Source organism: Manduca sexta, chromosome 14 (assembly GCF_014839805.1).
Source record: "Manduca sexta isolate Smith_Timp_Sample1 chromosome 14, JHU_Msex_v1.0, whole genome shotgun sequence".
NCBI classification, from domain to species: domain Eukaryota; kingdom Metazoa; phylum Arthropoda; class Insecta; order Lepidoptera; family Sphingidae; genus Manduca; species Manduca sexta.
Window position 1 is genome coordinate 8,671,248 of NC_051128.1, and position 61,121 is coordinate 8,732,368.

Below are 61,121 nucleotides of genomic sequence, written 5' to 3' on the forward strand. Positions count from 1 at the left end.
TTTTCAAAACCGGTATTTTCGGTATTGACCTAAAATAAATTCCGGTATTCCGGTATTTTCGGTATTTCCGGTATTTGAAGAAATATTAGAAAAATAGGAAATATACTTACATTTAAGTTAGTAATTAAATGTCAAATTTTAATGACAGCTTAGTAATTAGTTAAAGGCTGAATGAAAAGAGATTATTTTCGTAAGCCAACGTTCATGCCGTTCTGATTTCTGAGAGCTGGCTCAAACCTCACCTTCCTTCTACCCTTTACCCCCTCCCTGATTTCATTTTGATTAGAAATGATCGAGTTGACAGAAGAGGGGGCGAAATCGCTATATATTTACGTAGCGACCTGAAATATAATACTGTAATATCTTCCTTTGCTTCTTATTCTGCTTATGCGAGATTTCTGTTTCTTGAAGTTTGGGTCAAGAGAGTGAAAACCTTTCTAGGTGTTATTTACTGTCCCCGATGTCTTGATTACTTCTCCAGTCTGGAAACTTTAAGATCAGAATATGCTCATCACATAATCATGGGTGATTTAAATACTGATCTACTTGCCAGCTACTCTTCGCGATCTCGTAAACTCCTTACTGTCCTTGATTCTGATAAACTGCATGTCCTACCACTGCCTGCCACCCACCATAATATGGATGGTCACGACACTTGGCTTGACATTATCCTCACCTCTGCTCCTTCCCCTATTTTCTCCCACGGTCAATTTCCCGTTCCTGGCTTCTCTCACCATGATCTCATCTACATGTCTTACGCCCTAAAACCTCCCAAATTCCCCTTTAAGATATTGCACTTGCGTAGTTTTGGTCGCATTGATGCGGATAAGCTGAAAGGAGACGCTGCTAACTTTAACTGGGATCACCTATTGGCAGCCACCTCTCTTGACGATTATATTGATATTTGAAGAAAATTAAATTAAAACGTCCTCCTGCACCATGGATTACACATGGGGTTAGGATGGCGATGAGACGAAGGGATCGGGCTCTTCGCCAGTACAGAAGTTATCCTTCGGAGGAGAACTGGTGCCTTTTTAAGGCTGCAAGGAATCGGTGTAACCAGATGGTACGTAATGCTAAACGCCGACAAATTCTCAGTAATATTTCTTCTTCCTCGTCAGTATCTGGAGATTTCTTGGAACTCTGGGTATTTGCAAAGTTAAAAACATAGACCTCCACGGTGCGACTATTGGTTTGGATGACATTAATAAAAATTTCACATCTGTTACCATGATTGATCACCAAATCTAGGCGTCGTACCATGGATTTCTTAGCGGGTCTATCCAGGCCTAACATTAATACTTTTCATTTTTCTTCTGTGCCATTGGGTGAAACTAGAAAAGTCATCCTGTCCATTAAATCTAGTGCCACTGGCTGTGACAACATCAGTCGTCATCATCGTCATCATTCTACCAATCTATCCTTCTTCCTAAAATCCCTAATCCATCACTTGCTAAGCATTTCCGTCCCATATCCATTCTTCCTTTTCTCTCGAAAGTGCTCGAGGTCTGTGCTCACAAGCAACTGTCTGAGCATATGCACCGAAACAACCTACTGTGCCTACTCCAGTCTGGCTTCAGGCCTGGCCATAGCACTATTGCTGCACTCCTCAAAATGACTGGCGTTATTAGGGCGGGCATGGAGGATTCCAAAGTCGTTGTTTTGGCTTCGGTTGATTTCTCCAACGCCTTCAATATAGTCAGTCACGACATACTTCTTGCAAACCTCTCCCACCTTATGATCTCGCCCACGGCACTGAATTGGTTCTCGTCATATCTTCAGGGACGCCAACAGTTGGTGCGCCTAGACGATTCTTCGTCTAGCTGGCGCGATATAGACCGTGGCGTCCCTCAAGGCGGCATACTCTCCCCATTATTGTTCTCTATCTTCATAAACCTCTTAACACAAAATCTTCAATGTGCGTACCACCTGTATGCTGATGATTTGCAAATTTATTCTCAGGAGCAAGTCGATTATGTGTCCGCAGCTGTAGATAGGATAAATAAGGACAATTTCGGCCTTTCGGTAAACCTCGCGAAATTGTCATGAAATACCAGGCCTTTATTGTAGGCAGCTCAAGGCTTTTAAACAGGTTGTATTTTACATCTATTACCCCTGCTATGTTTCTCAGCTTTCTTTATCTGACAGCTTGCTGTTTGTTCAGCTTTGTTAATCTGACAGCCAACTAGATTCAAGTTGTATCACAATATTAGCCAATCACAACGGCCCTATGTCTACGCACTGCGAAGGCTGCCATGCCGTCAGCACTGAGAAACAGACTTGTTATCACAGCAATGCTCAGCCCTTAGATGAATAACGTCTTTGAGTAATGAGGATAGACTTTAAAGAACAAAAAATATTTCTAATAAGTTCTAATAAAAATAACAATTAACAGTTAACACCGCTATGCCTAGAACAAAACAAAAGTAGCAATATAGCCATAAGCCATGTATTTTGCTCGCTCTTTATAGAATATACGCCTATACGAATGAATGAAATTGCAAGCAGCGTAAATTTTTGCGATTTAAAACGCGAGAAATTAATAATTATACACACATTTTGTACTGAATTTTATTTTTATAAAATACCGAAAATACCGAAAATCCCGGTTTTTGTAAAATCAATACCGGTATTTTGAAGTTCTTAATTTGGTCCGGTATTCCGGTATTTTCGAAATCCGGGATACCGGTATGCGACCCCTATTAAAAACATGTTTATTGCATAAATCTTATGTTACTTAATATTATGAATGCGAGAGTTTGTGAAAATATTTGGATATTTGTTAGAAGTAAACTAAACTTCGAAGTCAGACGAAATTTTGCACATGCATAGACTGTGGTCCTTTGAACAATGATTTTTTAGCGCGGTGCAATATAGTCCCGTGGGAAATAATTAAGCTATTTAACGATTATATTTAACGAAATATTTAACGATTTTTAAATGGATAGCGCTGGCGTCGCGTCGTATCCGTAGCGCAATGGATCGCTACAGTGAATTAAGCCCCATTGTTCCGGAGAATACTCTTCACGCAGGCAAAGCCGCGAATGACACCCAGTTTCGTATAATGTTTTCTTGAATATAAAGAACAAGTGAAATAAGAGTGTTCGGCTCTACCCTCAGCTCTACCAGAAACTTCAACACAAGCAGGAGAGAATTCCGAGGTCCAGTTTTTGTAACACTTTAATAACACAGTACTTAAATGAAAGAAGAAGTATATAATACGTTCGTCAAATGTGCTCGTTTTCAAATAATAGTTAGACAGGTATTACGTAATTTGTATTAAAAGATGATATCGTTCGTCTGTTTAGAGCTGAAAGTTCTAGTGCTGTAATGAATATCAGAGTTTCCATTTTCGCGATTACGAATACATTCGTATTCATATATTTATAAATTAGATCTTTCTTATGTCATTATAGCTTCTATAATGTTATATTATGCGGTTTATATGTATAGAGGTTCGGACGCTGCATTGCTCATTATATCTAAATGTCGTTGTAAAAGATGTCATTATTGACTGTATTTTAATTCAACCATTTTATAAATAAGAGACGCGCGTATTTGTGTGAATTATTTAATATATATTTATAATAAATATATATATTGAATTTTTAAACCATTTATTATTCTATACTATTATATAAAGCTGAAGAGTTTGTTTGTTTGTTTGAACGCGCTAATCTCAGGAACTGCCGGTCCAAACTGAAAAATTCTTTTTGCGTTGGATAGCCCTTTGTTCGTGGAGTGGTATAGGCTATATATCATCACGCTATACCTAATAGGAGCGGAGCAGTAATGGCTAATCTCAGGAACTACCTGTCCAAAAGGAAAAAATGTTTTTGCGTTGGATAGCCCTTTGTTCGTGGAGTGCTATAGGTTATATATCATCACGCTATACCCAATAGGAGCGGAGCAGTAATGGCTAACCTCAAGAACTACGGGTCCAAAAGGAAAAATTGTTTTTGCGTTGGATATCCCTTTGTTCGTGGAGTGCTATAGGCTATATATCATCACGCTATACCAAATAGGAGCGGAGCAGTAATGGCTTATCTCAGGAACTTCCAGTCCAAACTGAAAAATTTTTTTTGCGTTGGATAGCCCTTTGTTCGTGGAGTGCTATAGGCTATATATCATCACGCTATACCCAATAGGAGTGGAGCAGTAATGGCCAATCTCAGGAACTACCGATTCGAAAAGAAAAAATATTTTTGTGTTGAATAGCCCTTTGTTTGTGGAGTGCTCTAAGTTATATATCATCACGCTATGACCAATAGGAGCGGAGCTGTAATGAAACATGTTGCAAAAACGGGGACAATTTATTAGTTTTGAGAGCTTCCGTTGCGTGCGCTGCGTAAACGGTTAAAGTTATGCAACAATGATGTATGACGGGATTGTTCCTCTTAAAAAGTTCTAAAAAATATATTATAAAACAAAGTTCCCCGCTGCATCTGTCTGCCTGAACGTGTTAAACTTAAAAACTACCCAACGTATTAAGATGAAATTTGTTATGGAGACAGTTTGAGACCCTGGGAAGAACATAGGCTCCCGGGAAACTACTACTATACCGGAAAACTTTAGCCTGAAAAACTTTAAAACGCGGGCGGAGCCACGGGAAAAAGCTAGTACAATATATATAATAATTGGTCCTTTGGAGAAATTCAATAAATTTCATAAATAATATTTGTTTGCCAATACATACTTTTTTTTCGCAATATATTCGCACAATTATGACGAATACGAATATTGAAATTATGCGGACATTCGTCACAACACTAGTAAATTCTTATTTAAATATTTGAATTTTATTTTAGTGTTTTTTTTTTATCTGATAGGACTATTCGATATTGACAATATAACCCATATATTAGGTTACGGTGTAAGCCATGGCTTCATGATGCAAAAGAAGAATTTTATTTTGCTAGATACTAGCGGTGTACCCAAAAGTCAACCGTATACGTAATAGCAAATTATTGTATATTAATAAAATAAGTCATTGGTAAACAATGAATTACATGAAATATATAACCTATGTACTGATAAATATTTAAACAGCAACAATATTGCAATAAGGTGCACTCGCGCCATCATTAATGCAAATGTGTAGGCAGATGGATGCGATATTTATAAGAGAAATCCCTGCCGATCTGCTAAAGCTCACTTGTGATTTGGCTATAAATTTCCAGAACATTAGCTATATTTGCAACGGCAGGCGTGAACCATGCGTTTGGCTGATGGCGCCAAAGATTCTTGCACACTGACACAGCGCAGTGCTAGTAGCCCGTGGCCGTGGACGAACGCGCTTGCGCATCGAGCAATGAGCACGTGCACCCGTCACGCATTACGGATACCCAGAAATTCGCTTAGTTTGTCCCTAGACTCCGTGCCAATCGCACGCATGGAGGCTTGAGAGTTCCCGCGCAAGTGACTATGAAACGGCAAACATCTATAAATGGCACCGGTCTAGCAGTGTTTTCTACAAAAGGCTTTTTAGAGGGTGGCAGCTCTGAAGAAATATTTTCGTGAGTACCGTTTATAAAGCCGGTTAGTGCTTTGACCGTCGCCGGCGAAGCTCCGAACTAAAAAAATAAAGTCAATGTATACCTACAGAGAGCCTGTTGTTGATCCTGCTCGCTATGTTCATCGAACTCATTTTGTCTGAATAATTTGTTTTTTGCACAGTAAACTTCGATGTTAATTTTGGACACAATGTATCTCCATTTTTTATTGTTGTGTTTTAAGGTCAGAGTTTTAAATAAAAACGATAGCCTTGCTCGTATAAATAACTTCTGCGAATTTAAGTCATCACCACAAATATTTAAGCATTAGATATCGACACTTGCAAAACCCTTTAGAATTCAAACCATACTACGCTTGTATTATAAATTGATTTATATTAAAGCGATAAATTGAAATGCATCACCGTAACTGGTGCTCATTGTGAGCAAAGGAAGAAGAGTCATTACAAGTTTTAAATTATGGATGCAATAGACATAATCCAGAACCGGTGGCAGGTATCCGGTGCCCATAGACGCGAGGTAGTTGGACAACTTTATTTTCATTTACATAATGCCGCCTTTTAATAGAATAAGCAGTTAAAACTCATTAAAGTATATTTTAAAGAGCGTATTCGATAATTGATTAACATAATATCTAGTTATATTTTCAACCAATTCGAGTGATTAAACCACGTATTACTTACTCAAACACTGGCTAGAGATAATGTCCACAATGTACCTACATTTTTTAAATTACAATACCCACTTTTAATAATATACTTATACCTACATAATATTTTATTAAATCTAGTACTATACAACGGAGCAAAACCATGTTATTCTGTAAATTTACAATTCAGATACATGTAATTTTGGTAGAAAGATAAGAAACGTGTGGAACCGTCACCTTAGTCCTTGGTTTGCTTCCTCAGAGACAACATGCTACTTTTGTACAAGATTTTCATTTTAAACACAATACATATAACAATCAGCCCTGTATTATATACTGTCCCACTGCTGGACACGGGCCTCTACTACTGAGAGCAATTAGACCTCAGTCCACCACGCTGGCCTAGTGCGGATTAGTAGGTTTCACGCACACAAAATTCCTATAGAGAACTTCTGAGGTTTTCTTTCACCGTTAAAGCACGTGATAATTAAAAAAGAATACACATATAACTTTAAAAAAAGTCAGTGGTGCGCGCCCTTGACTTTTTAAAGTATATGTGTATTCTACCTGCGGATATTCGTCTAGGCAGTTCGTACTACACCCAACTAGACTATCGTCGCTCTTAACACAATACGTCATGTTGAACTAAATTAATGATGAATGAGAATTTTTACATACAGCATGAATAGTGAGAGGTTCGTCCTCTACCTCATCATGCGCCGAAAATTATGTGAGCAAATAGGGGGTGGTAGGTACTCGGTTCCTCTGCCTGCCATACACACTAACGTGACCTTATGGTGTAAATTATATTTTATACATAAAAAATTCATAGTGGGTACTTAAATAATAAAATTACTAGCAAAAAACAATAGGTATTATAAATTTATTATTTTTCAATACCAAGGAATTTATTCTCTGTTACAAGTAATAACGGACAAAATATTGGGTATGTAATTTAAATTGATGGGCATTGTACAGCCACAAAATGGCCCCATGACAATAAATCAAAGTGTTTACGACGACGCCGACGCCATGCCATCGCCTCACAATCCTCCGGGAAAGCTTCGCGCCAGACACGATTCTTGCAGAATGAAGCCTCCATAAAGGGAGAAATAATATGCAGCGATAAATCATAGTAATTTAGACCTTAGTCATACTATCTGTACTTGCAAAATAAGCTAGATAATTTATATGCAATAGGCACTAAGTGTTCCTCACATCTGTGTCTGTCTGAAAGACTTCTTGCAGGATAGAAGTACCACTGTATACTTTTCTGAGATAATATACATCTTATAGGTACCTATATAATATATAAATCCAGGATAGGGCTATGTATGCATATTTCTTCCAAATCCGTCGAAAAATTTCTGTATTTACTTTAAACAAGCATTGGAATTGATAAAATTAACAGAAGTAAGATCGAATATAATTGTCTAACTGTTGACTTAAAGGAATTCCTTAGTTTAGTAGTTATTTAAAAGAATGGAAATGAAGGTCCTGGTTTCCAGGAACCACCATGAATGGGTTTTTTAACGCGGATTATACCTAAAGAAAACGAATATTCTTTTACTGCACTGTGCTTAAAACACTGTGTTGCACCGAAACAAATTCGACTACCTTCATGAGCAGATTGATGTTACCTGATACACATATAAAAGTTCACAATACAAATATATTACATCTATAATCGATATACGGAGGTACCTACTTACTTAATATTAGCTATAATCTAAGTAACTTGTTCTATCCTTAGTTCCAACGAGTTTTCTCATTACTTTTTACCTATACTCACGCCTCTACTGATTACTATAGTAAAGAAGGTAATACCTTTTTATTTTATTTTTTGTGAGCTGTTTTTATTTTACTTTATTAGTTCAGCGACCCAAAGTAGATCTTGGTCTATGACAGTGCTTTAAGTTCCCAGTTAAATACCTATGTCTTGTGCCGCGTTGGTTCTCTATTTATGTTGGTGTTAAAAGTGCCAAAAAAAGAATTTTGATCTTTTATTACCTCGGGAGAGGGTCTCTCACAAAGGACAATATCCTTATCCATTAACGGGATAGATAAGTTAACGTTGATTGCTGGAAAAATATAGAATACTACTAATTACGATCAAATGATTTTTTAAAATGTCATTTTGGGGATAAAGTCATGCATTTATCCATAATATTGAGTTTTCAATCAATTGATTATAATTTTAATTCAGAATAACTTTTCTTTAATAACAGGCAAAACAATGTTGCTCACAGTTGTTTTTATAGGTTCCTATTTCATGGCTCTACTATTAAAAATTTATAATAAAACCTAAGGATCTTACACCGGAGTATGGCATAAGGCGTCGTACTTTCGAGCAATTGACTTTGATAATAATTTATCAGGTGCTTTGATTAAATATTGATTTACATTAGCCAATCGTTATAGATCACTTACCAGGAAATCCTCATGTAACGATTCTTCATTATATAAACCTCTAAATTATTGACACTAATTATAATTTTAAATATAAAACTTAATAAACACCCTTTCATAGCTCACTTAATAAACGAACCAGTAAACGGTTTATGGCTAATCATTAAATATGTAAACGTTGGTATTTAAGCTCTTCATGCTGGCTGGTGACATGCTATAGTTAAGGCCATAATGACTGTCTTTGCTAAATTACATTCGAGTAAAGCGAAAAGCTACGAAACTATTGACATTTGTTATGAAATAACGCGATTTTTTTAAAGAAGCTTTAATTTTAATCTTTGAATTAAATTTTATTATTTTGCATCGTACTAAGTAAAAAGGTACCTATTATGATTTTTTGCTGAAACTAAGTCTTTTTGACTCGAATTATAAATATATGCTTTATGTCCCAAACAAAAAAGGTTACTGGTTATTTGGATAGCATGTTTTTTACAAACTGGTAAAACAATGTTACTTTTACCTCCAACAGTTTCGGAGATATGACAATACATTTCTTTATTGACTGTTCACTCATGGCGTTTCCGTATCAATCTATATGGATGTACTCAGTCATTAAAGGCTTCACGTGAATTTATTTCGAATTAGAACCATTTTGTTGAAAATTTAGGAGCGGAAACGTTAACGTATGAAGATTCTAAATGGTATCATTTTGTCCTAATATCCTATGGTCTGTTCGATTTTATAAAAGTTCTTGTTTTATTTAATAAGTAACATATGTCAATTTAAGATTAACGCTAATTTCGTTCAGGCTATACAATGCAGACCTATGACACATTTGAAATGCTTATACAGTATCAACTTCACCTGCCTCTGTAGAAGTGCTAATATGATGAAGAAAAAAATCCTGTACCTAGACGTTCAATCACAGTAATACATAATATATTTATCATTTAATAATTAAGAGTTCATGTAGGTACCTGCCTACCCCTATACTATAAGATTATGTAATTTATTGTTTTCGCGTATTCCACATTCCATAGATACGAAACTTAATTTAGAAGGTAGGTATTTAAAGTCGTCAATGGACAGTCAACATATCTAATCCGCTTTGAAATTCAGTAGCATGAAATTCGGTCTACGATCAAATCAATGAGCGACGCAATGTTCAGATGCAAGTGAAATATCAATTAAATAATTGTCCGTAATGCAGGAATGTGACGTGGCAGCTGCCAGCAGCGGAGTATACGCGCAATACAATCAGTTCAGCCGAGTTTCACCCAGAGTATTCGTGTTGTTACTTTTACATCGCGCGGCCGCACACGAACAACGCTCTGTTTCCCTAAGTCTCATTGTCTCATACACCACGCTTGACGCTGCTAAAAGAAAACTATGACTTTCACACGTGGTCATATCATCTCTCAGACGTAACAACTACCACTGTGAACTATTTCCTGTATTTGCCTGAACAAAATATAATTTAACTTTGTCAATCAGATCTTCATGTCAATTTGAAAATAAGTTAATAACTCAGAAATATTCGCAATATCATAATTTATTACGTAGACAGACTTTGCAAATAAATAGTCATTAAGTTAAAAGTATTAAAAGAACCGTTTATTTTGAGGCTAATTAATGTAAGTACAATTAGACAAATCTTGAAGAAACCAACAAACCGTCACCATCGCGCTATAAGCACATGATGTTGTCTACTGAATCGAACAACCTTATAATACGGCATTACTGTTATAGCAATTTATACATTCAACTAAAATTAGTTCTTAACCAAAAAAATACTTTAACTTAAAAATACATTAATAAATGCCACCCCTTTGTTAATTATTAAATAATCTGGTCAACTTCGTATCGACGTATCACCTACAATTTATTTCACTATAATTTTTTATCAATCGTACTTGACGTTTCATTTAAATTCATTGTGATCAATAGTACTCCTACGACGTGTACGACTTGAATTTCGTTAGGTTAATGAATCTTGTTGGTAAATAACCATAAAGTTTTCTACGTAAATTAATATTAACCAAGTATTTTCTTAAATTTCGACTGCCTCGGTGGCATAGTTTAATAGCATACGCGGCTCGATACCGCTTTGAAGTATCGGGTTGGAATACCGGGAGAGCATTGTGATATTGAGTTTTTCCGATCAGTATCCGCCCCCATATCACATCAAGAAGACTCAGTAACAAGTAATACACTATAGGCACGCAGGATAAAAACGTACATTGGGTAGGTAATTTACAAGGAAAAAAAGAAAATGCTCACATTTACGACTCTTTCCGCGAAAGGGCGTAATCACCATTTTGGACAAAATAAGTTTTTGATGTAGTCATACTTATTTAATTATCCACGCCCTTTCTATTTATGATTGTATTCAAAATTGAGCTACGGCGAATGAAAAGGTTTTTACTGCACACCATTCTTTTAAAACTAAACCTCGTCTTTGTACAAAACTAGGTGTTATAAACCATTTTCTTATATTACCAAAACATATAAGAGTATGTCTCCAAACTTTTTCAAACTTTGCAAATAAAAGGGGCTTAAAACAGTAATCTTTGCTTGCCGACATTATCGTCTTCTAAACTTTTTTTCATTATTTATATAATGCTACTTGTTTGTGTTATAAGGAATACCTAAAAATCGGCCACGATTGATAACCATTTGAAAAGAAATTGGCCATAGTGTTATTTAAGTGGTATAAATAATCAGTCGTATTTATTCTTTACTGAAAAAAACGTAGTTCCTACTTTAAAAAATCTGCCCTTGTTAATCGGCTTTTATTGCAGGCGTTTGTCATTACGCCGTTTATTTATGGGTCATAATTTTTTTTTTTATCATCTCAAGGGTGTACCTAAGTCCGAGTTAACTTCTTAAATAACACTCATACGTAACTGTAATTAAATAACACAAAAGACGGCAAAAAAATAAGAACTTTCGTCTTAGAACCCTATTTCATAATCTATACTAATATTATAATTATAATCTTGTTAAATTATAAAGAGGAACAGTTTATAACTATTATGAAATTTTTGTAGGGGCTAATCTCTGAAACTAATGCTCCGATTTCAAAAAAATCTTTCAGTAATAGGAAGCTACATTACTCCTGAGTACTATAGGCTACTTTTTATCCCCGGTTTTATTTTACAGCATATTATTTAAGGGGCCGTTCCAAGTATTACGTAACGCAATTTTTGAAGATTTTTGACCGCACCACCACCCCCCATGTAACGCGCCGTACCGTTTTCCTGTACGCCCCCAGCCCCTTTCAAAAAGTTATGTAACTCTAAAATAACATTTTTTTTCGCAAAATACCGAAAAATCGCTAAATACCTTTGTTATTGTTTTTAAATAAAAAATATAATGTTACATAACGCGTTGTACGAACCCCCTCCCGCGCCCGTAACGCATCGTAACGTTTTACAAGACCCCCCCCCCACCCCTCCAAATTGCGTTACGTAATACTTGAACGGCCCCTAAACGAAAAAATCTGAAATCCTTAAATATATACTTGCTTACTTTAATAAAAAAAACATATAGTTTGTACGGAACCCTGGCCTAGGTACGCGAGTCCAATTTGCACTTGTCCGGTTTTTATTGGACGAGATATTAGTTATTTTAATTTTAAGTAAACCAGTTTTGGTGTTATGTAATGCTTTTCATCAGATAGGAACTAGTAATATATTATTAAGTTTCTTAGGTAAGTAGGTATATAACATACCATTCTTTATAGGTATTAGTAACTACTTACAGCGTTCCAATTGGACAGAGATTTTGAATTACCAGCCATCACGATATTTCACTCCAATTCGTTAGTGCAATAAATGTACCTAATAATAAAGTCTCAAGTACATACATAACTACAGAAATTTAAAAGTATCAAATGTACTTGTAGATAGGTAGGTAAGTAAGTATCTACTTATCTTAATACTTTTTAATAAATAATAAACCTTCGCATAATTTTTATATTATTGTAATTTATTTATTCTACAGAAAAACAAATCATTTAATATTATGTACTTAAGTCCCTACTCGCCTGTCTACTTGAAAAACGCATTTTTTATGTCGACATAACATTCTAGGAGTAATATTATGAGCATCTAACTAACATCGTAATATCTACCACCACTACAATAAGAACATACTTCATATAATACGTATACTTAATTCATTAATACCTATATTATTCAACTAGTATAAAGTAGATAACATTTAGCAATCGATATCTAATAAGCAGATTAAATATAGATATAACAAAAATTGAATGCAGTGTAACGAGTCTTAACATTTACCGAGCCATCATATCAAAATCACTGACCACAAAATTCCAGTATGACGCTATAGTTGCGAGTAAGTTTTGGAAGTGATTTAAGATAACATTACCCGGTACCGTTGCGGAGAGCCAGAGATCATTTACTTGCGCGATTGTCGGATCGCCCCGAGTATTCTGTCGACACTGCCGAGTACACACACCGTTACTTTCGCACCAAATCTGCCTACAATACGTTCTGTTTTGTACTTTGATTCGGATAATAAGTTTAGAGTCACGATCTCCTTCGCGAAGCTGTCTCCGTAATCTCCGCGGAGTAAAAGGTTCCCTTGTACGGAAACAAATTTATATTGAACTTATCGCAAAGTCAAATTGCTCAGACAGCCTGGATACATTATCTGGAGTAGATTCGTTGGCGCGTGTTTTATGCAGATAAGTTTAAATTTTGTAGTGAAATAAGAAATGTGTGTACGGTTAGAAAACCTTGTTGAACTAAATAAATTACTTGAATACCTTTATAAAATAATAATGTATTCGTGGTAATATTTAAAAAAAATATATTCAATGATTGTTCTATCGTTATCAAATAAATTGCCAATAATTTTTATACGATACTAAAAAAATAATCAACGGACCAAAATGGCCTTCATATAGGTCCGTTATTTGTAAGATCAAATATGAATATACAATTATTAAGAGCAAGTAAATAAGTAACAATATTATAAATTTATACATTGTTTTACACAATAAGGCCTTAGTGCCTTAGCAAGGCCAACTGATAATTTTTGAGCGGCCGGTCAAGGAACCATTGGCCTTCCTAGGAATAATATATTTAGTATCATAGCTAATCAAGTCAACAAAACGAGGGACCGCATTAAAAAAATAATAGCATGAGCGCCTCGCCGCCACGTCTGTGTCTTTAAATTCGATGGATTTTTGTGTCCTAATTTGTCTTCGCATGGCTTTCCCTATGATTTTTTGATAATTGGCTTGCTTCTACAAAGAACATGACCTTCCATGGTACAATAATAGAACATCAATATACATATAACATGCCCATCGTTTTTACTTACATATAATAAAATATTTATTCAATTTTCGTATCTGTTAAAATCTTTACATGCATAACATTCTATCATTCCACTGCTATAAGCAAAAAGATCTATAAGACGATAATGAAATACATCGTCGTTCTCAGCCTGGCCTTTTTCATGCCACGTATCCTAAAAATAAACGACAAAGAATGCCAAATCGGTTAAGTTAGGGTGCCTAGGAGGCAAGACAACCGCTGAACCGGTTTGACCGGGGAATTCTTTGTTTGTTTATGGCAAGGTTGTAACGATTCAAAGCATAAGTCTGACGAGAGATTTTATCCTCTTTTTCAGAGATACGAACACGATCGCGAATGTGTCTACTACGAGATTCGGGCAGTTGAAGGCCCAGGTGGCCTGATGGCGACAGAAGCGGTGCGAGTGCTGCTCGTCACTGCGGCCCTCTCGGCGGCACTAGCCAATGTCGAAACGGCGCGCTTCGGCGACCGACTCGCACCGCGCGTGCCCGCTGCATATGCGCCACGCAGCGCTCCGTCCGCGCACCACCGCGTTGAAAATGAATACGACGATGGCTATGACCAGGAATATGAGGAACAAAACCTCTCAGTTGACGAAGACGAAGAACAGCCGGAAACGGAGCCGCCTCCGCGACGGCCGGCTCGTACCGAAGCTCACCGTCTAGAAATGAGTACGGAATTCTTTGTAATTCCGAAGCGCACTTCACCACGACCACTATCGTCGTCTTCTTCATCAACAGCCTCATCACCACGACAATCAAACACGACTGTAGTACCGACCACTACGCAACCAATAACGAGTGCGTTACGACCAGAAACGTGGGCCGTGCCGATAATAGCTCTGGCATGTATAATCATGGTGGCGATTGGTGGCTTTGAAGTGTTCATAGTGTGGGGTGCGAGCCGTAAAGCACCAAGCCATCGGCACTTGCTTCTCGGACAGACTTTATTATTCGGATTATTTTCATGTGCCGCAACCGCCGCATTGTTTGCGACAACGCCGACTGCTTTTACTTGTGGTGCTGTGCGATTTGGAACAGGCGTAGCTTACGTGATCGTTTTCGCGTCTCTCTTAGTAAAATGTGTATTTTTACTTAGTTTAAACGGTGGTGTATATTTACCTGCAATGTACCAGGCATTACTTTTGTTTTTCGCCGTGATGATACAAGTGGCTATCGGTGCGCAGTGGCTCGGCGGTTCTCCACCTAAAGTGATCGCCGGTGGTGGACGATGCGACACTCAGCTCTCTGACCTGCTGTTATCATTGTGTTATGCAGCTTTTCTGATCGCAGTAGTATGCGGAGTGGCGTTGCGATCGCGTGGCATCCGGGATAACTACCGTGAGGCAACACACATAGCGGGAGCAAGCGGCGCCACGGCTGCGGTGTGGGTGTGCTGGGTAGCAGCGGCGCTGGGCGCACCAGAACGGCACCGCGATGTGTGCGTGGCGGCGGGTCTGCTTGCCACCTGCGCAGTAGTGTTCGCCCTCATGTTCGCGCCCAAAGGCCGTCGCCTGGCGGCACTAGGCCGCGAGGGCCGCTGGGACGCGGACCGCGACGAAGGCCTCAGCTCTCTGGGTGCCGGTGGCTCTGGTTATTCGCCCTCATTCTTCCACTTCAAACCGGTCAAATACGGCATGGTGTCTGCCAACGCGGCCGCTCCGGCTCCACCGCCCGTGCTCGATCGTAAAGAGCCGCCCGCTCAGCCAGCCGGTTAGTTAAGTATCTAAAATGCGCAAATATTTTGAAGTAACGCTTTCGCACTTACGTTACGTATTTATTATTCGCAGATGCGTATGGCGCCATGTTCGGGAACTCGCTGCACCTACACTCACGCGTTATGTACTCTCCGCCGCACTACCCAATGCACCCCCTTATGCACTACCAATACAACTACCCGCCTTATCCTTACTTGCTACCACCAGGTAACTATGTCTAGCATTACTAACGGATGCAGCTTTTTATAAACTACTCGAGTACTTACACAGTTGTATCATACAGTCGTATACTACTGAAAATATTTTTCAATAAGTATTTGATGTAACATCAAAGATTGATATTGGATTAAATACTGATAAGTTATGTTTTTACAGGCGTGATGTTGCGCCCGGAGGAGGGTAACGTGTACACGAGCGTGGAGCCCACCTTCAGCAGCAACCCAAACGTGTTCTTCCAACGCACGGAGCCGATGCACGTCGGCATGATGTACTGAGCCCTGACAAACCAAGGTTCCAATGCGAACACTGGAATTTGGCAGTGCGAGCATTAGAATAATACAGCCCCGCCATTAGTAAAAGTATACCTGGTATAAAAATACCATCTGTGTTAAGTGTTTTGATCGCACTGTCGTGAGTATTATGAAAATGACATTATTTACATAATTCTGGGGCTTTGTGGTGAATAAAACATTACGGTGTGTGACAACAACGAATTGACAATGATTATGGTGGATGATGCGGAATGCGGACACACGAAATTAAAATATTTTTGCTGCCGTATAAAATACAAACATATTTGGAAATTACTATACCTGCTTTGTTTTATGAAGTACGGGTGCGATTAACAAAGTATTTTTGTAGATAAAGAAGCGTCATAATGCCTAGCGTTATAAAGCCTCATTTAGGTGGAACAATTTTCTTGCCTTTTACGAGAGAATAGTACGGAATTATTGCTAGTATGCGAGTGTTCAGTACTCGCATGCGATTAAGACATACAAGAATCACTGAAGCCTGTCGCCCAATGCGACTTTACACGATAAAACTTATTTTCAACGGTGCGAGTATCTTAGGTACATTATTTTTAATATCAGGTGTGTTATTATGATGATGGTTGATGAATGATGTGGGCTTGTAATAGATAAGACATGTCATTATTTCATAATGCTAAAACTTATTTATTGATTTTTATCACAGTTTGCGGTGGAAAACTAACTTTATTTTTTATACTTTCCTAACTGATTCACTTAACAATACCCCTTTTCTATGTACTGTTTTTAACGTGAAAAACATTTTTTCGTAATTGTTTTATCTTATAATTACTTCATTTATTAGAAATTAGTAAAACATTTGTATGTCATTATTTAACAAAACCACTACTAAAATTGCAAATGGTAGGAAGCGCAGCTTTCGTGCATAGAGCCAATAGGATTATTGCTTAGGCGACGTGACTTTCACCCGTCACGCGAAGGCAAATTGCCTCGCCATTGCACATGTTTAGGACAACACCAGAGGCGGCCTTTGGGAGAGGCGAACCCGGCAACCGCCCGGGGCCTCGCGCGATGCCTTGGAAGACTTTTGTTTACGATCTTACCGACAAAACTATTAAAAGAGATGCAATTTTGTTTCTCCGCCCGGGATCTCGCATCACTTAGAGTTGTAACTGGGTCAACATTTTATGTTCTTTCATGAATCCCACGTATGATGCGAGAAAATTGCACCGCCTTAATGAGACTGCAGGAACACCGCATTAGGCTCAGCAAAGGCTGCACCTGCATGCATGTAAACCAAAAAGTACTTCATACTAAAGAAGTTAATTATTTAAATTGAAGCACTCAATATTTTCGTATTATTTCTAGTCATTATTTTTGTACATTATCACTATAAAAAATCATAATTGGTACACTATCATTTTATACAGCAGCAATGAAATATTGGTTTCAAAATCAAATTTAAAGGTGAAAACAAAAGCTGTTTGTGATTTAACATACTTAACCCACCCCTGAATGTTTTGAAAAACAGCTATTAGGTATATATAACAATTCGTAATTTTAAGTACGCAATATATACAAAACAAATGTAAATAAATCAAAAATATATAAAAATTGGGTTTTATTTTAAATTATAAATTATTTTATAAACTTCACGTAATGAAAACAGCATTGACAAAATTTATTACACAATTTGCTACATTTGTTCAATGCAGTAAGAAACTCTCTACTCTCACTTGTTCATTTCACACATGCATAACAGCTTTGAGTTAATGTCCAACTTAATATTTAATTATAGTAGATTGTAAATATAATTGGAACTTCTTCACTTGGTCCCAGTGGAGAGCAGCGCCAAGAGTCCAGATGCAGCTGTCAGTGACACAATGTAGTTCCTGTATAACATGAATTAAGGAAATATTGGATCTTATACATGTAAAATTAAATAAATGAAGTGCAAATGCCATTTATCCTGCTATTTACAGATTTTACCTTTGTTCAAAATGGAGTAATTTTTTTTTATTTAGGTAACATTTCATTTTCTTTTACTAAGTCCACATTCCAGGATAGAATTTTCCTCAACCTATCTTTTAGAATATCATGATGTGAACCCACAACATTGCGTCTTTGGTGTAATGGAAAATATATGTGCTGCCAACTGGGACAACCTGTACCTAGCTAGGTCAGATAATACCTTCAGATAGGTTCTTTCACAATTCACAGCAAATAATCAGCCAGTCTTCAAAACTAAGCCATATCTATTTTGCAACATTTTCATTAGCACAATGTTGCTCTAACCCCATATTACAGTAAAGAAATAATATTTTCTGTCACATTATATAAAAAGGATACACAGTAGGTGTGAAGGCACGCAGAACATAGAAGCTGCCGAGTATCACAATGGTCAAGAACAGCGCATTGTTGTAGAAAATGGAGTAAGTGGTTGCTTCATAGTCAGCCACTTCATTTTTCTTCCACAAGATCCTGTAAATTAATAATTAAAAATTATTACACACCATATGTTAGTGACATTTAATTATTAAAGTTATTTGTATGCCAATTACTGAAGCACCAATATGGATCCAAAAAAACATAAATACATTGATTCAGAACACTAATGACATTATTACAAATAACTACCCACATCAACATGGTAAAAATATGCATGGATGTAATGATTCTATATGCCTATTTGATTCTCATATAACAAGTACTCTGTTTTTATAAACAAATAAGTGACTAAGTACCTCTCATCCTTTTCTTTCCTGCTCATTTTCTTGTCGTCGGCGAGTTTTCTCGTCATTTCGCGCGCTACGGCATCCTCCCTGCGGACGGCGACGCGGTGCTTCAGCTGGAACTTGGTGTTGCGGTACGCGAGAGCCAACAGCCACGTACTGGCAGCTGTCACCAACGCGAACCACGCCAATGAAGAGCTTACCTCCAGAGCGTGCACCCTCCAGAACAACCCTGTTACGTAGCCATTATTACTTTCATATGCCAACTAATCTTTATGAGAGAAAGGATATATTTCTTTTTCAGAAATTTACAAAAAAAACTATTTTATTTCACTTACAAATGGGAATAGCCGAGACTATGAAGGCATTTCCGTAGAATAGAGCCGAAGATTTTGTGGACACATTCCGACTGAAATCTTGCAATAACAATTCTTCTTCCTTAGTGAAAGCTTTGTTACTTTTCCCCGACATTATTTATACTTCTACTAATTACTTTTCTTACACGAAGCGTTTATACAATGCTACAAATCAATTCACTGTAAAAGTACCAAATAGCAAATACTCTAAAAAGAGCTCTACGCTGGCGAGCGAAAGCGAAACGTCAAATGACATGTAAGCAACGTGTCGAAAATATTGCAAGGTAAAAAATAAAAAAGGTATCAACAAAAATGTACATATTACAATTCTAATTTAATTAAATTGCCTTCAATACTCTTTAATTTCAACATAGAAATGTTATTGTTACTCTTATATCTACAATCTAATAAATTCGAATATAGATCAACATCGATTGTATTTACATCTAAACTCTCTAAAATCCATATTCTACAGTTTGACATTGTTTTGACATTTGTTGCATTTGCGCCTGTAATGTAAATAGTGGCAAATCTGGTGGCAAATAGTGGTTACAATATTATATTCTCTTTGTTTGCGCCCAAATTAAAAAGAATTTATAATACTAGGCTAAATTTTACCAATTTTGCCCAAATTCCATATAATTCTAAGCCTTCTTCTTTGGCCAAAGTCCATTAATTTCGATTCTTTGAATAAAAATTATAGTGTTTATCTCTTCGAGTAGGAAATATTAAACTCCTTGATAAATATCCAAAGCGGAATCTAGGCAAGTGCTTAGAATTAATAATAAAAGTAATACATACGCACTACATACTTTATTACAGGAAATATAATCAATAAAAAATATGAAGTCCGACGATCCGGTGCCACTAGCCGGAGATGTTATTGGAAATACTGCATACAGTCAACGGTTTGTTTTAAAACAATTACTTAATTTAGCAAACGACACCTTAAAGGATGAAACTGAAAGTAAAGCGTTTGAAGAAAATCTCTGCACATTGTGGGACATGACTACAGAAAAAGATGTTGCATTATTTTTACATCAACATAATGCCTTAAATCTTATTCACTTTGCCTTACCATTTGGTTCAACCAGGATTAAAGAAATACTTTTCGGTATTATTGGCAATATGTGTTGCCAGAAGCAAATTGCAGCTGATATACTTAAAATGGACAACTTGTTGCGGGAGTTATTCGATAGTTTAAAGACTGATGAAACTACAATAATCATACAGTTACTCCGCTTGATGACAACATGTCTATGTATGGCTGAAAGCGATGATCTATCTGTTTGGATGGACCTGTTCATTGAAACTGAACATTCCTCTGTACTATACTGTTACCTTGAGTGTTCAGCTGATAAAGAACTATTAACTGGAGCTTTAGACCATTTGAATACTATATGTGGATATTTCAATACTGATAAATACCGTGCACATTTTTTTAATCATTTTGTAAAAGACAAAGCTCTGCAGTCATTAGTAACAGCTTTTACAGAGATTACACAAAGTCATATAAGTGACTGTGAAATGCACGACTTGGAAATGATATTGGTTATAAGTCTAAACATAGCTATTAATTTAGTTGGTTTTGAGAATTCACTAGTATTCTACAAAGACAACATAGAAGATATTTTAACTATAATAAACCCCACACTTAATTACTATGTAAATAAGTTGGTTGATCAAAAAGAAATAGATACAGATTTAATCGACATTGTAGACACAATAAATGCTATAGTAAAGATGTTAAAATTAAGTACAACAAGTGAACCAGAGAAGTTTTTCAATCAAAGTTTTAAAATGTGGAAAACAGTATGTCTATTAACAGAAAGTGAAAGGAATGGCAGTGATTTTGAAGAAGAAAATGTTGAGGAAAAGCACAATCTTACATTAAAACTAAAAGCTTCATTAGGCACTTTAGTATGTATGTACATTGCACAATGTTCAGAAGAAAATTTGATAAAAGTGTCAGACAGCTTTGGAAAATATCATGAGGAAATGGTTATGTCATTAAAAGATAAAGAACTAGTCACTGAAGTACTAAAAAGGGTGGAAAACTATCATACTAGGCTAAAAGAGACTCTGCATTCATAATTTTTCTGCCCTATGTATGAACTACATAGGTAATTACTAATTCCATGTTTCATTATGTTTCTTTATTGCACCTGTTGTTAGACTCTGCATCAAAAAATATTTTACTGTGATAGGTTATACTTTTCACTGGATCTTGCAGACATTATATAGATATTTGAATTTTTGCGTATTATTTTACCCAGCATTTTTATAACGACAATTTGTTGCGATATTAAGTTACAATATATTTTAATGTAAATATATGTCGCACTCTTAATAAAATAATGACCTATTTCAAAATTTTTAATTTATGGCAGTCGTCGGAAAACTAATTTTTGTATGGTACCTTTTTATTTGAAGTTGCTATAAAATTGAGCTTATTAGAGATAGGTAAAAAATGAAACCGATATCATCAAAAAAAGGGAAAAAACTAAAAGGTTGCAGACAGAAATTGGTTGTACGATGATTGCCACAAATTTCTATATTGGAATGGGTCCTTATTTTATTAAGAGTGCCATGTATAGTATATAACTCAATGTCACAGAAAATCCTAAGCAGCAACGTAACTATAGGGTGGCATTACTGCAAAATGCCACAGGCCCTGGGTTCCAGGTGGTCCCCGACTTGAAAGGAAGAGTATTTGTGCACAGGCTATTGACATAGCTTTTGCTAATAAAAATAGTCTGAATGTGACCAAAACAAAAAAGGGTACTGAGAGGGCCTATTCCATGGATTTGCCTCTTCTTATAAGCTAGTAAACCTTTATACTTAAATATTTCTTATAAACCTGGATACATTTTAATTACAGAAACTATGTAAATAAAAATATAAATTACAGTGAAAACCGGTTATAGCGACATGGAAGGGATCACCGAATCTGGACGCTATATCCGATAGTCGTTATAAACGAAACGCTTTTTACATGCATTTGATTAAAGAGACCTTACTATTTCGTCGTTATAACCGATGCGTTCGGCTAATTTCGGACGGTTTTTCGGTGTGTTGCGAGGAGTCTCGAAAATATATTTTTTTCCCATAAAACATTTAGGCGATACCAACATTTTATACATGAAACTGGTTATTATTTTACCTTTATGTAATAATTTAATCATCTTCCAATTCTCTCTGGGTAAGCTTAAAAATAGATGATAATATCTGTATAGAAATTTAAAACCCTTAGAAAAGATCGAACCTTCGCGGGGTAAGTTCGGACTCCGTTCTAATAACGCTTCTAATGCTAGTATAAGGTCCACAAAATCAAACAGAAATCTCAAAAATGTTAAGAAGAGCGAAATCCACCTTTTTTGTTTCAATGCACATAGCGCACCCATTCTTGGTCGTAGCATCAACTGTGGTAAGGTCAGTCGGGGGAAGTGCGCCATAAAATTTTCATAGCTGGATTCAATGCAAAATAATTTCTTTTTGTGCTTACTTAAGAATGTAATTTTATTAATTTAAGAATATTTGGTATTTTGTGATAACAACCTATAGCTATTCAAGGAAATCGGACCATAAATTAATAATATTTTGCTCAAAGTAAAAAACATGGTGGTAGGCGCACTTGCCTCTGGAAATGGGGTAAGTGCGCCTGTGTGAAAAAAAACGCCAATATGAAACATTATAAAGAAAACACTCACTTTAGTCCATAGAGAAATAAGTTTTACTCGCATTGCTCTTGGATAATTCTTAATCACTCAATATTATAACAAACTATGGCTGTCAAATCAAATTCGGGGTAAGTGCGCCATATATATGTAAATCAGGGCTTGAAAACATTTTAGATTTTTTTTTGATATATAATTTTTTGCTATGTTAGAGTTTTGTGTGCGAATATGTTGGAATAAAAAAATGGTAGCCCTAATATAAAATCTATTTTATTTCTAAAAACTAAAAAAAACACAAAAAAGTGGGAATTAACAATTTTGAATGCATTATAACTCAATTACTTAGAATTTGGCCTTATGACATTTGATATGTTTTAGCTGCATTATATCCAGATAACGTGCCTGATCGAACGGTTGCAACCTATTCACGTAAAGTTGCTCTAGACCAAGGTATTTCAGTTTTTCTTTTGTAAAAACGAATTAACTAATACGCCCTTTTATTTAAGTCGGCTCAAAACGAAATACCTTGAGTACAAAAAATTCTGCTGTTAAGTATAACATTTTAATAATAATAATTCATATTAGTAAAACTTATTCTCAAAAAAGGTTGATTATATATGGATCAGGGGCAAGTGCGCCATACGACTACTAACTGTGGCGCACTTGCCCTACTCGACAATTTTAGGTACATTTTATCACATTGCTAAAAATCCTTTATTTTAGTATATATAAATAAATTTCAGGCAGGAAGTTAAAATAAAAGGTTTAAACTATGTATTCACCTTACTGGTTTACAGAAATATGTTAAATATCTTGAAATATTTGATGTTATCTTTCACGGGGTCATCTCGGTTTACAGGTCTAAATGACACTTAAAATAAAATGGCGAATAAATCGTATTAAAATGAACATAGCCATTTATGTTTTTTAGTGGAACTGTATTTCAGTTAGTGGCATAGATGTAAGATTGCGGTAATTGTATAACATCAATAGTTCTCGATTTTTTTAGGGTAGGTGCACTTACCCCGTCGGCGCACTTGCCCCACCTGACCTTATATAGGGTGGGGCAAAAAGAGACAGCGTAATCGCCTACATAACTTAAACTAAAAAATAACCATAGATTCGTGGTATTTTTGCGTTATACGATCTTACACCGTATCCAATCTTACCCGAACGCACCATATATGAAATTTTCATTGGTCAATCTTACTAATATTCTTGCTATTAAGGTGGTAGCTCAAGGTCCATTTTCATACATTTTGTTTCGGCTTTAATCTGGGTAACTAAACAAGTATTGGCAAGTAAAGAAATTAAATTCACGTCTAGTTAGTGATTAGTTCTCGCAGTTGAAAGAAAAATGTAAAAATAATTAATAATCATGGATATTTCTGCCTTTAAAATTTAATATGACGAAATTTTTTTCGAATGACGAATTCAGCGGTTGGTCTGCTTGTCATTGTTCTGAGGGTTGGTCGTTAGGGCAAGTGGTTTAGTTTAAAAGAGTTACTATACTATAGCTTTAACAAAACAATAAACTATCATGATTTTAAAATAGGTAGTGAGGCTAACACCGGTATTTTCAAATTACTAATTTCATATCTGAATTCATACGCCATTCCATGTAATCCAGGCCTTTTTGCTGGTACGGCACAAAAATGGCAACACTGACCGTTGGTTTGTTTTGAAAATTGGTTTGAAATGAGATTTAAAAAATAATAACGACTGTCTTAGCATCGTAGCCAGAATAATAGTTTAAATAATCCAATTTGTGAGGCCTTTTACAGTATTATCACATGAAAGAAGAAAAATTGTGCATTATTTTACAAAATGAGTCACTTTGAATTTTCAATACCCTTGCAAAAGGACGAATTATTGGAATCTCACGCTGGACAGTATCATGTCGAAGATGTAGTACAACCGCGTTTGTTATTGTCTAAATTACAAGGTTTGTAGATGCAATTCTATTATATAAATAAGTACCTAAAATAGATTCAATATCAATTTCAACAATAAATCAAAAAGTTGGATGTTTTAAACTTTTTTAAGGAGTAAGGCCATGGGTTCGCTTTTAGGTTCTACAGCCAAATTTTATGAAATAAATTTATAAAGATATTCCCTGTTAGACTACATATTACCTACGACAATAATAAGAATTGTCTGCTTAGAATGTTAAGCGCCCCGGGAATATCAATTACCTACAGTTGTGGGGATATATTTTTTTTAAGTAAAATGCTTCTTAAATTGTAGATGCTGCTCGCGCGTTCAACTCTGAAGGTGTTGAGTACATTTTGGAGCATTTTGACACTTATTTTTCTATCATTGTACATGGAAACAAATTGGAATGGAATATTATAAACAAAGGTAGGTCATTTTTAATATTGCAAATTAGTTTTTTCACTATGAAAGAAATCACATAAAACTGTACAAAATTTGCTACTTATTTTCAGGATTTGACCATGTCATGAGGGCTGCCAAAAATCTTTGCAACCACCTCGAACTGATACTTCAAGATAAGGAAATTGACAATGATGTAAGGATCAAAAATGTGAATATATTAAAAATGATAATGTATTTATTCACTCAAATAATGAAGGCAAAGGATATTAAATTAACTGCAGAAGTAAGTTTTCCTGTTTTTTTTTCATTAATGTTATAACAATATAATTAATAATAATAATAATTTAATAATAATTTAACTTTATTGCAACAAACTTTATTGCAACAAAAAGAACACAGAAATAATAACATTACGAAGTACATAAACAGTAATTGGCATATCTGAGTTTAAGCATTTCAATTATTGTCAGGGGTCCCCAAACTAGGCTATGCCTGTATCTTGGGATACCTATAATGAGAGTCAAAAACTCATGAGTAGCCGATAATGCAAATTACAGACAAATTAAAACAGTTATTCTAAAAAAATTATAATAATAATAAACAAACTAAAATCTACAAACTCTTTTATATAACAAAGAAGAAAGAATAAAAAAATAAGTATCTCTATACAAACTTGGCAAACGTAGGTACTTGGGTAATTATACAAATTCGAAATTTAAATGAAAAGAATGCATGAAGTTTCAAATAAGAAAGATACAAAAAAAATAAATAATAATAACATAATAATAATAACTTTCATTGGTATTTAAATGCCATGCCAGCCATGGTTGCCAAAGAAAAGAAATAACCAAAGGGAAACAAAAAATTTTTTTAGATAAAATGAGATCAATTTATATAAATTAAGTAAGTAAGTGAGTGGTGCCATAATTAGTGAAAGATACTATATATCTTCTTTGTTATGAATCCATTTACTTTAAAAACTTGTTAAGTTTGTAAATTTATTGACACCACAGCAATCAACAAAATTGACCCTAGGCAAAAAAGGGAAGAAGACAACAGATGATGAAGATATATCAGGATGGTCAGAGTCTGAAAAGCAGGCAGCATTGGTAGCATTGCATATGATTGCACTACAACCACTCCACAAGTTGTGGGACCCTCCCCTGGCAGAAGATAATTTTGTGTCGTAAGTTTATTATGATAGAAATATCTTTAAAACACCTTTATTTAGCTGTGTCTACATGACTGATAAATATTTTTAAAATTGTTATGAGTGCAAAACAATATTTTAGGGATGTTATTTTAAAATTTACTAGTTTTTAGTGAATAACTTGAATATAATGAATTGAAAACATTTTAGCATGATAGCAGATCCATGTTACAAAGCACTTGAAGAACAAATAATAAAGAACAAGACAGTCAGAGAAACTGTGTTTCAAGTGTTGGGAGTTTTGATAAAAAAGTACAACCATGGGACTGCCTGTGTCATAAAACTAGTACAGGTAATAATTTAATTAAAAAACAACTACAACTAATATATTTTTTTAAGTCAACAAATTATGTATGTTTTTATTAATTAAATTATTATAATATAAAACACCGTAATGAAATCTGAAAATATGGTTTTATTACAATAATGATGAAAAACAAGTGTTATAGAAAAATTTTGCTTTAGTTATGAGTATTGAATGTTTATATAATGTACTTTGTTTTTGTTATGTTTTGTTTATAGATACTTCAAATGACAGAACATGCTGTATCACCAATATGTGCCGGAGTGGTCCAACTCACCAAAGACTTTGGACTTGGAACGTTTGGCCCACAAATGGTAATTAAAAAGAGAGAGCTTCATTTAAGTATTGCCGTTCTTATAATTTTCTTAAGTAAACATTACTTAGGTTGTACTGCTCCGAAAAAGTTTCTGATTGCAACCTCTTCGTACTTACCAGTTGAACCTCAAAGAACGGTCCCGCATTAAAATTTCAGATAATTGGAGTTATATGTGCTGTTATATGTACTTTGAAATATGCCGTATAGTAAGCCTCTGCAGTCCCAAAATCGTGGCCTATTCACAAATCGGCCACTAAGTTTATGATCATATTTAAGCATTCTGTTCACATATGTTTGAGATATATAAATCTGTCCAGTCTTATCGCTTACAAATCGTGCGGGCAACTTGCTCGTTTCGTCATAAATTTTTAAACAATATTTTTATGGTAGACTAGCTTTTGCTTGCAGCTCTACTTGCGTGATACTGTTTTTTCGTGATAAAGATCACACTATATATTTTCCTAGGATAAGAATTAAACTTTATAAAAATTGGTTCAGTGGTTCAACTGTAAACTAATTAGGTGCTATTAAACAATAGGAACTATCATTTTCCAATTGCCTTATAATGCAGGTGCGCGAGATTGCCGAAGCATTAGCATCTACAGATGAAGAAAATGCAGTTGCTGGTGCTGAACAAGGTGCTGCCAGAAATTGTGGTGCATTTCTACTTGAACTTACCAAAGAATTGCCTAAAGAAATGACAGGGGCTATAGCTACCCTTCAGTCTTACTTGGAAAGTGATGAGGTAAGCTTGCTTTTTCTTTAAATCTGTACTTATAATGCTGAATAGTTGGTTTGAGTGTGCTAATCTCAGGAACTGGTTCGAATTAGAAAAAGTATTTTTATGTTGGATAGCCCAATTTTTGAGGCTATATAACAACGCTATAGCCTATTAGCGTTATTATATAGCCTCTACGCTATATAACATTATGCTACGACCAATAGGAGCAGAGCGTCAATGTTGTAAAAATGGGCAAAATTTATTGCTTAATATATAAAGGGAATGCCGAATGGCGAAGCCGCGAGCAAAAGCTAGTACATAATATAGAGGCACATTCCTCTCCAGTCACTTGGGATGTTTACAATCCAGTTACTAAAGAAGTATTGCGAGTACTTGATAGATTTCATTTCATTTGGCAATATGGTTAACAAATAACACGCACACCAAATATCTATTGGCGGAAATGGTTTTGGCGACATCGGTTTTGGCGACATCGACATATATTTCATTTTTATCCCATTATTGCTTACTCTAAGAGAGTTCAATGAAATATTTTATTACAGTCGTACACTCTACGCATCAGTGTGCTCGGAATGATGTGTGAAGTATTGAGTGTAGAGCTTAGCGGAGAAGGATTGTCGGATGAGCAACGCGCAAAACGAGATGATTTCTTGGACGACTTGTACGAGCACATACATGATCTTTCTGCTTATGTGCGGCAAAAGGTATTATGATTAAATCATTGGAAAACCATAATGAAGTGAACATTAAAATCAGAATAAATAAAAATATATTCCATTGTAGAGGTAATGATAACGGTAGAAAGAAAAAAATAAAAATACATAAAATAAAACCTTCATTACGAAGGCCTTGCTATGGAGTCTGGCATGATAAGAAAAAAAATTATGTGACAAATTAAAAACTGATAATAATATCCTGGTACAAATATACATTTTCAGGTCCTTCAGTTTTGGTGCAGACTGCAACGTGATAACTGCGTGCCAGTAACACGACAACGCGTAGTGCTAGAACGTGCTATCGGCCGCTTGAAAGATAAAGCGGCGCTCGTCAGAAAAGCTGCCATACAACTGCTGAAGGTATTAAATTTCTATATTACTAGATAACGTAAGCAACAATGATGTGGCGTTAATTGTAAAATGTCTAAAGTCTTCGAAACTTCGGGAAAAACATTTTAATATAAAATAACGCCATAAAATCCGTAAAAATATTTTTATTTCAATAGCAACATTTTCAAAAACCAACACTTTTGTAACAGTATCAGTCTGGAGTCTGAAATTTGTGTCTGATATGGCGTTAGACCCTATCGCAATATAAAATGCACAGCCATAATGCAAAGCGGGTGCCCTAGTTGTTACTCTACTCACGGGCGTATCTAGAGACATTTTTCAAGGGATGGAAGGACCAGTATCTTAGACTAAAATTATAAAATGACTTTTGTGAATTTGCAGTATTAATAATTTGGTTGTTTCCAAAATTTACAGTAGTAAGCTGCCTCAAAATCTTGGGAGAGGTTCCCAGAAATTTGAGGCGCCCTTCTCTCACTTCCCCCTCGGGCATATTTATTTAAGGCTTGATGTGTGTTCATATGTTTTTTTAACATTAAATGTTATATATAGGTATTCCTTGAAACTAATCCATTCTCTGCTCAACTCAAACTGGAAATATTAGAAGAGCAGTTGGCAACTGAGCAGAGGATACTGAGTGATATACAGAAGAAACTTAATACTGAACCAGATCCGGCACTGATAAAAAAATGGGAAAAAATAGAAGTTGATGTTATTGATACGATAAAGAAAAATTTAGATGTGCTCACGCAAGACGAACCAGAGCTCTCACAGGCCTCCTTAGAGAATTTGTATGAAGCCATAAGGAAACACCTGCAGGAGAAAAATTACTACAAAGCATACTTGATTGTGAAACATACAGAAAGACAGTATCCAGATGCTAAGTTGCTTAGATGCGACATGGAAAAGACTGATCAGGTTTTTATCATTTTAAATAATGTCTGTGGAATTGCTAATTTCTATTATAAATTATGTTGCGTATTTTTTATAAATATTTTTATTTCAGATAGACTACTTTGTTGCGCTCCTTCGGAATGTTTACATAATGCCAGATAGAAGAAAGTCAATAACATTGACACAACAGTGCGAGAATGAACTAGCTTTATACAAAAGGCTTGAAGAAAAAGAGAGTATAGTAGCCTTCCTACAAGAATCGGTTCATTTTAGTAGAATGATAGCTGAGGCTATACCAGTGATAAACTCCCTTCTCATGTCGAAGCAAGCAGGCGATGTCAACGAAGCGATAGATTTTTTCACCACTGCACATCACTTCAACATTGAATCCGCAAAGATTGGCGTTGCCAATATGTTGCTGCTCATATGGTCGCCTGATCAAGTAATTTATCATCAATTTATTGTGATTAATGAATGTAAAAGTATAATGCGTATTTTTGCAACATGTATGTCAATGTCATCTCTTTCAATTGATTGCAGATTTTAGCGAAGATAATTATTATTAAATACTAGCTTTTGCCCGCGGCTCCGCCCGCGTTATAAAGTTTTTCAGGCTAAAGTTTTCTGTTATAAAAGTAATAGTTTCCCGGGAGCGTATGTTCTTCCCAGGGTCTCAAACTGTCTCCATACCAAATTTCATCTTAATACGTTGGGTAGTTTTTGAGTTTAACACGTTTAGGCAGACAGATGCAGCGGGTGACTTTGTTTTATAATATATTTTTAGGACTTTTTAAGAAGAACAATCCCGTCATACATCATACTTGCATAACTTTAACCGTTTACGCATCGCACGCAATGGAAGCTCTCAAAACTAATTATTTTTCCCCGTTTTTGCAACATGTTTCATTACTACTCCGCTCCTATTGGTCATAGCGTGATGATATAAGCCTATAGCACTCCAGGAACAAAGGGCTATCTAACACAAAGAGATTTTTTCAGTTCAAACCGGTAGTTCTTGAGATTAGCCATTACTGCTCCGCTCCTATTGGTCATAGCGTGATGATATATAACTTAGAGCACTCCACAAACAAAGGGCTATTCAACACAAAAATATTTTTTCAGTTCAAATCGGTAGTTCCTGAGATTAGCCATTACTGCTCCGCTCCTATTAGGTATAGCGTGATGATATATAGCCTATAGCACTCCACAAACAAAGGGCTATCCAACACAAAAAGAAGTTTTCAGTTTGGACCGGTAGTTCCTGAGATTAGCTATTACTGCTCCGCTCCTATTGGGTATAGCGTGATGATATATAGCCTATAGCAATCCACGAACAAAGGGCTATCCAACGCAAAAAGAATTTTTCAGTTTGGACCGGTAGTTCCTGAGATTAGCCATTACTGCTCCGCTCCTATTGGGTATAGCGTGATGATATATAGCCTATAGCACTCCACGAACAAAGGGCTATCCAACGCAAAAAGAATTTTTCAGATTGGACTGGTAGTTCCTGAGATTAGCGCGTTCAAACAAACAAACAAACAAACAAACAAACTCTTCAGCTTTATATAATAGTATAGATAAATATATACTGAAATCTGCAGGATAAACGCGAGGCGGTGGAACGCGCGTACCGCGAGATGTACCTGGAGTCGGAGGGTCGGACGGAGGCGCGGGCGGAGCGCGCCCGCGCCGTAAGCACCGCGCGCCGCCTGTGCACGCTGCTCGCCGCGCTCGACGTCGGCGGCGCGCTCGCGCTCGCGCACCTCTGCGACAAGTGGCTCGCCAAGGGCGACATCACGCCCGCACTCATACAGGTAATAGCAACTCATCATGCCGATAAGGTATGCTGAAGTTTCATTTTGTGCATTATTTTATATTTAACAAGTGGAGTGGACGCATATTGGACAATATACCTCCATCTCTTTCTTTTGCACGCTTTGTAATTGTTGATAACTTCACATGCTTATATTTTGAGTCTATTCTATTTTTTCGCAGTTACCTCTTCTAGTTTCTACTGAATTTCAAAATTTCAACAATCTATCAATTTATTATTGTATTTAAACTTATATGACGTAATTTTTTTTATAAAATTGCAGACCAAAAATGAGTCAAATATTCTTTAAACAATTATAAGATTACTAGCTTTTGCCCGCGGCTCCGCCCGCGTTATAAAGTTTTTCAGGCTAGTTTTTCGTTATGAAAGTAGTAGTTTCCCGGGACCCTATGTTCTTCCCGGGGTCTCAAACTGTCTCCATACCAAATTTCATCTTAATACGTTGGGCAGTTTTTGAGTTCAACACGTTCAGGCAGACAGATGCAGCGGGGGACTTTGTTTTATATTTTTTAGAACTTTTTAAGAGGAACAATCCCGTCATACATCATTGTTGCATAACTTTAACCGTTTACGCAGCGCACGCAACGGAAGCTCTCAAAACTAATAAATTGTCCCCGTTTTTGCAACATGTTTCATTACTGCTCCGCTCCTATTGGTTATAGCGTGATGATATATAACTAAGAGCACTCCACAAACAAAGGGCTATTCAACACAAAAAGAATTTTTCAGTTCGAATCGGTAGTTCCTGAGATTAGCCATTACTGCTCCGCTCCTATTGGGTATAGCGTGATGATATATAGCCTATAGCACTCCACGAACAAAGGGCTATCCAACGCAAAAATATTTTTTCAGTTTGGACCAGTATTTCCTGAGATTAGCCATTACTGCTCCGCTCCTATTAGGTATAGCGTGATGATATATAGCCTATAGCACTCCACGAACAAAGGGCTATCCAACGCAAAAATATTTTTTCTGTTTGGACCGGAAGTTCCTGAGATTAGCCATTACTGCTCCGCTCCTATTAGGTATAGCGTGATGATATATAGCCTATAGTACTCCACGAACAAAGGGCTATCCAACGCAAAAAGATTTTTTCAGTTTGGACCGGTAGTTCCTGAGATCAGCCATTACCGCTCCGCTCCTATTGGGTATAGCGTGATGATATATAGCCTATAGCACTCCACGAACAAAGGGCTATCCAACGCAAAAAGATTTTTTCAGTTTGGACCGGTAGTTCCTGAGATTAGCGCGTTCAAACAAACAAACAAACAAACAAACAAACAAACTCTTCAGCTTTATATAATAGTATAGATTTTAAAACTAAAACCTGCCCCTACAAAATATTATATTGTTTGCAGGTTTTTTGGGAAATGTTCCTGAAAAGAATCGACGGGACTACCGATGAGGACAGCCACGCCGCATTATCGCTTCTTGTTATGATTAGTGAAGCAAAACCAACTGTAGCGCTGGCAAATCTTGAAGTGATTCAGACGCACGGGCTCACTGGTGACTATCACACGAGGACGTTGTGTGCGCGACTGTTGCTTACGTTATCCAAAAAGAACCAACGATACCCAGCCAATCATTCCTTGTTCGATACAATCTTTGAGAGTTTAATGGAGGCTTATTCTAAATTGAACAAATTCTCGTCATTTGCCTCAAACGCAATCGATACTATTTACGCCATTTGCGATACTCCAGAAGTTATTAGTTCAAAACTCTTGGCTGAGATGTATAAGAAAATAGAAGAGAACATGGTAAAAGAGAACGACGAGGAGACCAGTATGCCGACTGAGTTGTTAATACGTTTCGTGTTTGTGCTAGGCCATATTGCTTTGCAGCAACTCATATATCTCGATATAAGCGTGTATAGTGAGCTTCGGAGACGGAACCAGGTAAGGCACGACTAAGCTGTTTCTTATTAATAGTTGTATTATTATCTTTTTTAGCTTGCCGTAATTTACAGTTTAAAAATATTCGTGCGATAAAACATTCTAGTATTTTTTATTTTAGGTGCGTGAGGATAGAAAAACTGATGAGAAACGCAAGAAAAAGGCAGGTACATTCGCGACACCCGGACGGCGTGCAGGCGGACGCGTGGACGACCTGCGCCGCGCCACGCTCATGAACGTCAGCAACGCCAGCGCCTCCTCGCGGCAGCAGCGCTCCGCCAGCGTCACCTCTAACAAAGGACCATCTGTAAACAGCTAAATATCTATTTCTACATATAAAACCAATAAGTCTACCATATTTATCTGCTTTATTCTATCTTCTTAATCTATATAATATAATCTTCTTAATCTAAAGCTTGCGTGGACCATTTTCTATTTACTATTTAGTTCATCTTATGTAAGACAGAATTGTTCATACATTTTTAAATGAAATTATTTTCTGCAAGGCAAACACTACAATGACTGAGGAGGAGGCGGGTCTGGAGGGCGCCGTGGCAGATGACGCGGACGCGGAGTATGTACGCAGCGTGTGCGAGAGGGATATCGTAGGCCCTGGGACGGCGCTGTCACGATACATCCCGCTGCTGCGCTGGCTGCTCGCCAACCCGACCTGCGGCGGCGCTACGCTGCAGGCCGCAGCAGCACTTACCTTCACCAGGTCATATACATTCTATTAAATACACTAACAAAGTATACTGTACAGTTGGCTCTCGTGGAGCTTTGCTGATTCACATTTTTATTCAAATTAAGGGACATTAAAATTAATTAGACAAAATGTCCAAAAATTATTTATTGTTTACCTACTTTGGTTAAGGTTATAGCTTAAGGTCCATTTTTCATACATTTTGTTTCGTCGTCGTCGTATTAAATTTTAAAGGCCGAAATATCCATGCATATTAATTATTTTTACGTTTTTCTTTCAACTGCGAGAACTAATCACTAACTAGACGTGAATTTTAATTCTTTACTTGCCAATACTTGTTTAGTTACCCAGATTAAAGGTGAAACAAAATGTATGAAAAATGTACCTTAAGCTATAACCTTAATGTAGTCTTATTTTCGTGTTTTTTTTTCTTACAGATTTATGTTAGTTTCAAGTGCGGTGTGCGAAGACGGTTTGCAATTAATGGTTACAGTGCTTAAGAGATCTAAAAATGTGTCTCTGAGAACTAACTTAACTATAGCATTTGCTGATCTTACTCTCAGGTTTCCAAACCTTACACAACCATGGACTCATCACATTTATCACATGTAAGTTTTTTCACTAAATATCCTCAAGGGTAAAAAGAAAATGAAAATTAAGTGTTAACAATAAATATTATTTGGTAGGATATCTTGAGAAACCTAACATCGCTATAATGTTACCTAACCAGAGTTCTTCTGACGAAGACGTATATGTGGACGTTGCTGTAGGTGAAAGTTTTTAAGAAAATTGTATTATTGATTTTAGATTATCTGACGATGAATTAGAAGTACGACAGTGTGCGGTCAAGATGCTTTCGTTCCTCGTGCTGCACGAGATGGTGCGCGTCAAAGGGCAGATCGCTGACATGGCTTTATGCTGCGCGGATAAGGACCCCAAGGTCGCATCTATGACAAAATTGTTCTTCAAACAATTGTCGCAGAAGGGCAATGCGCTTTACAATGTGATGCCGGACATCATATCGCGACTCAGCGACCCTGATCTAAACGTACCAGAGGACCATTATCGAGTTATAATGCAGTGAGTATAAATGTATATGTATTAAAAAAAAATATATATATTTTTTTCTTTTTACGTAACTAATCGTTTTTTTTTAGATACATTACATCTCTAATTCAAAAAGATCGTCAAATGGAAGCGTTAGTTGAAAAACTATGTCAAAGATTTAAACTGTCTACTGAGGAGCGACAATGGCGAGATTTGGCGTACTGCCTTTCTTTGTTTACTTATAATGAGAGGTCATTACGGAAACTTATAGAAAATCTGGACTGCTATAAAGATAAACTACATAGTCAAGGTGTCATGAATTCATTCAATACTCTCATGAGTAATACATCCAAAATGGCAAAGAATGAAATTAAGGTACTTTAAATTTTATCATTAAAAATTACCAAATTCAGTTTTAACGAAATATAAGTAACAGATTATAATTATTATGTTAAATAGTAATTTTTTTTTTCGATAATTTTAATGAAATTAAGCACCACTTTTTAGACTCTCGTTACGGAATTGGGCGAGAAAATAGAAGAGTGTTTTGCAGTAAAAGATGGCGAGGAAGGTAATGGGGACACTGAAATGGGCAGTGAAGGCGAAGGACTACGAACAGATAATGCTCCACGAGCTACGCCTCGACGAAAACCTGCGCCGAGACGCAACAGACGTCGCTCCTCCAGCAGCCCTGACGAGGTAATGGACTTGACCAATTTGCTAGGCATGACCCAAAACTAAGTTCAGCTTTAATCATTTACCGCCTCCATCAAAGAATCTGAAGTGTGTACCGTTAACACAACGCGAGTTTAAATAAGTGCCACTTGACAGTTAATTTAACTTTTGTTTTTTAGAATGAATCACCAAACACTGTAGCTACACCTTCAACAAGAAAGTCTAGTCGGAAAGCGGCAACCAGATTCAATAAGGCCAATACGAACATGTCGGATGAATCAGGTAATGAAATGCATAGGAAATTAATATTAGCTCTTTTATAATATTGTATATGGACTACGTTTTAACTTTTACACCACAACAACAGCGCCACTTATAGAGTCTAAAACCATATCTTTCAATCAGGAACCAACAAAATCACAATATTTTTATCAAATCGGTTAGACGGTTTCTCAGATTAGCGCGGACCTTACGAGCGTCACTTACTGTAAGTTAGTTGTACTATACTTTGAGCCCCGTCACAGTTGTCATTGAAATCCCGCCTATAAAGTTAAGTACTTTATCGATGCAATGTACGCAAAAAACAACACCTCTATTGGTGCAACAAGCAAACGCTTTTTTCGATCTATCTCAAAATGGACCAATCAGAACAAAGGTTTTCTGGACATGCTAACAAATGGGTTGTTTTGATTGGTTCTTTTTCACAATTGAATTAAAGTGTGATTTTGGGATCGTTAATTAAAAACGACTGTAAGCACACAATAGATTGAATAGGAATATGTATTTGCTTTAAAAACAGTTAACATAAATTACGACTTGTTAATTTCTACGAAATATTATTATTTGGGTACTTGATACCAAACATATTTTTAATCGATAAAAATTGGTCTCAACTCAAGATACGTTCCTTTGACAATGATAGTGGTCATCCTAAATTGTACGAAGTATAAGCCTATAACATTCGAGCAAGTGCAAGTACAATTAGTTGACTAAGTTTTATCGCAGTCGTAAAAACAGTAGGTATGACAATTGATGAAATACGAATAAATATTTTTTTAAAACCACATAGGTAATATTGAGCAACAAACATAATCAAATTAGTTAAGCTGAGTTTGAGTTTAAGTGTGACTAACGTAAAGCAATTGATAAATAGATACTGTAGATTGCGGCAATCTCATATTTTCTTTTTTCCTTATTTTCAGATGATGATGATTTTCAGAAAAAAGATGGGGATGTTTTCAAAAAGCCTACTGCCAGAAAGACGTCTCGCAGAAGAAAGCAAATTACCTAATAAAATAATTCTTATTTATTTTCATTGTATTATAATTGTTAGAATTTTAGTTTTGTTATAATTTTGAATCTCATCTTATGCCAGGTGTGATTAATTATAATGTTAAAAAAACAAGTGTACACTGTAAGTACTTTGGTAACTAAAAGCAATAAATATAACGGCAGGTAAAGCATTTATTTCAAATTAATATTTATGCCTTACAGATCAATGATACCCGTGGTATCATTGGAGTAAAATGCAAGTTGTAATAATTAAAATATCATAAAAACGTAACTCTGACTTGCCTGCATACAACTGCATATAATTTAATTTTCGCCACCAGTAAAATACATTTTATACCAATAAATTACTACAAATTTTGTTGTTTGGTTTGAGAGACCATGGCGATCGCAGATGGCATCAACAAAATAATAATAAAATGTATATAGTAAAAACAAAATTGATTTATTAATTCCAAAGATAATAATTAAATGTACTTTATGGTCTAAATTAAATTATAAATAATAGTATCACTGTTTATTGTTTATTTATAAAATTCAAATTTCTATTAAAATAAATACAGGCTGATCCCGGAACGCGACACACGTGACAGCTATCCGGGCGGAAATAAAATATATCCTACCAACAGAGTATATAACTTACTCTACGGCTCGCAGCTTCAATTGCGCTGTCGAGTGACCTTTTAACCCTCTGTTTTACCCAATTTTACCTGAGGCTGAGACATGATTTTTTTTTTAATTTACTCCTGTAGCAGGGGTGGCCAACTTGGTAAGATCCTAGATCTACTTTTCACTAATAATACTTTGTGCGATCTACCAAGCTACACACATCTTGAAATCTTCAATAAAACAACATAGTTCAGTACACAATTTATTATTATTTTGATTAAAAAATGATACAAGACGATGCGTTCAGCAGTTAGTGATTAGGTATGTTACGCGGTCTGTTCTACGTATTTATATTTTTGCCTTGCCACGATCGACTGGAGTTGTCGCGATCGACCAGTCGATCGTGATCGACCGGTTGGCCACCCCTGTTCTATAGATACCAGTCCTTCAGACGCATGATATGACATTTTAACATATAATGTTTCCATTTTAAAGAATAATCCCTATTTTAGGGCGAAGTGGCCTAGTTTTGATCAAAGTAAGGATTTTTTCATTGAGGATAGGGATTTAGGGATTTTTAGGGCAAAATCGAACCTAGGATTTTTAGTCAATTATTTTTGACAATTACGTACCACATCTTTTGCCCCCCCCCCCCTTCTTCGAATGATGTACATATCTTCGACTTTATAATAAATGTTATCCGTTGATTATAAGTAATATACCATAAATTATGTAATTATTCTATTAGGACTATTAAATGATGATATATAAGATTGATACAGGATGAGGACTAGTCTAGGAGACGGGCCGTACTAGGCAACACCGCGGAGGGGGGGCTGCGGAATTTCGTCAGAGGAAGCTCGCTGTCGTCCCTAATGCGCTGAAAAGAGCCACCGCGGAGTTTTAGTTGGTATATCGTGCGTTGTATATGGATTAAAGGGACTTGGCCCGGCAGTCGCCCGAAAGCCAACATCAAATCCGGGCGGCTCAACGTCCTCAATGACCGCAACATAATCGCTTAGTCGCCCCCCAAGAGGGCTGGGCGGTAGTCATAAGGTACTTTCTTCGCGAAAACAAAAAAAAGGATAAAGACTAGTTGTATGTATCTAACTATATTATGTAAATAAAGAATGAAAATACTATATTTGTGGTTTTGGGTCTCTAAATTGGGATTTTTTGATCTATAAGGGAGTTTTAGGGGTAATTCTTTAAAAATCCTGGGCATAACTAAAAGTTAAAATTGACGTAAACACTGATTTGACAGAAGAAATGAGTGCCGGTTACAAAAAAATTAAGGGCCTAAAAACTGTATCTTTTACAATTTCGTGGTTTTTAATGATTAGACCTACTTTCAACATGATAACCACACATTTTAAATGCCGTGGAGGCCTGTACCCAAGATCTAACATTGAAAGATTTCTAGTGCCAGATGACAAAGTTACTTGGTCAACAGAATTCAAAGAATATGACCCACCTTATTACACATCTCCGTCCTTACACGGTAAACCGTACGCAGATCCAGAAATAGGTAAATAAATACATGGATTATTCCATACCATCATTCATGTTATACTTTAAAAAAAAAACTTGTAAGAAATTGGTAAGAACAGATGTGGTGTAAGTATTTATATCATAACAATTGACGATAAAATCTCAAGACACTTAATATCTGATAGATGAATTCGAATAAACAGTATGTATTCTGTAATTGATTAATTTATTATTAACATAACTCATTTAAGTAAAGTTATTGACATAATCATAATATGTGAACCCCTTTTTCTGAAAACCTGGTCTGCTTTTTTTTACAAAACCTCTTTTATGCCACGAGCCATTATAATATTTAATAAATCTCCACTGTGGAAGATTATAATGCTCCCATCCGTATGATAGAAACTGACTTGGAAATATTGAATGGTAAGCTATAGTTGATTAATGTCAGAAATATAGAACACAAATACCTATAATGTGGCCTGGTGGTCTAGAGGCTAAATCATTGATGATCTTAACAGCCCCATGTCATTTTGTTCACCTAAATTATCATTATAATTTTAGAGTACATAATTCTATTCAGTCTTAAATTATTTTTACAATTTTTTTACTTGTTTATGCAGCTATGTAACAGATATACTTTATTGTTTGATTTGTTTAACATGTTAAAAATAATCCAATTATTTTTCAATTCAGGTGAACCAAACTTTAAACCAAAATGGCATAGCCCAAATGGTAACATAACAAGGGCAAGCTATATGGGACACCCGTTAAATCCAATTGGATACCCGTTAAATCCAATGGGATACCCGTTAAATCCAATTGGACGCACTGGTATTAAAGGCAGGGGTGTCCTTGGACGTTGGGGACCAAACCATGCTGCAGACCCTGTAGTCACACGATGGAAAAGGCTTGAAAATGGTGAAATTGCAGTTGATAAAAATAAAAAGTAAATTAACATTATAATCACACCTTGTGATATGACTATATTAATATTTTATTTTATTTTATTGAAAAGGAACAGAAAACAATTAAACATTAAATAATTAAAGGGTAAAATTACACATGTACTGCATTAATAAACATGTAACCTATATATACTATATTCAATAAAAAAAATTGATGTAAACTCAGTAAAAAAATATTCAGTAAAATTGCAAATACAAAATAGATTTATTTTGAAAGGAGGGTATTATTTGTTTAGATTTAATTTTTACCTTCTGTGAATAATATGCACTTGCAAATAAGATAAATATCGAAAACTTTTGTATACCACACAAATGTATTCATCCTTCCACATAAGTCATTGTTGTGGCAAAATATTTTGTTTTTTGTTACAGACCAATTTTGCAATTTGTTGCCATAAAACGTGGTGACACTGGGGAGTGGGCATTACCTGGGGGGATGGTAGATCCTGGAGAAAAAGTCTCTGCAGCTGCTATAAGAGAATTCCAAGAAGAAGCTCTAAATTCTTTAGTAATGTCCAAAGGTAATAACAGAATCTCACATCATAAGACTAATTTTGACGGCTGAGTTTTGTTTTTGAAACAGCATTGGCTCAGCTGTGAACAATCTTCTAAATGACAACTTAAGCTTTGTTTATTAAGGCGCCCTTATCTACAATCCGCGGAAATGCGTGTTTTTTGCATAACTATTACATTAATCACCAAAATTATAAGTATGAAATATTTTTTTATATGCAACAGTTGACCATAAATCTTATACTTCCTACTGCTATCTACTGAGAAATCAATACAGCCTGCCATTTTTTTAAACGTGTAACCATATTAAACCCATATTGTAAAGGATTCACCTTCGCCCGCGCCTCCGCCTGTGTGAATAGTTTTTTCAAAATAAAGTCCTAAATATAAGACGTAACATGTACTTTTGCAGGTTCAAAAGCAACTTATGCGTTTTCTAAGGTCTTAAACTATATCCATACGAAATTTAATTGAAATCGTTTCAACCGTTTAAGCGCGAAAAGGTAACAGATAGACAGTCAATTACTTTTGCATTTATAATATATTAGGTGTTGCTCGCGGTTCCGCTCGCGTAAAAATCTTTTCCATCTATAAAAGTCCCTAAATCACTGTATCGATTCATAGCGCCACCATCGATAAGCACCACCTATTTAAGAAGTCAGATTATAAATTCCATTGTTTCCTATGAGAGCAAATAATAAAAAAGGAGCCTAAGTGTTAAGCCAGAACATGGTCTATCCGTGTGCCAAATTTCATCGAAACCCGTTCAGGTCTTTTAGTGATTACTTTTAACAAACATCTAAGACATCCAAACATCTTTATAAACTCTCGAATTTATAATATTGGGAAAATATAAGTAAAAAATAAAAAGTATGGATTTAAAAATAATATACCTCAATCAATCAATAGATTGTAGAATATTGTAATATTCTTGATGATGTCCAATATTTTATTTATCGTGTTTTTAATTTGATGCTAGAAAAAAATTCAATCATAAATAATCGATCATGATTATTTGGTTAAGATTTAAACTAATTAATAATTAGTCTTCAAGTACTGACAAAACGCATTAGTTAAAACTCATCCGTTATGATTTACGTATTGAATCATTACTCATACAAATGTATAACGTGGCCTCGTAAAAAAAGAATTTGAATATATTTTTTTTTATAGACGAAAGAAAGATGTATGAAGAAAAATTCGACAAGTTCTTCAGTGGCGGCGACGTAATATACCAAGGGTACATTGACGACCGCCGCAACACAGACAACGCATGGATGGAAAGCGTCGCATATAACTTCCATGATGAAAACGGGTCTACAGTGGGGGCTTTAAAACTGCACGCCGGAGACGACGCAGTTGGCGTCCAATGGATAGATGTAACGCCTGCCTTGAAACTATATGCAAGCCATAAAGAAATTCTTGATGTAGTCTTAAAAAAACGACTGTGATGAATGAATAGGATTATTAAATAAAAAACGTAATTTTAAACAATTTTGTTTACTTATTTCCTCCTTTACATAATATAAACACGCATAATCGTAACATTCTATAGTGACTGAGTGTCTCATTTACATCAAAATTATTTAAAAATGGATATTGCACCACACTCATAATAAATCCTATTAGATCTGATATAGACATAGAGAAAGGGCTGAGCAATTTTTGTCAAAAATAAGCACTTTCTAGAAAAAGACAGTGATTGAGAGACTAATACATAAAATGTATTTATTTTCTTTGCTAGAATTTGCCATAGACTACAGCGTAGAGGTATTATAGATCGCATGTGCAGAACTCTACCATGCCGCTGCAAGTTTGTCTGCCCAATCAGATTTCTAGAATAAAAACTGCCTCTTGGCCACACGACAGCCCTGAGCGACTGCTATACCTTTCTCGCTATCTGCCTAAATTGATTCTTCGCCACACAGCTAGGTAGGTACGCGCAGTCAATTCTCTATGTCGATTATATAATTTATGTATATTGAAACCGATAAATAAAATATTGTTATACGTGATACGCCTAAAATTACATGGAAACAATATTATGATCAATACAAAAATATTGTTATTCACATAATATACATTAAGTATGTATATGCTTTGCGATATGTTGTGATTTGATACCAGCCTGTGTTTTTAGATTTACATCATTTACCCTCATGATTTCTTACATTGACGCAAATGTTACAGTATTGAAATTAAACTAGTTCTGCGGATTCTATCGTGGATTTAATTTTATTTTTCTTCCGACATTTCGATGTCTTTTCAGCACTTCGCGAGAAAAATGAAATTAAAAACCTCGATAGAATCCGTAAAACAATTTTAATTTACTCCCATTTAAGTTTGCTTTAGTGGAAGTTCTTACGATAGATACCTCGGTCGATATCCCCTATTGATGATTGTAAATACTCACACAGTAGTACCTCGACATCGTTCAGATTCAAGTACAGTCTGGTCTATTGTTATGTTATCTAATTTCTTAAGAAAAGTATTATTCGTCGACTGCTTATTTTTTTCTGGTAATTAGTGCCAACTAAAACTGGCCTTCCAATACAAACTAAACAATAACCTATGTTAAAGGAAACTTGAAATTAAAAATGTATTTATTAAAACTAAATCCACTAATATACAAATGCGTAAGTAAAGATTGCTTTTAATGTCTAACTTAAAATCCAACTAATCCACTTGCAGTCTCACCAATTCTATCAGTCGAATATCTTTTGTATAAAAATGCGTGAAACATAGTAAAGAAGAATGTAACACTTATAAACTTATATACATAGAAACTACATAATGTTTGATTTGAGGAAATATAGGCCTTGCGCTATCTGCGACAAGAAAATAATTATGTGGACGCCTTCACACACTTCTGCTTAATTACCGCATAATAGCCGAGTAAAAAATTGGCAGTTATACAAATTTCATGCTTTGATGCTTTTTTTTTACGAGATAACATCAAAATAATGGAACTTATTTAGTTTTAATTATTTCCCGGCTACCCTTTTGGACAAGCAATGCTTAGTGAGCACAGATGCCTCCGTCTTAACGCAAGTGTAGCTCAAATACCGAATAATGTGTGCCAAATATCACATATTTATTACTTCAAAGGATTTTTCTAGTTAATTTCATATGAAAATTTAAAATCATAGAATTTATAAATATATTTTATATTTAAAATGTTTGCATCACTACAAAAAAAGCCAAATATTTTATCTCCATGAGTTCGAGACATTGATGGTAGATTTCCACGTGTACTACGTATCTTAACAATTTGAGATATTTTCAGCTTAATTCATTTGAGAATGTTTTGTGATTTCCCTGAACAATTGTTTGGGAATTCGTAATACTAATTACGTTTTCTATGTCATACGTATAATCCCAATGTACTTCAGCAGCCTGTATTACGTCGACATTTCGGATGATTCTAACGCTTGATACGCGCGGAAACAGTTGACATCGTTCATTAACCGCTGAAGGTTCTGTGTGAATGTTGGTAAATCCTGAAATTAATATTATTTTGTCAGCAAGATATACAAACTTGCAAATAAATTGATTAGTGTGTTAGATTATGATATGCTAATTAAAAAGAAAATAGTTCTGGGTCGCATGCCGACGAATACGGTAATATAGGAATGGTTTGATTGTTAGTTAGCTACGACTACGGGCATCCATAATCGTTGATGTAATCCTCTTGCCGTCGTGAGCCGAGGTTCGTAACCCGTTAGTGGATTTCCCTCGGCATGCTCAGTTAATATTTAAGGGTTGCGAACGCCTTAAGCGCTCACCCAAAATTCCGGTGAGTTTGTATAAGCCGGCTCTTGCCGGGCTAACAAATATTAAAAAAAATGTCGACTCAATACCTATTCAAGTCGGCAAAAGGAGAAGGGCTTAGGCGATATATATATTCCGCGCGCAAACCCCGAGATAACGCGGGTCGAGGACAGGGACGCCTTGTGGGCCGCAAGCCTCGCATACCCGGCACGCTTCGTACGAGTGTTAGCTTAACGCAAGGATACACTCATATCAACATCGGACTACTTATTTTCATTTTGTACCTTCTGTTTATGGACTAGTCACAACACTGTAGTGTTAATGCGTTTTGCATAATTTATTTTTTAAGTTTGCTGAATGGCTGGTTGTTATGGTCACAGAATACCAAATATACCTGTGTACGGTTCCTTGATGAATCGTACACTATTTGTATGATAATTGAAATTAATAAATTTAACAACTTATTGAGCAGAAATATATCCTAAGTATTTTATTTTACATCTAATTTATATTTAAATAAATTATATCTTATTTTCGCCAACTGATCATAGCGATATCTAATAAAAGTTTTAATCTTCGATCTGATCCTGAGAATAAACCAATCAAAGTAACTCATTTGTAAGCATGTCAAAAAAAATTTATCCTGATTCGGCCATTTTTGCGTTGGGTCTATGAAGCGATTGGGGTCGTTCATTGAAAACGGCCCTTAGCAGTACATGAAGTCATTCCTCGGAGCTCGCGCGTAATGCGAAGCGGTTCAGGAACAAGGGACCGGTGGTGAGTACTCACCGTGTCGGGCGGGAACTGTTCGAGCTGGTGCAGGTGGTGCGGCGCGAGCCCGGGCAGCGAGCGCAGGAAGCGCGGCAGGAAGCCGAGGCGGAAGGCGCTGAAGTCCACCACGGCCATGGCGTGCACCGCCGCCGTCACCTCGTCCCGCGCCAGCGCGCGCCAGCCGCCCTCCGCCAGCCCGCCCACCAGCACCGACAGGAACTCGCACATGAACTCCGTGCGGAATATCGCCTGCACCACCACACGCATGTCCTCATTGCATTACTTCTTACGGTCAAATGGATTCATACTTACCATACACAATACATATGGTAAATGTAATAAATGTTTTAAAATAATGGTAAGCAAAATGCCTCAAATTCCTTAGGTTAGGTTGGATATGGATGCACTGATGCCAGAATTAAATGTTCAAGCCTAAAACTTCTTTTCGTTAATTTGGAGTTCAGGATTATTTTAATTTTTAAAAAACTGAATATACTTGGACTATACTTCAGAGTGATCATTTTATTGTTATCAGAGAGCACGAGAGCATAATTGTATTAATTGCAAGCAATTTTGACGCTAATGTTATGGTTTTAAGCTTCAAGGTATTAACATTGTAACTGAAATTGGTATAAGGGGCATTCCACGTGAAGCGGGCACGAAAAAAAACTCGATATCTCAGATTTTCGTAATATTTGATTATATTATACCTGTATATGTCCTTGATTCAGATACAAAATATTATTAAAGTATAAAGCCTGGTTAGCGAGTAAAAGGACTTTGAAGTTTTGACTGGCCAGCTGGTATACGCCACTTCGAATCCAATTATTAAGTTTTTAAATGTTACAATAAAATAAATAAAGCAATGAAATAAATACTTCATTTAATGAGCTTTTTTATTGTATTTTTGGATATTGAAAAATGATTATTTTCCTTGAAAAAAATGTGTTTGAAAGTTTCAAACTTGAATTTCACAAAGTAGGCATATTTATATATTTTTTATTTTTTTTCTAAAAATAGCTACTATTGTATAGATAATCCCTGCGAAGTTTCATAATGGGCTGAGAAGTAGTTTAGGAGCTAGACCGATTACAATCCCGAAGCGCGGCGGTCGCCAGAAAGAGCGAAGTAGTAAAAAATTTCAATTAAACTAAATACTTTCGATCAGAGTATTTTATCACGTTTTGCATCGCTCTAACGATTCAATTACATCTGATTATAATATTAAAAAACATATTTATATTACTGACGGTGCACAACAACATTTTAAACTTGGCAAGGTTAATCTATATACAATATTGGCTATTTTAGTAGAAAAAAGTTATTATATGTATGCCAACTTTGTGAAATACAAGTTTGAAATATTAAAATATATCTGAATAATAATAATAAATAGTAGTAGTAATAATAAATATGAGTTTGTGGCATTGATGTTCTAGCCTATATGTATAAGCGGTCGGGTATCGTGATGGCTTTGTTTGATGCGTTATGTAAACTAGCTTGTGTCTCCAGGCGTTTTAGGTTACCACCGAGACCGTCAAATTGCCCTTCTGCCATGTGAAGTGGCACGAAAATGAAATTCTGCATCTTTACCACAATCCTGTCTAAAATATAACAAGTTAATACAATTAAATCCTTTTAAAATGTTGTTGTGCACCGTCAGTAATATAAATATATTTTTTTTATATTTTAATCAGATGTAATTGAGTCGTTAGAGCGATGCAAAACATGATAAAATACTCTGATCGAAAGTATTTAGTTTAATTGAAAGTTTTTACTACTTCGCTCTTTCTGGCGACCGCCGCGCTTCGGCACTGTAATCGGTCTAGCTCCTAAACTACTTCTCAGCCCATAATGAAACTTCGCAGGGATTATCTAAACAATAGTAGCTATTTTTAGAAAAAAATTTAAAAAATATATAAATATGCCAACTTTGTGAAATTCAAGTTTGAAACTTTCAAACACATTTTTTCAAAGAAAAATCATTTTTCAATTTCCAAAAATACAATAAAATGCTCATTAAATGAAGTATTTATTTCATTGCTTTATTTATTTTATTGTAACATTTAAAAACTTGATAATTGGATTCGAAGTGGCGTATACCAGCCGGCCAGTCAAAACTTCAAAATCCTTTTACTCGCTAACCAGGCTTTATACTTTAATAATATTTTGTATCTGGACCGAGGACATATACAGGTATAACATAATCAAATATTACGAAAATCTGAGACATCGAGTTTTTTTTCGTGCCCGCTTCACGTGGAATGCCCCATAAGTTAAACATGAGTATTGTGTAGTATGCGTGCGTGTGTACGTGTGTGTGCGTGTTTTTGCACCTTGTGGTAGAGCTTCCACTTGTTGTTGAGCGTGTCGAGCGTGTCGATGTTGAGGCGCAGCAGGTCGATGTCGGGCTGCAGCAGCGCGCGACCGAGCGCCGCCAGCGCGCCGCCGAGCTCGCTCGTGCGCCGCACGCTCTCCTCCGCGTCGCATTTGTGCGGGAAGAAGTACCGCCACCGGTGGATCAGCACGCTAGCATCATAAACAAGACAAACACGCTATTGTATCGACTCATAAATATACGTTTTATCCTTTATATATTAGTGAAGTTTTGATAATGTTTAGAGGATGTAGCACCTGGCGAGCAGGCGGTGCGCGGCGCGCGCCAGGTCGGGCTCGTGGTGGTGCGCGCGCGGCAGCACGTGGTGGTGCAGCAGCGCCAGCACGGCGCGCACGCGCACGCCGCCGCCGCCCGCCTCCACGCCCAGCCGCACGCACTCCACCAACCGTTCCAGGCTGCTCGACCCGCCACCTCTGAACAAACACTATACTCTAACTTATCTAACCAGTTTGCCACTAATAATACAATACTTTCTGTTAAATAATTGTAGAAGGAAGTGCTCATTTTTATAATTATTATATAAACATTTTATTGAGACCGATCATACCTTTGAGCAACATCTAAAAATACATCAATGGCAGTGTATGTAAAATTTCCGAGTTGCGGCAGCACGGCAGTGAACAATGCAAAGAAGAAGTCTGTGATTTCTGGCTCAGCGGCCGCGAAGGCGCCATTCGGCTCACAGAGCATGCGCAGCGCTGTCTCCGCTGCATTTTGCACACCCTCTGCTATAACCTGTAATTTAGCAATACTGCCTTTTAGCTGAGGCTTTGTCTGCACTCATTTCAAATATAATTTAAATACAATGTATTATCTTATTAATAATAAAGCCAACAACTATAAAACAAACTTAAAATTCTAAATCCATGGAAACAAAAAGTATGGATAGATCAATTGGATAGATGCTTAATAGTGATTAAGTATCTATCCAATTGTTGTTGCAAAATATATTATGTGAAATATGGAGTAACCTTTTTGGAGGCAGTAGGTGCGTGCGCGAAGGCCAGCAGCAGGTTAGTGAGCGGCGGCAGCGCGGCGGCGGGCCCGGCCGTGTTCAGCGCGCCCGCCCACGCCGCCACGAGCGCGCGCGCCGCCTCCGCGCCCCCGCCACACCGCCCCCCGCCGCTCCCGCGCCTCCCCCGCGCAGCGCCAGCGTTACCAGCGCCTCTCGCACCACGTCTGCCGTCTATATTTCAAAATGTGCCAACTATCATATTATTTGCAAAATACTTAGCACTTAGTTTCATAATGTTTTTACTGTTTACAATAATATTTTAATTCAATCTACAATAATTATTATTGTTATGATAACTAACTATCTCCACAACGTCGTCTCAGTGGACTTAAATCTATATCTGCCAGGCTATCTCATTTGCCGCCCGATACACCGCCCCGTAATACAAATACTTGCAAAACGCGGGGCCCGTTCCCTTATGTATACATCTGTCCCGACTTACCCTAAATTACTTATCACGAAAAATAAGTTAAAAAATACATTTAACTTGTATTTATATTATATGTTAGACTTTATATAAATTTTGCGTCGTATATGTACTAGTGGTACATATAGATAATTGTTGTAACTATGTGTTTATATTTTTGGTAGCAAATATATTGGGATAACTACAGGCCTAGATTGCCCGTAGATCCTCACCTTTGGCTCCAAGTAATGTAATGACCTTTGGGCGTGGTTGTACAGGTCTCCCACGAGAGACATCGGATCGGATACGAGCTTCACGTTTTTTGATAGACTAAGCAACAGATGCGCCGCCGCAAAACTTATTATCGAAGGCTCCTAAAAACAACAAGAATGTTTAACGGTCAATATAATTAAATATAACCCATCTCCTTTCGAGACGTTTAAAATGCCGTCAAAATGAAAAATAGAGAAGAATATAACTTACGGGAACATCGTGCGGCAAAAGAAAGGGTACAGTCGATGAGAAAAGTCCCTCCATGGTGCGCACGGGCACGCCGCACTCGTTCGCGTAACAACACCACGCCCCCATGCAAGCGAACATCTCCGCGTGACTGTAGACATAAGATTTATATTTAGCGCCAACGTTTTCTATTTTTAATCTGTCATCCGTTTGTTAGCCCGACAAGGATCGGGTAAGTGCTTTAGGCGCTCGCAACCCTGGAAAATTAAGGGATCATGTTGAGGGCAACTCACTAACGGATTACGAACCTCGACTAGAACGGTCACTGAGAGAGGATGATACATCAACGATTATGAGACTAGGACGGACCTGCGGTCTTGTAGGAGTTTCAATTTCAAAAACCCAAAATAGTGGCCCATATACTGTGTCAAAGAAGTCGGCATAATTGTTTCGGCTAACGAAGAATAAACATCTCTCGTATCTCTTGTAGACTGACAAGTGAGTCAGTCAACACTCTATCCGGACCCCACTCTACTGATACGTTTAGGTGCAAAGGAGTCACTTTATCGTAACTGTGTAAATGGTCTTATCTTTTTCAAATATAATGTTGTTTTCAAATGTAATGTGTTTTAAAGGTTTTATATAATATTTATAAATCTCATTGCGAGACATGACATATAATATTAACAAATAATAAGAAAAAATGTGAATGTTTATTTCGCATGTGGTTGAGGGTATGGGTTTACTGTATAGTGTAGTACTGACAGCAGCACGAGCGCCTGCTTGTGGTGCTGCGCGTGCGGCGCGCGGTGCGGCGCGAGCGGCGCGGCGGCCGCCAGCGCGCTCGCCACGCGCGCCACCACCGCCGCGCCCACCGCCGCGCACGCACCCTCGCGCATGCGCTCCACCTCTGCAACACGACCACACCACTCACCACCACTCACCACAAAACAAATATATTCATTATAAAACCACTACACATAATCCCGAGGTTTGAGGACCTTTTTACTAAAAACTTCAACTGCATCAATAGGTCCCTAAATTTTCGTGATTTATACTTGGAAATATTTAGATCACAAAAAAAATCTATAAATATCTACAGTATGCATGGTTAATTTTCTGACATACATATCAATAGCATATTTGATTATGCAAACTACTGATCTCTCTCTTAAATTGTCATTGAAAGCTACGATAAAAACAGTAGCGATGTAATTAGTAAGTATTGAGAAACATAATTGTTTAAGTAGCGAGTAGTGCGTGGTACCGGCGAGCAGCGCGGGCGCGAGGCGGCCGAGCACGCGCGTGAGGGTGGCGAGGTCGAGCAGCGCCGCCGTCACGCGCTCGCCCTCGGGCCCGCGCGCGCCCACCCGCGACTGCGCCTCCGCCAGCTGCTGCCACCGCTCCACCTGCACACCACCACGCGCACTGATACATCACGCCTTCATCTACAAAGGCGTCGGCAGAAGTGCAACCAGGGCACTCACTTTTCGCCATGTGTGCTCCGTCCCATGACGTTATAGAACACGAGCCTATATTGCATAAAAAATCTCAATATCACTGCCAGGCCCGGAATTGGAACCTGGAATCTCAGAGCGATGCGACACCATGCACGCAATACAAATACGCCACCGAGGCATTCACATCATAGTCACTTTCACCTATTTTGTAAACCATTCATTGGTCTCATTGAAACAGCCAATATTTCGAATAATTTACAAGCTTTTACTAATAATTAACTAACTATTTTTTGTCAACTGTTAGGAATGTAGACTTAAGTGGTATCGTACCTATTATTAATGGTGCAATGTTTAAAACTCACCACAGATGTAAACACTTCCAGCGGCGCCAAGTCTGCCACTCGAGCGATACATTCTACACAATTTTTCAGGAATGTCTGCCATTCTGTTTCACCCTGTAAAATATTAGATTATATTATGTTCATAAATAGAATATCAAACAATATAAACCAAAAATCTGTATACATAAAATACAGTAAAGTTAAATACTAACATCATCGTCGCACACGTCATTGTCGAGGTGTTGTAACTGCGCCTTGTTGTGTCCAAATTGAATTTTATTCAACAAACCATTGACAAGACCCTGAAGTGCTTCCCAATATCTGAAATATTGTAAAAATTTCTAATAGTCATCGAAACTCCATATACATAGCCTTGACTTCTAAAATAACGTATCAAGCGTGTCATTAATATTAGAAACTGTGAAACTACGGCCCCAAAACACTAAGATAAAAAATATATACACATTCGGCATTCCATTTATAAAATACGACATTAAAAGTTCTTTGACACTCCGATTGCTAACTATTACAAGGTCATATGTGGTCATATGTAATTGTTTATTTATTAAGTAAAGAGAGATTGGAAATTTCACGTTTAGAAAATTTGAAATGACTACAATTAAAGACTTCCTTTATTTACCTTACGGCACTATAGGAATAGAGTTATAGAACCAGTGACCTATAATTACTGTATGTATAAGAAAAAAATGTAAACTTACTTGGCTGTATCTTCTGGTTTCAATATATCAATAAATTGTATCCATATATCTAAACAATTTACAAATATAGCACATGTAGGCACCTGAAATGACGTATTAGGTGTAAGAAAGCAAATTATTTACACATAATATTCATGTGAATTATATACAACTAAATATATTTTTCAAATACAGCATGTTGTAAAATAAGCATATCAAGAATAATAAAAATGCTTGAATTCATTTGGGCAGTAATCAATAAAGAAAACCTTTAGTAAAAACATCTCCTGTTTGTATCTATCCATTCTACCAAAGATATAGATAACTAAATAAACTTTAAAAATCTAAAGTAATGATTACAATTACAATTTCAAATAAATAGGCCACAAAGGATCCTTATCTTCCAATACACGGTCCCTTAATTTAATATAAATTTAAATAAAATATAATATTGTTTTTTTTACCTGGAATGTGTATTGGAATAGATATGACAAAAATTCTATAGCATCAAACTCAGGCTCGGCCTCCAACCTCTTGAAATGCATTGAAACAAACAATTTTAGGAACTCTGCTAACTTATTTAAATACCTGAAATAAATTACGATTACATAATATCTTCTGATATATTCAGTTATTTAAAAAAACATTAAGTGACTAAAATGAAAGTGCGTATTCACGCGTTTAAATATGAAGTTAATACAAAATGTATATAATATTATGAAAGTAAAATATGGCGTGACGTTTACTCGTGCGAGTAGTGTTGCGCGAGGTGTGGCTGGTGCGCGTGGTGCGTGAGGTGGCGCAGCAGCCGCAGCGCGCAGTGGTGCAGGCGCAGCGCCGTGGCGGCCGACGACGGCGGCGCGTACCGCCGGTACAGCAGCTCGCACGCGCCGCCCAGCCCCGCCAGCGCCGCCTCGCCACTCTGCGCGCACAACACAACACTCATTTATCATTTCGCTGTAGGACTGCCTTCATTTACAGCTTATAATTACATTGTAACTTTTACACTTAAGAAATACAAATTAAACAGCAATGCAAAGATTTTCTTTTTCATTTATGCTTTCATTTTATGTTAAGGAAGCCAAATGGCTTCCTTAACATAATTTCCATAAAACTTATTAGGGTATTTTTTTGCAATTGAAATGTTTATCATTTAAACTGGTACAGGGTTCATTGTTTTGAGAAATGGTAGTAAATGCCTTAACTATAACAACTACAGGTTAACTATCTTAAACAGTTTTAGGAACACCTATGCAAATTACACTAGAATATGCTTGGGATATTGATACAATTGCAAGTAAAATTAAATAGGGGTACACAAACCTGGGACTGAGTGGCAATACTGCCCCAATAGAACACTGTAGTCACAAGTGATGGTGGCACATGAGATGATAATGGTAGCCACGAGAATAAATGTTGGAGTGTTGTAAGGCACTTAACAACGATTTCCATATTTAAAGCCCTGAAAATATGTATGAATATGTATATTACATTATATGTATGAAACTATAATTTATAATATTGTGCTTTTGAGCTCACTATCATTTAGATCAAATGTTACTTTAAACTTTTACTTTACAAACTTCATTCCTATATTAACAAATGCACCATGCCATTTAATGGACACGCAGCCTAAAGGTAAAAGCTAAAATCGTAGTGAACAAGCTTATGAATGATAAGTAAAGTTTCGTTTTACTTTTAAGAAAAATAGTAAAGTGACATACTTATCTACAGTATGTACATCATGAGCATTAGCTAGTAAGTCTGGCAGTGCTAATGTTTGTGGCGGGCCGTTTGTCGGCGAAGGCGGAGGGTTAGATTGTCCCTCCTTCTGTGCATTTTTCTCCAAAATTCCTGATAAATTAACAAAAAAACTTAATGAACAAAGGTACTTAACTACTTGAAACAGCAATTCTTATTTATTTGTAGTAGAAATCATGGCATTGTTAGTGGTATAATTGTTTTTTAATACATACATAGTAAAAATGTATTCATTACCATTAAGAGCAGATAACAACTGTGGCATTCCTTTGAGCATTAGTCTCTCTAATTGACTGCGTCTGGCTGAAGGCAGAAGTACACCGGTGTCTCTGGCAGCTCCTAATTCTTCACTTGCTGCTTGGGCCAACACCAATCCCAATAAGCATTGTCTGCCATCACATTTTATTAGCTGAAAGAATTGTATCATATTAAAGTGTGAAGGGTAAATTGACTTTTTGTTGTCTATGTTATATTAAAAGCAATTACTAAACATAATTATCCTGCATTATTATGATAAACTTCATTAATTTTTATTTGAATTAACTTATAAAGTAATTAATTATGACTATATGTATAGAACATTTTTGATTTCAAAAGCTATAAAAATACATCACACTAATTAATATCACTTCTTATTGCCAACTCTTAAACAAATAAAACAACCTTAAATAGTATGTAAATTATATACTATGTAACTTTGTAAAACACATTTTCATGGAATACCTCCACTATATTAGTGAAGAAGTCCTCATACAGATGTGGCCAGTCATACCGCGCTATAGACACCATCAGGGCTGCTAATTTGTTTCTTATAAAGTACAGCATCACTTCATGCTTTGTCATTAATTCATTCCATAATGTTAGCCTGATTTCTATTTTATTTTCATCGGACAGACTAATCCACTGCCTGTTTATTATATTCTGAAAATACAAATTAAATTTAAATAGCCAATATGATAGCCTTAGACAGCTTAGCCTTAAACAGTACCACACCTTTTTAAATAAAAATTCTGGGAGTGTTGCCATTGCTTAAAGGCAGCTATATAGCTGTGGACAAGTTACTTACTCTTACAAATTATTCAGTTGCATATAAAAATTTACCTATGTATCTAATTTAATTATAGGGTTGTTCATACTTACTGTTGGGGATAGAACAATACTCCAGAACTAACACTAGTCAAAAACGGCGTAAGTTACGAAAATTACTAAGAGACAATTTATATACAAAATACCAAAGAAACAATCAACACATACAGTTACAGTACTCATACCTTAAAAAAGATTACACTGGCATGGTATTTCCTATTTCTAGTTATGCAGTATTTTCAGGCCTGTCACTCCCCAAAACAAGAGTTAAACAGGCCGTACTCTAGAAGCATCTTTCAGGTAGGGCCGCAAGTAATATTTAATAATTGAAATAAAATAAATATGCATATTTTTTTTTCTTTACAATTACTATTGTAGGTACTTTGGTTAAACCAATAGAAAAAAGTACAAGTAAATGCTTATAACAAAAAATAGGCAAATACAGTTATGCATGCTAAAAGAAATTGACTTTACTATAGTACATGTCTTAAATGCACAATATGTTTTTTTATTTGTAGAGTTTTCAATATTTATCACATAAAACTTTTACAATAGATTCTTCTGGAATAGCAAACAAAATATACACTACATCAAAATAAAAAATATTAACAATATGTGTTTTATTTTAATACTGTAATGCACATGATCATGTGAGATGTAAAATGGATGGCAGTGGTCTACCAAAATCTTAATCTAAACCAAGTCTAATACAAATTCCTCAAAAACTGTGTGCAATTTCTGTATGTAATAGTATTCTGTATTCTGTGGTATTGTACTATCCCCCATGTTATAATTAATTCAAATACTTTGAGAAACATTAAACTGAATTAGTATATATTTTATATTCACAGGGAAAATAATATTAAGGATATATTAAAAAAACTAAACTAGTGACAATGCTCAACTTGTTTATAATTGTTTTTTTATTTATTAGATTCTCTATATACAAAAGACAATCTTACCTCCAGAGTTGTCAATGTAAACATTAAAACATACTGGTTTTGAGACTTTTGCAAAAATAATAAACAGTGTTTCCATGAGTCCCTACGGTTGGAGAAATTTTCAAGCATGCTCTCAATCTCTCTTTTTCTGTAATTACTTGTCGTTGGGGCAAAAAATTCAGACATAAGAATGTCTAGTGAGGCTAGAGCCTCATTAATTTCTATATCACCCTGTAACCAAACAAAAACATGTAAATTTTGGTATAAAAACTTATCCTCCAAATAAGTTTCCATGTACACTGTCTTACCATGATTTATTGTTTATTTACTGCGTAAACTGTGTAAGAAATTTATAATTATTTTTATAACTAAGTAACATTATTATTTGTTAAAAATATTCCCTTTTAATTTTATCTTTTTTCACCAACAAAATTAAATATAGTGCTTTATTTTTCTGACCCCTCATGGTTATCATTGCCAGAGAACTCAATATATACAGCCATGTAAAATAATAGCCACCACGAAAATTATCATATGTATGGTAAAAATAAACTAACCATATTTTAAGGTAAATATTTGTATAAATATTGTAGAAAAATATTGTTAAAAATTGATAAGGAATTTAAAAGAATAGTCCGCTCGAACAAAACGGAAAGTTTTTCGACATAGTCATTTGACAGATGAAATGTTGCCAGATGTACAAGAATTTTAGTTGTTATGAAGCGAATTTGGATATCCCAATATTTTATAACATCTATGGCTGGGCTTATAGATTCGTTTTTCGGTTCGGGATTTGAATCGGAATCCAAAAAGTGCCGGGTTCGATACCATTTTGAACTCTCTCATTGGCGAGCGTTCTAGACTCTGGAATCCATTTCTATTCACTTAGTTTATATAAAAGACAAGACGTGGTTGTATATTTCACTTTTATAGGATATTTATAATATATTATTATAAAGTATAGCTAGATATTGATATTTTGATTTTACATTCGAGTTCCGTCAGTCTGCTTATTGATCATCGTGCAGTCTTCGAAACGTTGGGAAAAATTGTAATATAAAAAACCGTGTATATTCTCAATATAGAATTGGAAAGTGTACACATAAGTAAATCTAAGAAAGACACGAGGAAGCATTCGTTTTTTTCTGAATTCCGTCTGAGGAATTCCGTGATCCAGTTGTGACTTGCATTTCCGACCTTTTAAGCCTAAAGTAATGTTCAGAATTCAGATATATCCTATATATATTAGTAGCACTAGTGTCAGTTATCACTTGTTACTAGAGTTGATAGGACATGACATGAAAAAGAGTTTGTAATAGAAGCCTCTTTCTAACATTGAGCCGGTACAATGTCCTACTTCAAATGAGGCGAGGCGTACTGACGCTCGGCGCTTCAATGGGCGCTATATTGTAGAAAAACGTCCTATTGTAATTTATAACATGCAGTTCTCTACCTCTCTGTCCTCGTCCTATAGTTTACCAGAGACAGAATCAGGAACGCGACTGCCGCGACATACAATTTGAAGTAGTTACAATATATAATTTTGAGCCACTCTTATAATTTGATGCCATATACGGGACAAATGTATGGCCTCTTTTATGTCCTACTCAACATTACTTGTCACTATTTACGCGCGCGTTGGGAAGCGGTCCTCGCTTTTGTATCCGTTACGAGTCTAAGTAAATTTATTGCTGATTTTTAACTAACATTGCAAACTTAAGCAGTACTCTGATTTTATCTTCAATCAAGTTTACTTAAATATAGTCCTTAGGCTGCATTCATTCGTGCGTACAACTAAATATATCCACGACTTATCGCGTACATTTTCATATTTATGATTGATAGACTATAAGGTAACTCACATGATTTTTATTATTATTTATTCAAGTGACCGTCGTAAAAATAACAAAAAACAACATTTGTGTGCTACACATTAATATTTGCAGTGAATTTTAAACAAGTTTGTTAAAAAGGCTAAGCTCACGAATAACTTTTATTCTAGGTTTCTAATATGAGCAATACTGATATAAAAAGAAGTTGGAGTGGAGAGGTTACGCAAAGTAAGTGTTTGTTTATTTACAGCATCATTAGTAAATTTTCGATTTTAGTAATATTAAATAAAACAATTAATGGTGCCTTCTTTTGGAAACCTCTTAATATATTACATATTATACATAAGAGTTGTAACAACACCTAATTAATTTTTTAAGCATTAGAACAGTCTTCCAAAAGAAACATAAAGAAAGGGAGCAATGAAGATATTAGTCATAGGAAAAAATTGAAACCCAATACTGAGAATAAAGCGAGGTCAGTATTTATTGAAAACATATGGCCACCCTATTACAATGCAAAGTAATGCACACATTATATTTCAATAAAATCCAATTAATATCCACCAAATTATTTCCACACGTAAAACACTCCGTACCGTCGAAAAAGCAGTTCAGAATGTGTGGTTAAACAAACTATTATGTGGCATCTGGCTGTACAGTCAGGCAGTACAGGTAGTAAAATTTCTAAATTAAATTAATCCTGACAATGCAGCTTTGAGGTTTTTGAAAATACTAAACAGTTGAGTCAGATTATGATAATAATACTCATTATTGGGCAAGTACTACAACTTAGAAAATTAATATCCCAATAATTGACTCTTAACCTTATGGATGAAATATCCATAATTAAGATACAGGATGCAAAATGATATTTTATTGGAAACTGTCACCTATGTTGTGTGTTATGTTTATTATTCTGCATCAATTATTTCATTCCTTTTCCATACTTATTGCAATAATGTGAATATTTTCATTAGTTTGCATGCTAATTTACAGAGTAATATCTATAGAAGGTAATAAATATTATTACTGCCACTCTATAAAGTGTGAAAAATGTTGTGGAAAACATCATACCATTTGCTGCTTATATAAATTGAAAGTTTCATTGGTTTTTTTTTTTTTATATAAATTATTGTACTATATTTTTTGTGTCAATTCAATAGGGAAGGAAGAAATATAATATAGATTTGATGTGTTCATTAAAATTTGTTTTTGATAGTATTAATCAACATAACCACTCAATTATTTTCAGTCCAAAACCACAAAGGAAACCTTTAGAACTAGAGACAGACCTAACAGTGCTTCAGAGACGTCAAAAACAAATTGATTATGGCAAAAATACTGTCGGGTACCACAATTACATTCAGCAAGTACCGTGTAAGTAAAACAAATTTGTTGACTATGTTTCATTTCTTTTTTTAATTGGCCACTGATGATCATCTGGTCTATGATGGCGCTGATGTCTTCTTTGCGGTCTGCATTGCCTGCTTTTTAAATATCTGTATATGTTAGAAATCTGTGTGTGCCTCATCTCACCACATAATATCGACACTTGAAAAGCAATAATATCTAAGCGACAATCAGTAAATATTTGAGTAGAGTGATTTAAAGTTTCAATTTTAATATGAACATTTATAACAATTAAAGTTTTTATTTTATAAAGATATGGTCTAATGATATTAAAATTGTCCTAGAACTACAAAACTTAAACCAAACGACGCAGAAAACTATGGCTATTCTAAATATGTAACTTGGTACTTTACGACAGACATTTTATTGTATGTATATTTTAATTAACATATCATGTATAATATATATTGCAGGGCCTATTTGAATCAAAACCTTATAGGTGTCATTGTGATTCTATAACAATCTGCTATGGGCCAATAATTTTAATTATGATATTATCTATTTAACAAATTTTTTGCTTTATTTTTGCTAGTTACAAAAATAGTAACAACACCACTTTCTATTCCAGAGATCAAAGAACCAAAGACCATCCGAAAACTCCAGAAAAATATACAAAATACAGTCGAAGGTCCTGGGATACATTAATAAAAATGTGGAGGAAAAAACTTCATGAGTATGATCCAAAGGGAAAAAATGAAGATGATGATGATGACGAAGACAGTGATAAGCAAGAGAAACATTCAGACTGATTTACATACAGATTATACTATTATTTTCCAAGATACTAAAATATTACTTTGTTATCAAACATGCATTTGAAAAACAAAGCCTAGTTATGAGCAATTGGATATCAGAAACAAGCATATTAGGAAAAGTTGCAAGTTTCAAAATATACTTTTAAATAATATGTGTACTATCTAGACTGTTCTGAAGTTAGCTAATAGAACATATAATTAGTATATGGGCCAATATGGCCCACATTTATACTATGCTTGCTGAAACAACAGTATTTATGTTGTTAAAATATTATATAGATCTTGTATGTAATACATTTAATACCCACAGTTCCTGCTTTGATTCTGTTATTCTAAACCCAAAAAAGTCATGCTTGAAAAAATTTGAGAGCATGCATCTTGGTATAAAAATTGTCTGGCATACATGTTTCAACCTGTCTAAACGTTCGCCAGGCTGTATAGTCGAAATATTACCCAAAGTGATGTATGGAAGTATGAGACAATACTTTGTACAATCATGTACAGACAAAGCAAAAGTTTCATTAAGATGATAATGTCAAGGCCAGAATAAAAGTAAAATGTATTTTTACTCATCAACACAGTTTATATATCTAAGTGTTTAATGGCATCATAGATGTCTGGACATTAAAAACATATGTCACAAGGGCCATAGATATGTTTGATGACCATCTTGGTAGTTTTTAAAAAATCTGCACAGTTCAAAGATAGGAACTTGATTTATATACATATATGTATATATAATAAAATCCTATTTCATTTTAAGGACTTCACTTCTGCGTCTTCGAAGTGCGGTGGCTAGGTACTAAATTAATATGAAATTAAAATGGCCCCATTCCGAAGGTGTATGTTATGTTAGAGTCTTCTAGCGCCTAAAAATCATTAAATTCAAACAAGGGGATAAAGAATTATTCAAATTATTTAATTAGCACATTAATTTTTCAACTTCTAAAATAATAAAACTTGTAGCTAATATATGACTGAAATCAGTAGTCTTTGTATAGTCCCACAAAAATAATTATTATTCATCCCTGGTTTACCAGGTTGTTTTGTATACCTTTTTCTAAGGTATAGGCATTCTATCATGACAGTAGAAAGTCTTAAAGTAATATTGCGTCTATTTTTCGGCAAATGTATAGATGTCCAGATGTCTATGACACCTCAAGTAACCAGATATTCATAACATTTAGTTGGTACAAATAATTTAGAAGAACCCTTGGTACAGATATTATTTTCGTC

The 61,121-nt window shown here is 35.7% G+C and overlaps 7 protein-coding genes across 10 annotated transcripts; 5 read left to right on the forward strand and 2 right to left on the reverse strand.

Annotated features, from left to right (window-relative positions):
- Positions 1-5,275: 5,275 nt before the first annotated feature.
- Positions 5,276-17,741, forward strand: LOC115445205. Its single transcript, XM_030171400.2, has 4 exons — positions 5,276-5,516; positions 14,239-15,634; positions 15,712-15,846; positions 16,015-17,741. Exons 2-4 carry the CDS (start codon positions 14,305-14,307, stop codon positions 16,131-16,133), a joined length of 1,584 nt encoding a protein of 527 aa, XP_030027260.1. The 5' UTR covers positions 5,276-5,516; positions 14,239-14,304; the 3' UTR covers positions 16,134-17,741.
- On the reverse strand, positions 17,734-19,474 carry LOC115445206 (translocon-associated protein subunit gamma). The gene is made up of 4 exons (XM_030171403.1): positions 19,198-19,474; positions 18,872-19,091; positions 18,477-18,608; positions 17,734-18,019 (listed from the first exon to the last, which is right to left on the reverse strand). The coding sequence occupies exons 1-4, from the start codon at positions 19,328-19,330 to the stop codon at positions 17,953-17,955; spliced, it is 552 nt and encodes a 183-aa protein (XP_030027263.1). The 5' UTR covers positions 19,331-19,474; the 3' UTR covers positions 17,734-17,952.
- A 221-nt stretch (positions 19,475-19,695) lies between these two features.
- LOC115445204 lies at positions 19,696-21,468 on the forward strand. The gene has a single exon (XM_030171399.2). It carries the CDS (start codon positions 20,059-20,061, stop codon positions 21,307-21,309), a length of 1,251 nt encoding a protein of 416 aa, XP_030027259.1. The 5' UTR covers positions 19,696-20,058; the 3' UTR covers positions 21,310-21,468.
- Positions 21,469-24,542: 3,074 nt separating this feature from the next.
- Positions 24,543-37,377, forward strand: LOC115445229 (condensin complex subunit 1). Its single transcript, XM_030171442.2, has 21 exons — positions 24,543-24,837; positions 25,140-25,253; positions 25,340-25,512; positions 26,243-26,415; positions 26,590-26,731; positions 26,962-27,057; positions 27,631-27,804; positions 28,344-28,505; positions 28,740-28,877; positions 29,418-29,783; positions 29,872-30,201; positions 31,361-31,573; positions 32,952-33,488; positions 33,607-33,792; positions 33,992-34,203; positions 34,626-34,796; positions 34,996-35,268; positions 35,346-35,610; positions 35,743-35,934; positions 36,090-36,192; positions 37,113-37,377. The coding sequence occupies exons 1-21, from the start codon at positions 24,720-24,722 to the stop codon at positions 37,199-37,201; spliced, it is 4,227 nt and encodes a 1,408-aa protein (XP_030027302.1). The 5' UTR covers positions 24,543-24,719; the 3' UTR covers positions 37,202-37,377.
- Positions 37,378-38,666: 1,289 nt separating this feature from the next.
- LOC115445207 (ADP-ribose pyrophosphatase, mitochondrial) lies at positions 38,667-42,275 on the forward strand. Of its 4 annotated transcripts, none has more exons than XM_030171406.2 (4): positions 38,667-38,907; positions 39,997-40,249; positions 40,641-40,789; positions 41,955-42,275. In XM_030171406.2, the coding sequence occupies exons 2-4, from the start codon at positions 40,059-40,061 to the stop codon at positions 42,230-42,232; spliced, it is 618 nt and encodes a 205-aa protein (XP_030027266.1). In that variant the 5' UTR covers positions 38,667-38,907; positions 39,997-40,058; the 3' UTR covers positions 42,233-42,275. The 4 variants fall into 4 exon arrangements, with proteins under 4 accessions (XP_030027266.1, XP_037294320.1, XP_030027264.1 ...); XM_037438423.1 differs by having other exon boundaries at positions 38,667-38,865; XM_030171404.1 differs by lacking the exon at positions 38,667-38,907 and adding an exon at positions 38,957-39,337.
- On the reverse strand, positions 42,266-56,298 carry LOC115445209 (exportin-6). The gene is made up of 22 exons (XM_030171407.2): positions 56,197-56,298; positions 55,910-56,119; positions 54,585-54,782; positions 54,099-54,270; positions 53,825-53,954; positions 53,424-53,562; positions 52,847-53,022; positions 52,565-52,688; positions 52,122-52,204; positions 51,615-51,723; positions 51,424-51,516; positions 50,869-51,010; positions 50,367-50,511; positions 49,626-49,752; positions 49,376-49,516; positions 48,855-48,907; positions 48,693-48,819; positions 48,269-48,456; positions 47,958-48,134; positions 47,660-47,852; positions 45,342-45,572; positions 42,266-44,281 (listed from the first exon to the last, which is right to left on the reverse strand). The coding sequence occupies exons 1-22, from the start codon at positions 56,197-56,199 to the stop codon at positions 44,183-44,185; spliced, it is 3,060 nt and encodes a 1,019-aa protein (XP_030027267.2). The 5' UTR covers positions 56,200-56,298; the 3' UTR covers positions 42,266-44,182.
- A 1,089-nt stretch (positions 56,299-57,387) lies between these two features.
- LOC115445222 (histone RNA hairpin-binding protein) lies at positions 57,388-60,194 on the forward strand. Its single transcript, XM_037438424.1, has 5 exons — positions 57,388-57,741; positions 57,891-57,948; positions 58,099-58,195; positions 58,973-59,095; positions 59,699-60,194. The coding sequence occupies exons 2-5, from the start codon at positions 57,900-57,902 to the stop codon at positions 59,877-59,879; spliced, it is 450 nt and encodes a 149-aa protein (XP_037294321.1). The 5' UTR covers positions 57,388-57,741; positions 57,891-57,899; the 3' UTR covers positions 59,880-60,194.
- The last annotated feature ends 927 nt before the right edge of the window (positions 60,195-61,121 follow it).

Bases quoted from the DNA above. Each gene is read 5' to 3' on its own strand.
- LOC115445205 (XM_030171400.2), top strand. From the start codon at position 14,305: ATGGCGACAGAAGCGGTGCGAGTGCTGCTCGTCACTGCGGCCCTCTCG. The intron at 15,635-15,711 runs GTTAGTTAAGTA...TATTATTCGCAG, and splicing joins GCCGCCCGCTCAGCCAGCCG to ATGCGTATGGCGCCATGTTC. The intron at 15,847-16,014 runs GTAACTATGTCT...ATGTTTTTACAG, and splicing joins TCCTTACTTGCTACCACCAG to GCGTGATGTTGCGCCCGGAG.
- LOC115445206 (XM_030171403.1), bottom strand. From the start codon at position 19,330: ATGTCGGGGAAAAGTAACAAAGCTTTCACTAAGGAAGAAGAATTGTTA. The intron at 19,092-19,197 runs GTAAGTGAAATA...GCTACGTAACAG, and splicing joins AGTCTCGGCTATTCCCATTT to GGTTGTTCTGGAGGGTGCAC. The intron at 18,609-18,871 runs GTACTTAGTCAC...ATTAATTTACAG, and splicing joins AGGAAAGAAAAGGATGAGAG to GATCTTGTGGAAGAAAAATG.
- LOC115445204 (XM_030171399.2), top strand. From the start codon at position 20,059: ATGAAGTCCGACGATCCGGTGCCACTAGCCGGAGATGTTATTGGAAAT.
- LOC115445229 (XM_030171442.2), top strand. From the start codon at position 24,720: ATGAGTCACTTTGAATTTTCAATACCCTTGCAAAAGGACGAATTATTG. The intron at 27,805-28,343 runs GTAAGCTTGCTT...ATTTTATTACAG, and splicing joins CTTACTTGGAAAGTGATGAG to TCGTACACTCTACGCATCAG. The intron at 28,506-28,739 runs GTATTATGATTA...ATACATTTTCAG, and splicing joins CTGCTTATGTGCGGCAAAAG to GTCCTTCAGTTTTGGTGCAG.
- LOC115445207 (XM_030171404.1), top strand. From the start codon at position 39,079: ATGAGTGCCGGTTACAAAAAAATTAAGGGCCTAAAAACTGTATCTTTT. The intron at 40,250-40,640 runs GTAAATTAACAT...TTTTTGTTACAG, and splicing joins GCAGTTGATAAAAATAAAAA to ACCAATTTTGCAATTTGTTG. The intron at 40,790-41,954 runs GTAATAACAGAA...TTTTTTTTATAG, and splicing joins TTCTTTAGTAATGTCCAAAG to ACGAAAGAAAGATGTATGAA.
- LOC115445209 (XM_030171407.2), bottom strand. The intron at 48,908-49,375 runs GTGAGGATCTAC...TTTGAAATATAG, and splicing joins TACATTACTTGGAGCCAAAG to ACGGCAGACGTGGTGCGAGA. The intron at 45,573-47,659 runs GTGCAAAAACAC...GTGGTGGTGCAG, and splicing joins AGTGGAAGCTCTACCACAAG to GCGATATTCCGCACGGAGTT.
- LOC115445222 (XM_037438424.1), top strand. From the start codon at position 57,900: ATGAGCAATACTGATATAAAAAGAAGTTGGAGTGGAGAGGTTACGCAA. The intron at 57,949-58,098 runs GTAAGTGTTTGT...TAATTTTTTAAG, and splicing joins GAGTGGAGAGGTTACGCAAA to CATTAGAACAGTCTTCCAAA. The intron at 58,196-58,972 runs GTCAGTATTTAT...AATTATTTTCAG, and splicing joins AATACTGAGAATAAAGCGAG to TCCAAAACCACAAAGGAAAC.